We start from the raw sequence: 72089 nt of genomic DNA on the forward strand, positions 1-72089 counted from the left end.
TGGGTTTGTTCCAAAGGCATTTATTGCCTTCGTCTTCTGGGGCTGTACCGTGTAATGAAGCTCCAAATGATCAACCTCTGATGCCTCCTCCTTCTAGGGTTCTGTCCAGTACTGAGGCTCCGAATGATCCCCCTTCGATGCCTTCTCTTTCTGGGGCTCTACCGACTGCTGAGACTTCTCCTAAGCAACCTTTGTGAAGACTCCATCTTGTTTATTTATTTTGACTCATGTATATGTACATATTTGTAGCTTATCGGGGATATCAATAAATAAGCTTTCCTTCATTTCAACGTATTGTGTTAAATACACCAAAGCCTTCTTCGCTAAGTTCTTTGAATTTTCTTTTGTTGAAGCTTGTATGTTGAAGCTTTCTGAGTGGAGCATGTAGGTTGGGGTAGTGTTCCCTTAATTTTCCGAGTGAGGAAAACTTTTCGGTTGGAGACTTGGAAAATCCAAGTCACTGAGTGGGATCGGCTATATGAATCTTAGAACGCCATTGTGCTCGGTCCTGTGTCATGTCCTTCGTTAGATCCAAGTACTCTAAGTCTTTTCTTAGAGTCTCTTCCAAAGTTTTCCTAGGTCTTCCTCTACCCCTTCGGCCCTGAACCTCTGTCCCATAGTCGCATCTTCTAATCGGAGCGTCAGTAGGCCTTCTTTGCACATGTCCAAACCACCGTAACCGATTTTCTCTCATCTTTCCTTCAATTTCGGCTACTCCTACTTTACCCCGGATATCCTCATTCCTAATCTTATCCTTTCTCGTGTGCCCACACATCCAACGAAGCATCCTCATCTCCGCTACACCCATTTTGTGTACGTGTTGATGCTTCACCGCCCAACATTCTGTGCCATACAGCATCGCCGGCCTTATTGCCGTCCTATAAAATTTTCCCTTGAGCTTCAGTGGCATACGACGGTCACACAACACGCCAGATGCACTCTTCCACTTCATCCATCCAGCTTGTATTCTATGGTTGAGATCTCCATCTAATTCTCCGTTCTTTTGCAAGATAGATCCTAGGTAACGAAAACGGTCGCTCTTTGGTATTTCTTGATCTCCGATCCTCACCCCTAACTCGTTTTGGCCTCCATTTGCACTGAACTTACACTCCATATATTCTGTCTTTGATCGGCTTAGGCGAAGACCTTTAGATTCCAACACTTCTCTCCAAAGGTTAAGCTTTGCATTTACCCCTTCCTGAGTTTCATCTATCAACACTATATCGTCTGCGAAAAGCATACACCAAGGAATATCATCTTGAATATGTCCTGTTAACTCATCCATTACCAACGCAAAAAGGTAAGGACTTAAGGATGAGCCTTGATGTAATCCTACAGTTATGGGAAAGCTTTCGGTTTGTCCTTCATGAGTTCTTACGGCAGTCTTTGCTCCTTCATACATATCCTTTATAGCTTGGATATATGCTACTCGTACTCCTTTCTTCTCTAAAATCCTCCAAAGAATGTCTCTTGGGACCCTATCATACGCTTTTTCCAAATCTATAAAGACCATGTGTAAATCCTTTTTCCCATCTCTATATCTTTCCATCAATCTTCGTAAGAGATAGATTGCCTCCATGGTTGAGCGCCCTGGCATGAACCCGAATTGGTTGTCCGAAACCCGTGTCTCTTGCCTCAATCTATGCTCAATGACTCTCTCCCAGAGCTTCATTGTATGACTCATTAACTTAATACCCCTATAGTTCATGCAATTTTGTACGTCGCCCTTATTCTTGTAGATAGGCACCAAAGTGCTCGTTCGCCACTCATTTGGCATCTTCTTCGTTTTCAAAATCCTATTGAAAAGGTCAGTGAGCCATGTTATACCTGTCTCTCCCAAAACTTTCCACACTTCGATTGGTATATCGTCTGGGCCTATTGCTTTTCTATGCTTCATCTTCTTCAAAGCTACAACCACTTCTTCCTTCCGGATTCGCCGATAAAAAGAGTAGTTTCTACACTCTTCTCTCTTTCTCATGTCACTCCTTTGTCTCCACCCCTTTACTTTGAATTGTTTTTGTTTGTATATAGTTTAAAAATTAGTCATATAAAGACATAATAATATGAACTATTTATCACATGCCAAATTCAACAAAATGAATATCAACAAATTTTTAATAAAAAAGATTTAATGAAGTTTAATTAATAAGAGATAATGTTCCTTAAGATAATAATTTCTAAAATAGTATTTCTTGAAACAATGTCACTATTTTTAGAAGGGTTTTTATGACAAATGATCCCTGAGATTGACCAAACTCATCATTTTGGTCCCTGAGTTTCAAAATCAATCAATCTAGTCCTTGTTATTCACTATCGCACATCAATGTGATCCTTCCGTTAGAAACCCGTTAATAATTATGTTAGTTTGCTTAATTGTGGCATACATATAGGACCCACAAGTCCAATAATATAATGGTAGGGGCAGGCCCCACTTCCAGTTCTTACCTGTTGGACATGTTGCTTTGCTGCAGCCTTCACTTTTCTGGGCATGTCCACACACATAAGTGGGCCAACCCCTTAACCTTGGCCTAAATTATGGATTAAATTTGTCGAAATTTTAAGTTTTAACCTAAAGTTTATTTTAGTGCCAACCACTTGAGAATGAATGGGTTAGTTAAAATCTAAATTTTTGTGAGCCAAACTTCTAAACCTGGCATAAACTATGAATTAAATTGGCCCAAAATTTAGGTTTTAACCCCTGTTGATGCACAAAATCAGTGAGGACTTTGGTATAGTAGAAAATGTTAAGTTTGTGACCTTCGCTAGATTGCTCCGGTCACTAGTGTGGATAAGTATGTAAATGGATAGGGACATGGAAGCAAACACAAGATGTACGTGGTTCACCTAGATTGGCTACGTCCACGGAGTAGAGGAGTTCTCATTAATTGTGAAGGGTTTACACAAGTACATAGGCTCAAGCTCTCCTTTAGTGAGTACTAGTGAATGATTTAGTACAAATGACATTAGGAAATATTGTGAGAGAATGATCTCTATTTATAGAAGAGAGTTTCTAGTTTCATTCTGACATTGACACGTGTCGTGTTGTGATTGGCTTCTGATGTTGACACGTGTCGCGCTATGATTGGCTTCTGATGTTGACACGTGTCGTGCTGTGATTGGCCTCTTGGTTGGAAGGAAACTCTTTTGGGTCCTTGACGGTATAGCGTTGACCGGTGCTCAGTAGTTTCGGGATTGGTCAAGTATGGTACAAATAATGCTCCCCTAAGTTCCCGAGTGAGGGAAGCTCCTTGGTTGGGGACTTGCAAGCCATTAAGTAATCACAAAACTTCTAAGTACCGAAGTGTGGTATCATTTTCACTTGCCTTATCTATCTCATGCGTAGATGTGGCATCTTTTCTAGAAGTACTTTTCCTCCATCCAAGGGTGGTATCTTTAACCGATAAAGATGCACAAGGTAATGTATCAATTTCACTTGAAGCTTACTTGTAGTTTCGGGCTTGGTCAAGTGCAATACAAAACCCTATAGTAGGAGTCCTCCAAGTCACTGAGCTAGGAGATTTGCCGAAAGAGGTAACAGACAAGGTAAGCAATCAGACTTCCAAGCAAGTAACCTGGATCGGAGGTTCGACTTCGACTTCCGGTTGATTGTTCTCCTTCTCCTTGTGTCGTAAACAGCAACAAGGATAAGGAGAAGCAAATGGAGAAGATATGATATGAGATACTTTTGCTTTTGAAGAAGTAACTTTCCACAGGCTTATTCTTGAACTGGGCTGGAGGGTTTTCTAGTTTCCTCCAGAGTATAAGGCCGACTCAAGAATTTGAGGGTCAAAACAAGTCCATCAAATCAAGAGTGCGTTCGACCTTGATGATATGGGATACTTTTGCTGTTGACGAAGTAATAGATGAATCAGCACGTGTTCTGTTGCACTTGTCTCCACATGTTTCCTTGTATCCTTCTCACTTGCCCTATCTGTTCCTCATGCAGATATGGTATCTTTTCTGGAAACATAAGATGTTGAAGATGAGTACTCGAGAGCAATGCCAGGTAAGTAATCAGGCAAGGGGTTCCAGGCAGTCAGTTCCTGACTGGAAGCTTGATTCCAAGTGCTGATTGATTGCTCTCTTTCTCCTTGTCTTGCAGGTAAGAACAAGGGCAAAGGAAAAGACAGGGAAAAAGCATGATATGGGATAATCTTTCTTTTGACCCTTATGATATGAGATAGCCTTGCTCTGGTGTGGTTGGTTTGCATAGGTATTATTGGGGGGAAGGAAAGCTGAGTATTTCGAGAGGCTTCGTTGGGAGTGCCCTCTCAGATATAAGGAAGGGTTGAGCATTTTTGCAGGTCTGCCTGTCCGTGGAGGATGGAGGTCGACATATATAGAAGTCTCCTTAACAACAAGTAGTAATGCTATTCCTTTACCCTTCTTGGTCGTAGGAATGTAGTGGGAGCTGCAAGCTTCACGTGTTTTAACTTTGTCAGAGCACTTTGAAAAAGTGGTATGTGGTATCTAGAAAGCTGATGTTGCATGTGAAGATTGCAGACAAGCTTTATCCAAGGAAATCTGGCTCTTGAAGTTCGGAGAGCAATGCCTCTTCGGTTTTCAAACAAGCAATCCTGTCGGGGATCTGGCTCTCGAGATTCGGAGAATGGTGCCTCTTCGATTTTTGAGAAAGCAATCCTGTTGGGAGTCTGGCTCTTGAGATTCAGAGAGCTGTGCCTCTTCTATTTTTGAGAAAGTAATCATGTTGGGAGTCTGGCTCTCGAGATTTGGAGGGCGGTGCCTCTTCGATTTTTGAGCAAGTAATAATGTTATTCCTTTACCCTTCTTGGTCATAGCAATGTAGTGGGAGCTGCAAACTTCACATGTTTTAACTTTGTCAGAGCGCTTTGAAAAAGTGGTCTGTGGTATCTGGAAAGCTGATGTTGCGTGTGAAGATTGCAGATAAGTACATTCAGAGAGTTATTGCTTGTAGGAATTTTCCCCTTGCTTCAGAGATTTATTGCACCTCATTTCTCCTTCATCATTTCTAAGAATGTCTGGCCGATCCGACCGTCGTTTTGACTTGAACTTTGGTGAAGAGGCAGCCATGCCTTCTCAAGACAACATATGGCGCCCATCCTTCTTATCCCCTACTGGTCCTCTTACCGTTAGAGACTCTGTGATGAAGAATGATATGACCGCTACGGTGGTGGCTAGGAACCTTCTCACTCCCAAAGATAACAGACTACTTTCCGAACGGTCTGATGAGTTGGCTGTTAAGGATTCTCTGGCTCTCAGTGTTTAGTGTGAAGGTTCTGTGTCTAATATGGCCTAACGCCTATTTGCTCGAACCCGCTAAGTGGAATCATTGGCGGCTGAAGTGATAAGTCTCAAACAGGAGATCAGAGGGCTCAATCATGAGAATAAACAGTTGCACAGGCTCGCGCATAACTATGCTATAAACATGAAGAGGAAGCTCGACCAGCTGCAGGAATCTGATGGTCAGATTTTACTTAATCATCAGAGGTTTGTGGGTTTGTTCCAAAGGCATTTATTGCCTTCGTCTTCTGGGGCTGTACCGCGTAATGAAGCTCCAAATGATCAACCTTCGATGCCTCCTCCTTCTGAGGTTCTGCCTAGTATTGAGGCTCCGAATAATCACCCTTTGGTGCCTCCTCTTTGTGGGGCTCTGCTGACTGCTAAGACTTCTCCTGAGCAACCTTTGTGAAGGCTCCCTCTTGTTTGTTTATTTTGATTCATGTATATGTACATATTTGTAGCTTATCGAAGATATCAATAAACAAGCTTTGCTTCATTTCAACGTATTGTGTTAAATACACCAAGGCCTTCTTCACTAAGTTCTTTGAATTTTTCCTTTTGTTGAAGCTTGTATGTTGAAGCCTTGTGAGTGAAGCTTGTAGGTTGAGGTAGTGCTCCCTTAATTTCCCGAGTGAGGAAAACTTCTCGTTTGGAGACTTGAAAAATCCAAGTCACTGAGTGGTCGTGCAACTTCCAAGTATCAAGGTGCAGTAGCATATGGTAGGTGTCCCCCAAGTCTCCGGTCGAGGGAGTTGACGAATGAGGCATTTCCTTTCTAAATGGTAGCCCAAAACTCCTTCTTCATATATATTTGTTATGAAAGTTGTTAGGCCCAAAGAAGAGGAGGCCTAGGCAAATTGTTTTTTTTTTTCTAAATTTTTTTTTCCATTTTTTTTTTTCGAATTTTCAAATTTTTGAATTTCCGAATTTTTGAATTTTTGAATTTCCGAATTTTTGAATTTTTGAAATTCCGAATATATATATATATATATATTAAAGGTTTGTAGATGAAGCTGTGGTGTTGAAGCTTTGTAGGTGAAGCTTTGAGGTTGAAGCTTTGTTGGGCACCATGAACTGATTTTGCTTCACACTATCTTGATCAAGATAGTGTGAAGCTTTTGTAGGTGAAGCTTTTGTGTTGAAGCTTTTGTGGGTCAAGCTTTTGTGGGTCAAGCTTTTGTAGGTCAAGTTTTTGTAGGTGAAGCTTTTGTGGGTCAAACTTTTGTGGGTCAAGCTTTTGTGGGTCAAGCTTTTGTGGGTCAAGCTTTTGTGGGTGAAGCTTTTGTAGGTCAAGCTTTTGTGGGTCAAGCTTTTGTAGGTCAAGCTTTTGTGTTGAAGCTTTTGTGGGTGAAGCTTTTGTGTTGAAGCTTTTGTAGGTGAAGCTTTGAAGTTGAAGCTTTTGTTGGGTACCATGAATTGATTTTGCTTCACACTATCTTGATCAAGATATTGTGAAGCTTTTGAGAATTTGTTGTTGTCCTCCACTGATGAAGCTTTGGAGTTGAAGCTTTTGTTGGGTACCATGAATTGATTTTGCTTCACACTATCTTGATCAAGATAGTGTGAAGCTTTTGAGAATTTGTAGTTGTCCTCCATTGATGAAGCTTTGTTGAATTTCCCTTTTTTTTTTTTTTTGGGAAACTAGAAATTTGAAAATGTGGGAGAGACAACATATACAAATTTTGCTTCCACACTGTTAAGCAAGAGATTGTGATGCAAGCCTGTAGTAGTCGAAGGTTTGGATGAACCATATAAATTGAATTTGCTTCGAAGGTCTGAGAATTGTAGTTGCCCTCCTTTGATGAAGCTTTTGTTGGCACCATAAATTGGTTTTGCTTCACACTGTCTTGATCAAGAGTGTGTGAAGCTTTTGAGAATTGTGGTTGCCCTCCATTGATGAAGCTTTTGTTGGCACCATAAATTGGTTTTGCTTCACACTGTCTTGATCAAGAGTGTGTGAAGCTTTTGAGAATTGTGGTTGCCCTCCATTGATGAAGCTCTTGTTGGCACCATAAATTGGTTTTGCTTCACACTGTCTTGATCAAGAGTGTGTGAAGCTTTTGAGAATTGTGGTTGAACTCCTTTGATGAAGCTCTTGTTGGCACCATAAATTGGTTTTGCTTCACACTGTCTTGATCAAGAGTGTGTGAAGCTTTTGAGAATTGTGGTTGCCCTCCATTGGTGAAGTTCTTGTTGGCACCATAAATTGGTTTTTCTTCACACTGTCTTGATCAAGAGTGTGTGAAGCTTTTGAGAATTGTGGTTGCGCTCTATTGATGAAGCTCTTGTTGGCACCATAAATTGGTTTTGCTTCACACTGTCTTAATCAAGAGTGTGTGAAGCTTTTGAGAATTGTGGTTGAACTCCTTTGATGAAGCTCCTGTTGGCACCATAAATTGGTTTTGCTTCACACTGTCTTGATCAAGAGTGTGTGAAGCTTTTAAGAATTGTGGTTGCCCTCCATTGATGAAGCTCTTGTTGGCACCATAAATTGGTTTTGCTTCACACTGTCTTGATCAAGAGTGTGTGAAGCTTTCTACGAGTTGTAGTGTTTGCATTGTTACAGAGGGGAAATGTTTGAAGCAGATGCAAGAGAGCTGAATAGCTTGATCTTCGTAAGCTATGCACTGAAGTTGCTATTGGCTTGCAATAAGACTTTATTGGTGACTATAACTCTTGTTGGGCATAAGCGCTCCCCTAGTTGAGTTGTCAAGCTTGAGGGTTTTTGATTATTTGTGAATGCTAGGAGTTCACATGTACAAGTTGTACCACTTGTCTTCTGGTAGGTGGAATGAATGGTGAGTTCCTTCTTCCCCTGGTTGGTGCCATGAATGGCAAGTTGCCAAATGATATTAGAGTACGAGTTGTACATTTCATCACCTGGTTGGTGGCATGAAGATGAGTTCCTTCTTCCCCTGGTTGATGGCATGAGTGGCAAGTTGCCAAATGATATTAGAGTACGGGTTGTACATTTCATCACCTGGTTGGTGGCATGAAGGAAAGTACGGGTTGTACATTTCATCACCTGGTTGGTGGCATGAAGATGAGTTCCTTCTTCACCTGGTTGGTGGCATGAGTGACAAGTTGCCAAATGATATTAGAGTACGGGTTGTACATTTCATCACCTGGTTGGTGGCATGAAGATGAATTCCTTCTTCACATTTCATCACCTGGTTAGTGAGAATAAGGGCAAGGTGTCTAGGTGTTGGAAATATGCCCTGAAAGTCAATCTTTGGAAGAAACCTTTCAGGACAAATAAATCGATGTATAGATGACTCTTATACATCAAAAGGCAAAGATACTAATTAAGACTATCTCAATAAACGATATATGTCCTAAATAGTGAATCCATGGACAATGGATTGATTGAAGAGGTAATCTAATGATGTTAGACTACAGAGACCTTCTTCACATAACCATTATGTCCAAAAGGTTCCTGGTCATTGGATTGTCGGAGGGAAACTGACAATGCTTAGACCGGTACATACTGTGTCCGCTTCAAATGGAAGAATGGAAAGTCTCATCCCATTTGTGTAGTGACACTAAGACAAGTATGTAAGTGCTCATTAAGGGAATGAGTTCACTGAACACAATCGAACGAGAGTACTTGCATGGAGGTCTACTCACATGTCAAGCAAGTAACTCTAATGGTTGGAATAATGTAAGTAGTCCTTTGACCTGAGGCATCGTTGTTGTCTTGTGGCTAAGTACTCAATCTTTGATTGTGTTAAAGTCACCCCATTCGCGGATGTCCACGGCATAATTGGGGTTAAGCCACTTAGTCATGAAGGCAAGTGAATGCGCAACAAGGAATCTCTAATCCTCGATAAGAGAGGAAGAATACTCTAAGATATGATTCGGGAATCTTCGGCCGAAGTATCGAGCGTAATAAAGGAAAGCGTTCCTATACGACTCAATTGAATCATATAAGAAGGAATAATCACATTAGGGGTTTGACATAATATATCCATACCCTAGTAATGTGATTGAGAGTATTATTTTAGAGAAGGATCGAATTACATTGTAATTCCAACTGAATAGGTTCTCCGAACAACTTCTACATTAGCTTGGGTAGCTATGACATATGGTTAGATGTCACTCATAGCTTGTGAGTTCTAGATGATTAAATGTAGTCATCAAAGAAGAAAGGTGAATTAAAAGGAAGTTTTAATTCACTAAGTGATTGGATTAAATATAATCAATTGGATTGATGTCAATCACCTCACTGCCTTGCTAATTAGAACCTAAAATGATTGTACACCGATACACTCTTGTAGTGAGTAATTAATGGATGATGGAAATAATTAATTAGATTAATTAAGTGTTGTGATTAATTTAGAAAGTCTAAAGAAATCATAAAAGCGATAAAAGATCGTTTTGGGCTTAAAGAAACGTTCGGGTTTAATTGGGCCCATTGGGCCTAAACCCATTGGCCTTTTATTCAAGCATTGGATGACTAGAAATAAATAAAAGCCCAAAGCCCAAACCAACACAAAGGGGCCGGCCCTTTAAGGTGGAGAGGGAGAGATATTTAGTCAAGTTGTTGACTAGGTTTCCTTTTGTCTATATAAGGAACTTTATAGAGTTTTAATCCTTAGGGTTTTTTTGTGTGTTTTAAAACAACAAAGAGGCAAAAGAAACATCTCTCTAAAAACCACAAAAGGCCAGCCACCTTGAGGGTGATTTAGCTAACAATCTTTCACCCTTTTGGTTATTCCTCCATCCATCTCACTACACTAGTGGGTGTGGATATTTAGAGGTCTTCTCCTTTGGAGACTAAAGGAGAACCTTGGAGCACTCTTACTAACAAAGTGGAGGAGGCAAGGAGGGAGGCTAGGCTCAAGGACTTCAAGGAGCAAAGGGCTTGGAGGTGGTCCATCCTTGGTCTAAAATCAAGATCAAGAGGTATAGATCTATACTTTCACTTAGTTCTTTACTTGAATGCTTTAGATGCATTATATATAAACCTATGAACCTTGAAGGGGATTTGCATGACTATAGCTTTGATATTATTTGATAACATGCTTCCGTTGCTTATGTATATAAATCTTGAATTGTATATGCATGCTAGTCATTTAGAAATCCCATGTGTTAAACTTATATTTTTCCCTTCACTAGGCACGTTGTAGCAAGTGTTGAATGACACAAAATATGTTGAACCCTTTCAAAGCACAGTTGGCTTATGTATGAATGTGTTGGAATGTATGATTGAACGAATATACTGTGAAGCTGTTCGTTTATTTGTATAGTCGTGTTGACATATACTTAGACTTTGTTTCATGTTGGAAGCATTCATGTTGAAGCTTTGAACCCCAGTGTTTCATTGCTAGGAATGTAAGAGGATTAGGATCAAATTGTCTAAATCACCTCTTTATTGAATTCATGCCAAATAGTCTTCGTTACATACGATGCCGAACGGCTGAAGCTTAACACTTGTACAATGTGAGTTTACTTGTAATAGTACTTCAAGTGATGAGCGTTCCATAGACGGCCAAGGGTCTTGCCATCGGAGCTTCTAAGCTTGTAGGAGCCAGGGCGACTAATGCCAACAACTTCAAACAGTCCATCCCAGTTTGGACTAAGTGTTCCTTCACTCGGGACTCTGTCGCAGAGTAATCTTTTCTTCAATACCCAGTCTGCCACTTTGAAAGAACGGGGTTTAACCCTTGAGTCATAGTAGTTGGAGATGCGCTGCTTGTAGGGGACATTCCTCAAGTGAGCCTGGTTTCTGTGTTCCTCGACTAGATCTAAGTTGAGGGTAAGTTGCTTGTCATTTTCGCTTTGCACGTAGTTCTGGACTCGGAACATTGCTTGCTCAAGCTTAACTGGGACAACTGCCTCTGTACCAAAGGCAAGTGAGAATGGGGTTTCTCCTGTTGATGTCTGATACGAAGTGCGGTATGACCAAAGAACTTGGGTAGCGTTAACACTTATCACATGAGTGAGATATTCTGATGGCATCTTGGTGGAGTGTTGGCCAGTAATATCCTTAGCGAAAAGCCTTGTGTGCTAGGGATCGAGATCCAGCATGATCTCTGCAGACTCCTTCATGTATTTCCCAAAGGACAGTTTCTGCCTCTGCGGGCGTAAGGCATCTTAGGTATGGTAGGTTAAAACCCCACTTGTAGTGTTGGTCATTAATGATCAGGTAACATGTAACCTTGTATCGAATCTACTTAGCTTGGACTTTGTCATTTGGAAGGGTGCCATGAGCAAGGAATCTATAAATCGGGGTAATCCAACTATCTCCTTGTTGTAAGTTGCACACTTTCGTAGCCATGGTGCTTGGTACTGCCAACAATTAGACCCGAATTTTTCTCCCAATCTTGTCTTCCACCGCTGAGGCGAGGCGAGCCAAAGCATCTGCATGACTGTTTGCCGCTCGAGGAATTTGGGTGATCTGGTAGTGGAAGTGCTTGAGCAACAATTGTGTTTGTGCCAGATATGCTGCCATGGAGCTATCCTTAGCGTCAAAGTTGTTGGTGACCTGGTTAACCACCAATTGGGAGTCACTGAAGATATCAATTTGTTTAACCCCAAGGTGTTTGGCCAAACGTAAGCCTGCTAGGAGGGCTTCATATTCGGCCTCATTGTTCGACGCCTTGAATTTGAAACGAAGAGCATACTCCATCACCAATTTGTCAGGGGTCGTAAGGACTAGTCCTACTCCACAACCCTGTTGGTTGGACGAGCCATCAACATATAGACTTCATGCTGGGGCTATTGGTTCTATTTTCTAGGATTCCGAGGGTAATGAAACTACTTCTTTAGGCGTAGAAACAATGTCAACAGGATATGTGAAGTCGGCGATGAAGTCTGCCACTGCTTGGCCCTTCTCAGCTGGCTTTGGTTGGTAGGAGATGTCAAACTCACCCAATGCTATCACCCATTTGATCATTTGCCCGGAAGTGTCAGGAATTTGGAGTATCTGTCGAAGAGGATGATTGGTAAGCATGATGATGGAGTATGCTTAGAAGTAAGGGCCAAGTTTTCGAGCAAACATGACCAATGCTAGAACCAATTTCTCAATGTTGGAGTATCGTGTCTCCGCATCTTGTAAGGCCTTACTAGCGTAGTAGACAGGCCGTTCGACATTACCATCCTTTCGAATGAGACGGAATTTACTGCTTAAGCTGATACCGACAGATAGATAATGAGAGTGTCACCAACCTCAAGTTTGGAGAGCAAATGGGCTTTACTCATGTAGTCTTTGAGGTTCTTGAATGCCGCAGCACATTCATCAATCCATGTAATGTACTTCTTACTTCCCCTAAGTGCTTTGAAGAAAGGAGCACATCTGTCGGTAGCCTTAGAGATGAACCTAGTTAAGGCTGCCATATTGCCAGTAAGGCTCTGGATGTCCTTTGAAGTTACTGGTTTCTTCATGTCGAGGATTGCTTTGATATTCTTGGGATTAGCCTCAATGCCTCATTGGCTTATCATGAAGCCTAAGAATTTGCCAGAGCCTACGCCGAAGGCACATTTGTTGGGGTTCAACCTCATTCGATACCTCTTCAGAATGGTGAAAGTTTCAGATAGGTTGGTGATGTGTTGGTCAGCATGTTTGCTCTTGACTAGCATATCATCAACGTAAACTTCCATGCTCTTCCCAATTTGTTCAGTGAACATTGAATTGACCAATCTCTGATAAGTCGCTCCCGCATTCTTTAGGCCGAAGGGCATGACTTTATAGCAATATAGTCCCTTGTCAGTAGTGAAGGCTGTGTGTTCTTGGTCCGAAGGGTTCATGAGGATTTGGTTGTATCCTAAGTAAGCATCTATGAAACTCAGGAGTTCACACCCTGCCATAGAGTCTATAAGTCTGTCTATGAGAGGAAGAGGAAAGCTATCATTCGAGCATCCTTTGTTTAGGTCAGTGTAATCGACACACATTCTCCACAAGACCTTTTGGAGCAAGAGACTTTCCTTGGTCGAATTTATCTTAACAAGGACAACATTTGCTACCCACGTTGGATAATTGACTTCGCGGATGAAGCCTATGCCTTTGAGTTTTTCAACTTCTGCCTTCATTGCCTCGTACCGTTCAGCGTCATAAGATCTTCGCTCTGTCTCACTAGCTTGGTCTTGGGGTCAATACTTAAGCGATGACAAAGATGCCTGGCATGTCCTCGTATGACCAGGCGAATACCTCAGTGTTCTCTTGCAAAAAAGAGATCAATGCCAATCGAATGGGTGTTGACAAGGTGGTACCAATCTTCACCATGCGATCCAGATAATCTTTTGAGATAGAGACCTTCTCCAACTCTTCAGCGGGTTGTGCTTGCTGGGTGAAAGAGTCATCTCGAGGATCGTCGGGTTGACTGTTGGCACCGTGAAGATCCAAGTTGGCTTCGTATGGGCTGGTCTTAATGACTTGGTCATGTATAGAAAGGGTTTCCTTGGGCACAGGCAGGTGTTGTTGCTTAACCAAAGTGTTGTAGTATAATCGTGCACTAAGTTGGTCTCCTCTGATGTAACCATTGCCATAGGGGGTTGGAAATTTCATCAACAACATATGTGTGGATACCATGGCCTTGAGATCATTGATGCCTGTGCATCCGAAGATGACATTGTATGCCGTTGGGCAATCAACCACTAGGAAGTTAGTGGTAATGGTAATTGTGTAAGGGCATGTACCAATGGTGAAAGGTAAGTGTTTGCTCATCAAAAGGTTGCATGATATCACCGGAGAAGCTTATCAGAGGGGAAATTGAGTAGTCGAGCAAGTGTTCAGCTACATTAAGTGCCCTTAAAGCTTCAATAAACATGATATTAACCGAAGCCCCCGTGTCTCCCAGGATTCGTCATACTTCAAAGTTGGTTATGTGAGCTTCCACGATCAGTGGGTCGTTGTGAGGATAGATGATACCTCTTTCTTCCTCAGGGTATAAACATATTGGATCCCAGTTAGGCTTATGATACTTACCTCCCCTGATGTCTTCCACGTGAAACACTTGGTGGCCAGACCTTAAAGCTCGTTCACTATATTTCATGGCCCTGTTGGAAGATTTAGATATGGGTGTGCCACCACTTATGGAATATGTCACATTTACTTGGCGTTGGTTACAGTTGCCCCTTGGAGGGTGAAGGAGGAATTGATCAATTTTTCCTTCACGTGCCAAAGCTTCAATATGATCATGAATGGTGATACACTTCTCGCCGTCATGGCCGTTATGCTCGTGGTAGCAGCAAAACGTTCCCGTGTTCTTCATAGGCTTGTAATCCGGGTGCCTCGGCTTTGGCTTCGGTATCAAGTTTGTTATGCTCGGGTAAATGGCCACGCATGTGGTGTTCAAAGGTATGTATGCCTCATACCTCGGGGTAGGGGTTGTCCTGACATGTGCTTGACCCACTATGTTGACTGCCTGGGGTCAGGGATTATCATGGCGATACCCTTGGTTATCGCGGCACTAACCCTTACTCCTTTTACTAAAATGAGACTGGTGAGGATGGAAATCTTTCCTTTTGCCCTGAGATTGATATGTCTGTTGACATGGCAAAGTATTAAGTAAGGCAGGGGGAGGCACCGCTGCCGTTTGGAAGGTCGAGGTCTTCTCATTTTGTTGGATCTGGCTTCCACTCCCTACTTGCTGAGAAGAGGTGGCTGTGGGGGGTTTCCCTTGATATGTCCTTGCCTCGGCGGAGGCATGGTTGTAAGCATGTGCCATCACCTCAGAGTAAGTCTTCCAAATGTTGGCATTGATCATATACTTGAAGAAACAACCACGTAAGCCTGCCGTGAAGACCTTAAGGGCGGTCTTGTCATCTGCCTCAGCACAGCGAGAATACTCATGGCTGAAACGACGAGCATACTCTCGTAGTGTACAAGTCATCTACAAAATGCAAGCAATCGGTCGGGAAGATGTGTTGAGAGACAAACAGTTTCCTTAGTTCCTCAAATAAGTCTACTGTCTCAAGTGGAAGACGGCAATACCAGTTTAGAGCTCCGCCAGAGAGGGTGGAGGGGAAGAGAAGACATCGATCTTCGTCAGTGTGCATCTGATATGCCATGGTGGACTCAAAGAGGTTAAGGTGTTCAATTGGGTCCTCCCTTCTAGTATAAAGTTGTAAACCAAGCTTTTATTTTGTCTTCGCTTGAAGAGGGTGTCGAGGATCCTCTTTGTGAGAGGGCTAGGCCTGGGTTGGTTCCAGTCAGGTATCTCGGCCTGACGTTCGGCCTTCAACTTGTTTACTTCCTCAATGAGCTGTAGGACAAGGGGGTCTTGATGAAGGAAATTTTGTGAAAAACATGTTCATTTGAGCAACATCTAAAACATGCAATTAACAATTAAAAGGCGGAATCATGCTTGCATGCACTAAAAAACAAAACATTACCTATGAAATTCAAAGCCTAGTAGATTGGTGAACCAAGACTCAACTTAAAACAAAGTGAGTTGAGAAATTTATACCTTTGTAGATTCCTCTTTGCATAAGCAAAGACTAATCACCCAAGGAGAGGGCCTTCATTCCTTGCTTCTTAGATCCATGGATTTGGATGGAAGAATAGGATTCTCCAAGTTCCCAAAGTTGAGAACCTCTAAGTCTCCACACCAAGGTGAGATGTGAAGAAGAGATGAGTGACCTTGGAGGAGAAAGATTACTAGCTAATCCCTCCAAGGGGGCCGGCCTCTTTAGAGAGAAAAGAGAGCTTGTGTTCTCATCCTTTCCCCAAAAGAAAACCCTAAATGAATTTTGGCTATAAAGTCATATTTATACCTTTATTCATTGGAGTGGCAAACTTGTAATTAAAGCAAGTTCACTACCCTTCCTCTAAATGGCCGGCCATAGGGTTCTATTGGGCTTTTTGGGCCTTTGTGAATTAAGTTGTCATACAACTTAAGTTAATGGGCTTGACGTTCGAAGCCCATTGGGCCTTGAGGCCCAAAACTAACCCGTGGTCTTTCAACGAACTTTATTCGTTTGATTAATTAACATATTAATTAATCCTTGCCATAAATAAATAATCAAACCATTTAATTATTCTTACTCATCTCCGTTGTTTCTTCAATCTCTACCTCACACGGTGTACGATCCATTAGGTTCCTTTTAGCGAGGCAGTGGGCGATTAAAACTCTTTCAAATCGATTGTGAATTGAAACTTACTTTCAATTCTCCCTTTAGTGTTTATACACGTTTAGGGCTTTCACAAACCATGAGTGACACCTAGCAGTATATCATGGTTACCCAAGCTAATCAGAAGAGGTGGAGAACTTATTCAGTTTAGGATTACAATGCAATACGGTCTTTCTCTAATACAATACTCTTGACCACATTGTTTGGTTTGATAGTTTAATCATGTCTACTATCCAATGTGATTCATTTACTTATATGATTACCTTGAATGTGATTTGGAATGACTTCCTAAATCTCATTCATACTCTGGCCAGAGATTCTTAATCATATCATAGAGTATTCTCCCTCAAATAGTTTGAAGGTTAGAGATCCCTTGTTGCGCATTCACTTGCCTCCATGGCTAAGTGGCTTAACCCCAACTATGTCGTGGACACCCTCCTGATGGAGTGACTTTGACATAATCAAAGATCAAGGACTTAACCACAAGACAACTATGATGCCTCAGGTCAAATGACTACTTTGCATTATCCCAACCATGAGTTCTCATGTGACATGAGTATGAGAACTCCTCGTTGATCGTGTTCAGTAGACTCATTCGTTATTGAGCACCTACATGCTTGTCTTGGTGTCAATCACACCAATGACTCAAGACCAGGTAGTCACTCTCACTAAGAGAAGACATAGCACATACTGATCTTAACGAACTGTCAATGCCCAATTGGCAATCCTATGATCAGGAACGTTTAGGATATGTATACGAAAAAGAATGGTCTCAGTAATCTAACTTGTTTAAATCACATTCTCCTAATTACATATTCATTGGACTTATCGTTTAAACATATAACATTTATATGAGACGGCTTAAACAATAATCTTTGCCCTTGATATTAAACTAGATTAGTTTAACATGTGAAATGTCCGCAAAGTATCATCATATGATTGGTTTTAGGGCACATTTCCAACACTTGAGTGGAGTCATGTACCACTGGGATTTTCTTTCGTAAGTCTTCATCGCCTCTTGGAAGTAGGAAAGTTTGAGCAAGGGTGTGTGATTTTTCCTTGGATTCGCCGTATTCACTTCTAGGGCGAGTCTGTTGGAATACCTCAGAGTCCCATGTACCTTCATGTTCCTCTAGGACATGTCGTTCCTTTCTTAGATTGGCAGCTGACCTGGGTCGTGGGAGGGGACCGAGTCTTTCAGAAACCCTTGGGTCATTGATCTTCGAGCATATGTGGAGAGGATTCTCTCGACGTTGCTTTAGGAAGTCTCAGCAGTCACGATAAACGGCTTTCGATCCTTCCAACCCTTTTGCAATGAGGTGTCTTCCTCCACTTCTCCTGCTTCGGGTCGAAGCAGCTGGGTTGAGAAAAGTCTCATGTTAATCAATGTTTTGATGATTAGCTCGCTCCTCATCAAGGATACCCATGTCGAAGGAAGGTGACCCTCCGTGTTAGGGGGCACCCAGATAATGATTGATGTCCACATGGGCAACAAGCTTGCCTGTTTGAGTACGCATAGTTTCATGGAGTGTCTCAAAGAGCTTCTCATAGTTTCATTGCTATCTTGTTGTTTTGAGCTTCTAGTTCATCGACTTTAGCTTGAAGAGCAACCCTATTTCCTTCCTTCTTTCGTTGCTTCGCACTACGTGCAAGAGGGGTGTCATTCTGTGTGCTGTGGCTTCCTTCGCTCCCCATGTTGGAGAGGGATGCCTGGTCAAAAGAGAGTGTATGAACGGTGGAAACCAGCTTGACAAAGCTGAAGAGAGTGGGAATAAGTGTCGTTCCCACAGACGGCGCCAAATGTTGATGCACAAAATCAGTGAGGACTTTGGTACAACAGAAAATGTTAAGTTTGTGACCTTCGCTAGATTGCTCCGGTCACTAGTGTGGATAAGTATGTGAATGGATAGGGACAGGGAAGCAAACACAAGATGTACGTGGTTCACTCAGATTGGCTACGTCCACGCAGTAGAAGAGTTCTCATTAACAGAAATAATCTCTGAAATTGACCCACACATCAAGATGATCCCTAAAATTGAAAATCGATGAATGTAAACCTTAAAAATAGGTGTCGCAAATCATTATGATCCTTCCACCACAATTCTGTAAAAAAAAAATTGTTATGTGATGATGTGAGTTTCATAATTAATCAAAAAAGTTGTCTAAATACGTTTTTGCGCAATGGAACTTTTTTTCTTATAGGATGGCCTACTTCGAAGAGAGATCCATTCCATAAATTCTCAAAGGCACAAGGCTTAACCAAGGCCTAAAAGGTGGGTTTGGAAATAGTTTTCAACCAACAATAGACATACCTCAATTATAACCTCATTATCTCAAGGCAAACCTCGTCGTTCTTTGAGTCATCAGACCATTAGGGAAGGCCCTGCCGAACAAGCTCTCCAAGATTAAGGTTGTGAGGATGCTGTTTGCCTAAATATTAACGGTGATGTCCTAGAAGTTGTTGTCAATTGGCCAAGTCGTCACCAAAGGTGATCTCAATCCAAGTTCAATTCAATGAAGGGTGTCGAAGTGTGTAAAGATGGGATGTATTGAAATTTTTTATTTTTTTTTGTAGAGAATAGACAACGAATGAGATAGAGGAATGTGGATTGGGATCGGAGGTGATTGCAGGACTAGGTTTTTGGATTAACATCGTTTTATTAATTATTAAGTTATTAAACCTATTTGTAATTTTTTTTATTTAATTAGACTTGTGTGACCCATTTTTGTGTGCACATAATAGAATTTTTTACAGAATTATGACAGAATGAGTACATTGATTTTGAGCACTCAATTTTCAATTTCAGGGACCATTTTGATGTCACAAGTCAATTTCAAGAATCATTTTGATGTCGCGAATCAATTTTAGAGACCATTTGTGAGGAAAAAAATGACTTATAAGACCCGTTTATGTGCCATCCAACACTTAACAAAAATTTTAACAGAATTATAACGAAATAACCACATTGATTTGCAAACACCTATATTCAAGGACTACATTGATTGATTTTTAATTTCAAGAACCATCTTAATGGTAAGGGTCAATTTCAGAGACCATTTGTGATAAAAGCCCTTAATAATACTCACTTTGTCAATTAGAAATCAATGAAATTACAATTATACCCTTTAAATACATAACTAAAAGAAAATGTGTGGAAAAAAATGAGGATATTAAGGTAATTTCAAGCAAACAACTTTTTACTGTTTTTTTTTTTCTAAACCATGTCACCCTATCACTACCCTCTGAACTCACTCGCTGTTTCACCTTCTCTCTCCATTACTGCCAATACTTTTTTTTTCCTGTGCATAACTCCTACCAAAAAAAAAAATTTAAAAACAATATTTGAGAAGAATAAAAATAAAATTATATTTCTCCAAATCTAGCTTAGTATAAAAAAAACGGGGCACATTTTCCACATGTCGTGCATACCATATAATCATTACATGTGTATGATCAAAACTAGAAAGTTCGGTATCCTAAACAAAAAAACAAGTAACCATCCTTCAACTAAAAACACTCAATGCATGTCCGCAGAGACTTTTCCATTCCCGCATCTGAGCAGCGGTTTAAGCTCCAAACTTGGCCTCGTAAACTTGAGGTTGCTGCACAAGACACCGAAAGACGATGAGCAACAAGATTATTCATGAAAATGAACCAAAAGAAAAGGGTGCGGCAACGAGAAATCAACTCTACAGTTAACACAACCATGGAGTCCTAGACAACATCTACACTACTACATGCTCAGTTTTGATGAAGAAACAAAGTCGACTCAAACTTATTGTCAGAAAAGTTTCCACGTGCTATACCCAAAATGTTCAACAATAATACTTGACATCATAAATTATATGTGCACTCGTAAGTTCATAACAAGAAAACTAAGGCCTTCGTTTGGTGAGCAGAATTGGATTGGAATAGATAATTCTCCAATTTCAAGGCAAATTGAAGGTAGATTATTCATTTATAGGGGATTAGAAGAGGATTAGACATGAAGAAAACTCAATCCTAGTGGGTCATAATTTCTTCATTTCTCCCCATAACATGCCTTAACGTTTGAGAGTTATCCATTTCAATCCAATCCTATGCACCAAACGAGCCCTTGCATCTATTTTTTTAAGATCCACACAGGAATTAGCAAAAACATACTTGACAACAGAAAGTTAAAGACATGTTACCATGAACAGGGCTGAAATCAGCCTTCCTGCAAACCATCTCCAATGCATTGCACGTTGAGCTCCGGCTGCTGCTTCCACAGTTTCAAACCACAAATACACGAAACCAGCACTGTTTCTGTATCAAGCAAAGCAAATTAGGAGAAAAAAGACCAATTCAGTTTTGAAATTCACCTGCTTTCTCAAATATCAAACGCAACACACGTATGCAGAAACAAGTGGGAAAGAACTGCTTTTGTACTCTTTAGTATCTTTTCACATTATCAAACAAAATAAAATTGAAAATACAGAGGATTTTATAAAAAAATAAAATAAAAAATAAAACCCTTTGTTTCTTAACCAGGATTTGACAAAAATATTTCATCATTCAACGTGACATTATTTATTGGGGTGTGATATCCACACACCCTTTTTGTACATAGTCTTTATAGATTTGGAAAAAGCGTATGATAGGGTCCCAAAAGACATTCTTTGAAGGATTTTAGAGAAGAAAGGAGTACGAGTAGCATATATCCAAGCTATAAAGGATATGTATGATGAAGTAAGGACTGCCATAAGAACACATGAAGGACAAACTCAAAGCTTCCCCATAACTGTAGGGTTACATCAAGGCTCATCTTTAAGTCCTTACCTTTTTGCATAGGTAATGGATGAGTTAACGAGACATTCAAGATGATATTCCTTGGTGTATGCTTTTTGCAGACGATATAGTGTTGATAGATGAAACTAGGAAGGAGTAAATGTGAAGCTTAACCATTGGAGAGAAGTGTTGGAATCTCAAGGTCTTTGCCTAAGTTGGTCAAAGATAGAGTATACGAAGTGCAAGTTCAGTGCAAACGAAGGCTCAAATGAGTTAGGGGTGAGGATTGGAGATCATGAAGTACCAAAGAGCGACCGATTTCGCTACCTAAGATCTATCTTGCAAAAGAACGGAGAGTTGGATGGAGACCTCAACCATAGAATACAAGCTGGATGGAAGAAGTGGAAGAGTGCATCCGACATGTTGTGTGACCGTCATATGTCATTGAAGCTGGATGGCAATAAGGCCAACAATGTTTTATGGCTCAGAGTGTTGGACAGTGAAGCATCAACACGTACATAAAATTAGTGTAACAGAGACGAGAATGCTTCGTTGGATGTGTCAATGGCAATAAGGCCAACAATGTTTTATGGCTCAGAGTGTTGGACAGTGAAGCATCAACACGTACATAAAATTAGTGTAACAGAGACGAGAATGCTTCGTTGGATGTGTGGATACACAAGAAATGATAAGATTAGGGATGAGGATATCCGAGGTCAAATAGGAGTAACCAAAATTGAAGGAAAGGTGAGAGAAAATCGGTTACAATGGTTTGGACATGTGAAACGAAGGCCTACTGCGATTACAGTACAGAAGTTCAGGGCCAAAGGGGTGGAGGAAGACCTAGGAAAATTTTGGAAGAAACTCTAAGAAAAGACTTAAAAGTACTTGGATATGTTCTGACGTGGCACAGAACCGAGCGCAATGATTTTCTAGGATTCATACAGCTGACCCCACTTAGTGAGAAAAGGCTTTGTTGTTGTTGTTAATCTTCTTCAATTCATTCGATCCAACGGCCAAAAATTAAGAAGGTGTGTGACCCCTATTTATTTTCTTGAACAATATTCAATGTAACAAAAATTATATTAGTTCTTAATGTTACAAGGGTTTTGAGAAATGAGAATAGAGGCATCTACTAAAAACTATTTATTTTCAAGTAGAGGAATCTACTGTTTTTTTTTCTCTATTTCATATGGTTTTGCAATGGGTTCCTTTCGATTTCGATGCCACAATAATCAATCACAACCCAAGAAACTGAACACCCAACCCTTGTTGACTTGGGTTGGGGTGACTTAGTTTAATCTCCCCTTGGGAGTTCTATTTTCCAATTTCCTCCACCCTATAAGGTGAGACTGGTTAACACAAAAAGTGCCCACCCAGTATTTCATAAATATCAACGACATCTTGCAATAATATTACACAAACAAGACATTCATATTATAATTGCATACTTAGTATTCCTATTTAAGCACTTACTTGTCCACATAAATATGCTTCACATGGCCATATTTCGAACATTCTTCTTCAACATCCTCTTTAATGTCTATATCAAAATCTGGCTCCCTCTGCAAACATAATACTGAATTTTAGGACTAAAAAGTATTTGGGGAGGCGAGTGAAAACAATTTTTGCAAAGAACACACACCTCAGTGGCTGGATCGAACATATTCTTCAGTAGTAGACATTCGCTGGGGTTACCAACAGGTTCATTGACTGCAACTGCTGGTGGAAGAATAGGAGCAGAGACTGCAGCTTGACCATTGATTGGCAATGCAACAGCTAGTTGATTAGGAGCTGCCCCATTCAGCGCATGAACTCCAAGAGAACCCACAATACTACCAAAAGAGAGACAATCAGACATAGGAAAACGACATAACTACCAGAAAGCAGTGAGGAAAAATGGTTGCACACCTTGTGGCAATACCAGTGCGATCCAGCTTCTGCATTAGCAGTGCTCTAGATTGGGCATTTAAAGACTGCAAAGAAAAGCACTTAACATTGGAGAGCAAGCCTCTTTCGTAGAAATTAGATTATTCAGTAATATCATACATATCAATAACAGGTCATATATTAAGGTTGGGTAGTGTTATCCACAAACCCATTTTCACTTCTCACACACCTCTTTCATTTTTCGATCATCAGATCAAATAAATTGAAGAAGATCAATGGCTAAAAATTAACAAGGGTATGTGGGAGGTAAAAATGGGTATGTGAATGACACTATCCATTAAGGTTTCTCTATCCTACGCCAATTCCACCTGTTTTGTTGTATTTCTCCAATAAAATATCCAGGAGGATGAAAAAAGTCTTCTCTTCCCGCTGGATGTATACATGCATAGTACTAGATATCAATATACTATACATAGTATTATTGATATCTAATGCTTTGCGTAGTATTATTGATAACGAATACTATGCATGGTAACCCATCCCTGGATGAATATTACTGCTATCTATTCTATGCATGTACACATGCAAATATATAATACTACATGCATGGTATTAGATATCTATGCAGTCGAGTAATAAAAACATACAGGGGCTGACCTAAGCCCTAATATATAATATTACTGATATTTAATACTATGTGTTGATGCACAAAATCAACGAGGATTTTGGTACAACAGAAGGTGTTAAGGTTGTGACCTTCGCTAGATTGCTCCGGTTATAGTGTGGATAAGTAAGTAAATGGATAGGGACAAGGAAGCAAACACAAGATATAGGTGGTTCACCCAGATTGGCTACGTCTATGGAGTAGAGGAGTTCTCATTAATTGTGAAAGGTTTACACAAGTACATAGGTTCAAGCTCTTCTTTAGTGAGTACTAGTGAATGATTTAGTACAACTGACATTAAGAAATATTGTGTGAGAATGATCTCTATTTATAGAAGAGAGTTTCTAGTTTCATTTTGACATTGACACGTGTCGTGTTGTGATTGGCTTTTGATGTTGACACGTGTCACGCTATGATTGGCTTCTGATGTCGACACGTGTCGCGCTGTGATTGACCTTCTGGTTGGAGGGAAACTCTTCTGGATTCTTGACGGTATAACGTTGACCGGTGCTCAGTAATTTCGGGATTGGTCAAGTATGGTACAAACAGTCCTCCTCTAAGTTACCGAGTGAGGGAAGCTCCTCGGTTGGGGACTTGCAAGATCAAAGCCGTTGAGTAATCACGAAACTTCTAAGTACCGAAGTGTGGTATCGTCTTCACTTGCCTTAATAGTCTCATAGGTCGATGTGGCATCTTCTTTGGAAGTACTTTTCCTCCATCCAGGGGTGGTATCTTTAACCGGTGGAGATGCACAAGGTAATGTATCAATTTGACTTGAAGCTTACTTGTAATTTCAGGCTTGGTCAAGCGCGATACAAACCATGTAGTAGGAGTCCCCCAAGTCACCGAGCTAGGAGATTTGCCGAAAGAGATTACAGACAAGGTAAGCAATCAGACTACTAGCAAGCAACCTAGATCGGAGGTTCGACTTCGGCTTCCAGTTGATTATTCTCCTTCTTGTGTCGTAAACAGCAACAAGGATAAGGAGAAGCAAATGGAGAAGAGATGATATGAGATATCTTTTCTTTTGAAGAAGTAACTTTCCACAGGCTTATTCTTGAACTAGGCTGGAGGGTTTTCTGGTTTCCTCTAGAGTATAAGACCAACTCAAGAATTTGAGGGTCAAAATAAGTCCATCAAATCTAGAATACGTTCGACCTTGATGATATGAGATACTTTTGCTGTTGACAAAGTAATGGATGTATCGGCACGTGTTCTGTTACGCTTTTCTCCACATGCTTCCTTGTATCCTTCTCACTTGCCCTATCTGTTCCTCAGGTAGATGTGGTATCTTCTCTAGAAGCATAAGATGTTGAAGATGAGTACTCGAAAGCAATGTCAGGTAAGTGATCAGTCAAGGGGTTCTAGGCAATCAGTTCCTGATTGGAAGCTTGATTCCAAGTGCTGACTAATTGTTCTCTTTCTCCTTGTCTTGCAGGTAGGCCTGGCATTTTGGACCCAACCCGTTAACCCGACCCGACCCAACCCGTTAATATTTGTATTTGGGTGGATGCTTAACGGGTCGGGTCGTTAACGGGTGAACCCGTTAACAACCCGTTAAATAACGGGTCACTTTGGGTCAACCCGTTAGACCCGTTAGGACCCGTTAACACCCGTTAGTTGAGGATATTTTAGTAATTTTAGTAAAATCTTAATGACAAAAAATAAACTTTATGCAAAAAATAAAAATAAAAATAATTGTTAACGAGTGTTAACGGGTGAAACGGGTGACCCGTTAGTTTAACGGATCGGGTTCGGGTGACCCGTTAGCTTAACGGGTTGGGTTCGGGTGATCCGTTAACTTAACGGGTCGGGTTGAACCCGACCCAAACCCAATAAATCCGACCCGTTTACAGGTCTACTTGCAGGTAAGAACAAGGTCAAAGGAAAAGACAGGGAAAAAGCATGATATGGGATACTCTTGCTTTTAACCCTAATGATATGTGATACTCTTGCTCTTGTGTGGCTTGTTTGTAAAGGTATTATCGGGGGCAAAAGAAGCTGAGTATTTCGAGAGACTCTGCTGAGAGTGCCCTTTCGGATGTAAAGAAAAGTTGAGCATTTTTTTTTATTTGTAGGTTGCCTGACTGTGGATGATAGAGGTCGACATATATAGGAGTCTCCCTAACAACAAGTAGTAGTGCTATTCCTTTACCCTTCTTGGTCATAGCAATGTAGTGGGAGCTGCAAACTTCACGTGTTTTAACTTTGTCAGAGCACTTTGAAAAAAGGGTCTGTGGTATCTGGAAAGCTGATTTGCATGTGAAAATTGCAAATAAGCTTTATCCAAGGAAATCTAGCTCTCGAAGTTCGGAAAGCGTTGCCTCTTCGGTTTTCGAACAAGCAATCTTGTCGGGGATCTGGCTCTCGAGATTCAGAAAACGGTGTCATTTCGATTTTTGAGAAAGCAATCATGTTGGGAGTCTGACTCTTGAGATTCGGAAAGCAGTGTCTCTTCGATTTTTGAGAAAGTAATCATGTTGGAAGTCTGGCTCTCAAGATTCGGAGGGTGGTGCCTCTTCGATTTTTGAGCACGTAATTATGTTGGGAGTCTGACTCTTGAGATTCGGAGAGCAATGCCTCTTCGATTTTTGAGCAAGCAATCTTGTTAGGAGTGTTTTCTCGAATGTGAGTAAAGGTTGGGCATTTTTGCCAATCTGCCTTGCCACAGAGCACGGAGGTTGACACACATAGGAACTTTCTAGTTATCAAGAAGTGGTGTTGTTCCTTTACCTTTGTGGGTAATAGTAGGGTAGCTGGACCTTCAAAATTTATGTGTCTAAACATTGTCAAAGATCTTTTGCAAAGTTATTTGTGGTACCCGAGGAACTGATGTTGCGTGTGGAGAGTGGTGCCTATTCAAAATTCGAAGAGTGATGCCTCTTCGATTTTTGAACTAACGACCCTGTTACCATTTCTTTTATAAGGGCACCAATTGTGTGAAAGAAATACATTCAGAGAGTTATTGTTTGTAGGAATTTTCCCCTTATTTTTGTACTTAAAAGATTTATTGCACCTCATTTCTCTTCATCATTTCTGAGAATGTCTAGCCTATCCAATCGTCGATTTGACTTGAACTTTGGTGAAGAGGCAGCCATGCCTTCTCAAGACAACATATGGCGCCCATCCTTCTTATCCCATATTGGTCATCTTACCGTTAGGGACTCTGTGATGAAGAATGATACGAACGCTGCGGTGGTGGCCAAGAACCTTCTCACTCCTAAAGATAACAGACTACTTTCCAAACGGTCTGATGAGTTGGTTGTTAAGGATTCTCTAGCTCTCAGTGTTCAGTGTGCAAGTTATGTGTCTAATATGGTCCAACGCCTATTTGCTCGAACCAGACAAATTGAATCATTGGCGGCTAAAGTGATAAGTCTCAAACAGGAGATCAGAAGACTCAAGCATAAGAATAAACAGTTGCACAGGCTTGCACATAACTATGCTACAAACATGAAGAGGAAGCTTAACCAGCTGCAGGAATCTGATGGTCAGAGTTTACTTGATCATCAGAGATTAGTGGGTTTGTTCCAAAGGCATTTATTGTCTTCGTCTTCTGGGGCTGTACCGCGTAATGAAGCTTCAAATGATCAACCTTTGATGCCTCCTCTTTTTGGGGTTCTACCCAATACTGAGGCTCTGAATGATCACCCTCCGGTGCCTACTCTTTCTGGGGCTCTGCCGATTGCTGAGACTTCTCAAGAGCAACCTTTGTGAAGGCTCCCTCTTGTTTGTTTACTTAGTGGGAAAAGGCTTTGTTGTTGTTGTATATGTACATATTTGTAACTTATCGAAGATATCAATAAACAAGCTTTGCTTCATTTCAACGTATTGTGTTAAATACACCAAGGTCTTCTTCATTAAGTTCTTTGAATTTTTTCTTTTGTTAAAGCTTATATGTTGAAGGTTTGAGAGTGAAGCATGTATGTTGAGGTAGTGCTTGCTTAATTTCCCGAGTAAGGAAAACTTTTCGGTTGGAGACTTGAAAAATTCAAGTCACTGAGTGGTCGTGAGACTTATGAGTATCAAGGTGCAGTAGAATATAGTAGGAGTCCCTCAAGTCTCCGGTCGAGGGAGTTGCCGAACGAGGCAATTCCTTTCTAAGTGGCAGCCCAAAACTCCTCCTTCATGTATATTTGTTATAAAAGTTGTTAAGCCCAAAGAAGAGGAGGCCTAGACATTTTTGAATTTTTTTTTTTTTTTTTTTTTCCAAATTTTTGAATTTTTAAATTTTCAAATTTCCGATATATATATTTTAAGCTTTATAGGTGAAGCTTTGGTGTTGAAGCTTTGTAGGTGAAACTTTGAGGTTGAAGCTTTGTTGGACACCATGAATTGATTTTGCTTCACACTATCTTGATCAAGATAGTGTTAAGCTTTTGTAGGTGAAGCTTTTGTGTTGAAACTTTGTAAGTGAGGTTTTTGTGGGTGAAGCTTTTGTAGGTCAAGCTTTTGTGGGTGAAGCTTTTATAAGTCAAACTTTTGTAGGTCAAGCTTTTGTTGCTGAAGCTTTTGTGGGTCAAGCTTTTGTAGGTCAAGCTTTTGTAGGTCAAGCTTTTATGGGTTAAGCTTTCGTAAGTGAAGCTTTTGTAGGTGAAGCTTTTCCACAGGGGCAACGAGCTCGCATGTTTGAGTACGCCTAGTTTCGTGGAGCGTCTCAAAGAGCTTCTCATACTGCTCCTAGAGGACCTCATTCTTCATTGCTATCTTGTTGTTCTGAGCTTCTAACTCATCGACTTTAGCTTGAAGAGCAACCCTTTTTCCTTCCTTCTTTCGTTGCTTCGTACTAGGTGCAAAAGGGGTGTCATTCTGTGTGCTGTAGCTTCCTTCACTCCTCATGTTGGAGAGGAATGCCTGGTCAAAAGAGAGTACGAATGGTGGAAACCAACTTGACAAAGCTAAAGAGAGTGGGAATAAGTGTCGTTCCCACAGACGGCGTCAAATGTTGATGCACAAAATCTGCGAGGACTTTAATACAACAGAAAGTGTTAAGGTTATGACCTTTGCTAGATTGCTCCGGTCATAATGTGGATAAGTAAGTAAACAGATAAAGACAGGGAAGCAAACACAAGATGTACGTGGTTCACCCGATTGGCTATGTCTACGAAGTGGAGGAGTTCTCATTAATTGTGAAGGGTTTACACAAGTACATAGGTTCAAGCTCTCCTTTAGTGAGTACTAGTGAATGATTTAGTACAAATGACATTAGGAAATATTATGAGAAAATAATCTCTATTTATAGAAAAGAGTTTCTAATTTCATTCTGACATTGACACGTGTCGTGTTGTGATTGGCTTCTGATGTTGACACGTGTCGCGCTGTGATTGGCCTCCTGGTTTGAGGGAGACTCTTCTGGGTTCTTGACGGTATAACGTTGACCCGTGCTCAGTAGTTTCGGGATTGGTCAAGTCTGCTACAAACACTATGCATGTATACATGCAAATATATAATACTAATGCATAGTGTTAGATATCTATACAGTCGAGTAATAAAGACATCCAGGACCTGACCTAAACCTTAATATACACACACATGCATAGTATTAGATATCAAAAATAACCTTTTTTCTTGAGTGTTTTTTAAGATTAGATACAAATACTCTTATGAGGAGTGCACAATTAGATTTTTGGAGTGCCAATAGTAGTCCCCTTTATAAATACTCTTCATCAAAATATTTCAGTCAAAACTTCCATCATTTAGTCTAAACATTGATATTTTATTAATATTCACACTCATTTGACATTTAATTTTTTTTCCTTTACATTAAAATCTAGTGCTTTAAGTATTCGTGAACTTACTAATAGTCATCAACATAATGAAAATGTTGAAACTCACCAAACCACCCCCATCATCATCATCAAAGTCTGCAGATTTTGCTCCAGCATCTTGAGATCCAACATGATCTGTAACAGATGAAACCTACACACAAAGTGTCCAATTAGTGTTCACCACGACTCCTCACAAAAATAACTACAAAAGTTCCATAGCTGCTGACAAGCAGCCACCATAATAAACTAGAAATTTTAACATTCAACTTCCCATCAAAACTATTACAAAAAAATACAAGCCTACCTTGATAGTTCGACCAGCAATCTCCAACTTTCCATTCAAACTTTGAGCAGCCCTTGCATGTTCTAGATGAGCAAACTATAAACATAATGAACAAATAAATAAGCACCAACAAAATGTAACAATCTTCTAAACTTAAAATGAGAAGTAGACACTGACTTGAACAAAGCCAAAACCCTTGCACTGTCCTGTCTCAAGATCAAGGGGAAGTTGCACAAGCTCCACTGGTCCAAACGGTTCAAAAATCTGAGCATTCAACATAGAAATATATGGTTAGAAACGAACTCAAAATATATGACAGAGTTGAAATTCGGGAATACTACTATTTCCAACTGCTGTCTAGTCCTAGTTTATAGCATGGTCTCCCTGACCCTGAGAACAGCATAAAATGTGATCCTTCAGTGAATCAGTACTCTTATCTATGATTCTACTCATGGTGTCTATAATAAATCCTAAGGAATGACAGTTCATCATAATCTAGCACTCCCTTTCTTTCTTTTTATGTGTTTGCTGTTGTGAAAGTATACATTTCACATGAACACATATGTAGCCATCCAGTAGCTTACATATAGATAATATACGGCAGCTTACATGTATAGCCATGCCCAAGAACACACCCAGGTAGTTTTTTAAAACATCAGTGAGTGTGTGCACATTTAATCTATATATGTATATATATACACATAAGGAAGAAGTGAAAAGGTGAAACTTTCATAATCCCATAAAAAAAGGCCCTTGGTTATTAAATTGCCAAGGGGCCACATAATTATATAGGAGGGTAAACTTCGAATAAAAATTTAGATTAAAAAGGTCGTACCCAGTGCACAAAGCTCCCGCTTTACGCAGGGTCTGGGAGAGGTGAATGTCGGCTAGCCTTACCCCCATTTATGGAGAGGTGAATGTCGGCTAGCCTTACCCCCATTTAAAATAGTAAAATATATATAAGACTATAAATATACAAATATATACTAGGAAGTTACACCTCCCTCCTTTTCATTTGAAGTAGACTTCATTTCCTTATCTGTTACATACAAATATTTACTCTGGAAAAACTTCATACACATATATTTAGAACATTAAACCTAGATGAACTGAGCATAAATACCTCTCTAAGGTGAGTCTCAGTCATGTTAAAATGCAAGTTCCCCACATACAGTTTCCTATCAACCGCACCATATGGCCCTACAACACCTGCAGCCCCACTTGTTGTGTTGGACTGAACAAGATTCTTTTCAGCCTCCGAAGGTTTCACCATTACAGGTTGCCCCAGAAGTAGTTGGCCAGAAAGAGCTATAGCCATTGGCACAGACATTGCATCATAGAACTCAATATACCTGCAGTATCACCGGGCCTTTATAGTAAGTTTGATGGAATATACATGACCATAAGTATTCTAGTCAAAACTTACAAAACATATATCAAAGAGATGTAGGGAAACAAAAACTAGGCAGAAAGCTCAAGCTGAATTTCTTTTGATGAATCTGATGACTCATATAAAAGAAAATGTTAGCTCATCACAATAAAATAAAGAAAATAACAAATATTTCATTAAAAATTGATCGATTAATGAATACTATAGAAAAAGGCAGAATGGGGGGAAATTTGAAGCAAGTCTTCTTCTAGTTCACTAGGAGCTACAAGTTTGATAATGAAAATCCCAATCACAAAAATTTAACAGTAAACTTACATGTACATACATACATTATACATACATATTGCCTTTACTAGGACTCAAAGATCATAGAGATGTCAATAGACTTAGAGCTTATGAAACACTGGAACAAAGGGAAATGGAGATAAACTTCTCCACCGACCCTACCCTGAGATATTTTTGCATAAAAAATAATCTACTATCATAAATAATATCACCAAATGGGAGGACCATTAGATGAAATTTTTCCAAAAGGTGCACCGGGATTCAGAATGGCCCTTGTAACACAAAACATGAAGACGAAGAAAACAGGAAAGGATGTAAAATAGGTTTATGTCATCTACCTTGAGTACGCAGCATGAATTGATTAAACATGAGTGCAAGGTATTCCCACCATCCCTCATCATTATCGCATTGCTAGTCTATTAAAGAATACAGTTAAACTTGATTCTAAAAGGATGATATACTATCATTTATCTTACAAAGAACACACGTGTCTATGATACAGTTTCATTTAAATGCACATACCCAACTCCTTTTGACCGTCTAGAATTCCTGTCCATGATCAGGCGTACATCCCTCACCTGACAGTGAAAGAAAAACAATTAGACAAGTTGAGATCACTTAGAAATTTATGTACTTGAAAGAAAATTGGCTTATACAGAGGTTTTTGATATTGACACAGCATGATAAAACACCTAGTTTGGGGTGTTCATAAGATGCCCACATAGTTCATTTGTACATTTTCACTCACCCCTCATATACAGAATGTTGAGAGAATATAAAGTCATTATATTACTCGTAACTGAAGGCAGAGGAGCATGTACTGCAACAGGAAGCAAATGAATCTCAATAACATGCATTTGAAGAGCATCTCATGCAACAAGATTTAAATTATTCTCAGATATGTAGGAGTAACCAGAATCATAATGCAAGGTGTCACAAAATGAGAATTAAAGGTACAAAACCTTGTTATATGAAGTTTTCCCTTATTCTTATGAGTCTTAATACTTACATTTAAAATGAAGGGCATTGTAGTAATTTTATTTCAAACTGACTTACGGATACTGACTTTTCTAATTTTTTTTCTAACCAAAAAAAAAAAAAAAACTTTTCTTTTATGTAATAGTTAACTCACAAATGTATAGCATGTACATGCTGCTATTATTATATAAAATAACCTTTATAAAGAGAATTAGAAGAAAAAACATCTAAAATGTAAAAGAAAGAAAGAATGAATGAAGTTAAGCCAACCTTGCCCGCTTTTGAGAACAATTCATAAACATCTCGTTCAGTTGCCTTCAGTGGCATCTGTCATCACCAGATTATTAACCAACCAAAAAATAGTGAGATATATTGCAAAATGAAATTCATAAGGTTCCACAACTTAGGAAATTAGGTTTCCCATGTCAACAATCTTTCGACATGTGCGAATTAAAATTTTAAAACCAAACAAAAATTAAATTGATTTTAAATTTCTAAACAGTTAAAACCACCTCTCATTTGTCTCATATTGTTGTGTATTTTTTACCAGCTCATTTTCTGACTATTTCCCTGTGGATATGAACCATTAACAGCATGTACTAAACATAATTTTCCAATCTTAATCATATTATCAAAGCTGTAAGTTCTAAGAAACCTTACAGAAGGAATTAGGCTAAGAATTCATTGCAAATATAAATAAAATTTCTGAAGAGCCAAAAACAGCAAGCCAGATACCTGGTAAGCAAAAACAGTTCTCTGATCCCTTTCTGGATCAGCTTCCGGCTCCACCGCTTCCTTTTTGTCCTTAAACCTCCTGCCATTTAAATGTCATTTGACACGGTTAAACAATTTTAAACTGTATTAGAATTAACCATTTTCAAATTGAATGTTTAAGGACTGCCTCTCATAAGCCAGGCAAATCCATATAACAAAAACATTTTGAGACATTTGGTATCAACTTTCAGTGACATTGTTCGACATAAAATAACAATGAAAGAAAAAATTATCCTATACATCATCGTATTGCCAATTGTAATTTTCGACGTATTAGCAAAAATCTTGACAATTAACTGAGATACACAATATCTGGTGTATTATTGAGATTTTATACTCTCCAAATTACAAAATTCAACATTTTCACCAAAACAGAACAGTTGAGTTCACATCAAGTAATAATCAACAGTGAAAGAAGAAAAGGGTACAATGCGGATCTATAAGAGATATTACAAAAACCAAGCACAAAAACAGATGATAAAAATTTTAAAAAAAATAATAATCAGACATTATAGGAACAAAGCAGGATATGTAGTTCCCACAAAACAATTTACATTACCACATAAAATTCAGATGCAAGCACCAGCATCGACGATGAAGAGAAAACTAGTAGAAATACCAGAAGCTAATAAATGTATGAAACTAGCAAAACCAAACGAACATAAATTAAGTAAATTGAAGAATAAACGCATTGTTTTATTACCTGCTCTCCCTCAACTCAAGCTCTCGATCTCTTTCTCTAATTTCCCTCTCCCTATCGCGTTCAGAGCGGCTCCTACTTCTGCGAGATCGCTCTCTCTCTTCTCGGTCACTACTCCTGCGAGGCCTCTCTTTCTCTTCGCGGTCGGACCGACTCACACTCCTCCGAGACCTCTCATTCTCCTCTTTCTCTCTTCTCTCTCTGTCCTCCCTCTCTCTCCTATCTCTCCTCTCTCTTTCCCTCTCCTTATCCCTCTCCCTCCGCTCTTTTTCTCTCTCCTTGTCCTTCTCCTTCTCCTTGACCCTGTCCTTCTCTCTGCTACTCCTCTCTCTGTCTCTCTCCCTCTCGCGATCACGATCACGATCGTGGTCCTTATCCCCTTCACTGTCCCGGTCTCTCTCCCTCCCACTTCGATGGTGCCGATCCTTCTCGCGCCCGTTCTCGTGCTCCGCCTTTGACCTCTTACTGCTCTTCCTTTCGTCCTCCTCGCCGCCCACCGAAACGTCGTCGTCAACATCTCTCTTCCTGTAGCTCTTCTCGGTCCCTTTCTTGCTCGTTTTCTGCTTGGACTCGCGGTCGTCGTTCTCCTGCACAGTCTTCTCCAGATAATCGTACTCGTCGAAGTCCATCGCTAGATTCAGAATTGCTCGTCAATCTTCTCCGAGCTAGGGTTCGTCGAACCCCCTAGGTTTAGCAGAAGAGGAAGAAATCAATATTGTGAAATTTTGTATTTCTAGGGTTTTGGAAAGGAATTGATTGGTCGCCGCGGGTTCTCTATAATCTGGAATATCAGAAGCTCGATCCTTGTTGCATATTTTTGCTAAAAAGGCCCAAGGGAGAGAAACTCCTTCCTTCTCTTTCTTTTTTTTTCAATCGAACTAAATTTCATTAAAAAATAAAACTAGTACAAGGTGTAAGAACAACTCAAAATGGGAATCCAGAATAACGAACCAAAAACCCAACTTCATAAAGAAAATTACAATGAAATGGGCCCAAAGTGTGCAGTCTAACACAACTAACAACCAGAAAAGTCTAGACATGAAAATGTAAAGCAGTCACCTCCACCAAAACAACATCATCGCCATTGCTGATCTGTCACCATCACCTGAAAGAAGGGTCGAAGAACCAAGTGGATGAACGAAAAATGGGGGTAGGCAAGCTACCCGTGCTGAGAGCGCTCCCATAATCCAACCAACTAGTTCAAAATGCACTTTAAATGCTACAAGCCACCAAAGTGCACCTCCGCATGAGATCCTAGGAAGCGACACCCAATGAAACGAGCAGCAAGGGTAGATGGTTACAAATTCACACTGAAGAGCGATGTTTGGAAAGGAGCAGGGCATAGAAGCCAGTTCTGAGATAAGCTAAAGGACAATTGAGACTAAGCTCAGAGCAAGCTGAGACACAAAATGCTCAGAAATGAGAAAGGTGAAAGGTAAATGCATAAAAAGAAAATCCAAATCACCAACCATGGTGGTTTGGACAAGTGAAAATTAGGGTGGAGTCGGGGGGAAAAGGGGGAGATGGGAAGGTAGGGGAAAACAAAGGGAGGGAAGGGGAGATATGGAGGTAACAGAGGGTGGAAGAAAGGGGGACGAAAAACAAGGAGAGAATGGGAGAAAGGAAGGGTTCAGAGGGTGGAAGAAAGGAGAAGAGGAAGGAGAGGTGGGCACAGGGCTGCCACTGACCTCAAGCCGGAGCATGGAGCCGACGGGAGGAAGGGTTTCAAAGCTTTAGAGGTTTTTGGGGAAGAGAAAGGAGCACAAAGTGTTTTAGGTTGAATGTATATATTTTAATATGGTGTCATAAACTCCTTCCTTTTCTTTTGGCAATAATGGGTTCAAAGGCCCAAGGTACAGAATTAATGAGGGGTAAATTTAATTTTGGTCTTAAATATTTTCAATGTTTAGCAGTTCTAGTTAGAGCTTGCTGAACAACATGCTTTGCTTCGGCACAGATGTACCAAATAAACTCGCAAGGTTCGGCTAAAACATTTCAAATCTAAGACTCTCTCTCTCTCACCAATTCTAGGGTTTGTTTTACAACATACGGTAGAATCAGTGCTCGCCAAGGGGTGGCATTGCAACCCGAAGCGTGATCCTTGGCACATAAGACCTAAACCTTTAAGAATAAGGGATAATATTCCCCACCCTCGACCTTGCAAATCTACTTTCATTTTGATGGTAGAGATCAGTGGTTGTGCATATGTTTGAGCCCCTACCAATGTTGTTGAGGAGTATTATTCCCGTAATCAATATGTGAGACTAATTTTGCTCCACCTAACACATTTGGAAGAGCAAAATTTTGACATGGATGGTCTTGTTGGTCGAATCCCCTTGGTGACTTTAATTTACTTTATGAACAATTTTCTATGTTCTTGGATTTATGTTAGGTGTTTGTTTTAATTTATAGATAATTTATAGATAATGTTAATATTGTCATCAAATATGAGTTAATTGAATCATGTTTCATATACATGTGACCGAATTCAATTAAACACGTGATTAGGTACAAATGTGGGAAAGTTAGTTGTCTAGATGAATGTGATACTACGCACACTAACTTCGAAATCACCTTTCTAGCAACGACTTCGGGTCTATCCAACCTGATTAAGAGCATTTGCATGTTCCTTGTTGTATAAATGGTACTGCATTACCATTATAGAGACCTTATATTCTCCCCGGTCCTAAATAACGTCTTTGAGTTTTAAGGATATTCGAGACAACAATGATCATGAATGAAACCACTGAAGAAAATAAAGTGGAATATCTTTACACCACCTCCAAAATATGAAGCCCGAAGCTATACTCTGGGTCCAATGTGACACACCCCGACCCCGAATGTCCACTAGGACTCCGAATTAGGCTGTGTTGGCCGACACCTGGAAGGTGACGAAGCCAAAAAGTGGATTGATGTGGAAAATGTCAATAAATTTAAACCTAAAAGTGCCTAAAGGCCAGAGTGCGCTGTGAGAAGGAATGAACCCAGAGGTAGCCACCTATACTAAGATTCGCCAAGAATCCTCGTCGATACGAACTTTTAGCAACTAAAACCTAGAGGGGCGAAAAACAAAAAACATGAGTGGGCAAAAACAAAGCTTTTCAAAACCATTTCACTTTCCAAACATAATAACCCCTCACCGTAAAACCTGTATAATTTCCCAAAAAATAATACATAAATATATAGAAATCATACTTGAGAATAGCGAAAGCCAAGTATATGCCATGTCAAATATCTCAGCAATGAAATTGGTAAGCCAGGTAAAATAAATCAATGTAAAATGATATGTCAACTGGAGTCACCTAACGTGACCTGTACGGCTGAGCCCATAACTCATCTACCAAATCCTGCACACAAGCCGAAACCACGTAATGTGGTTGATGCGAGAATTACTTGACACACAAATTAAACCATCTTTTTGACAATTGTAGTATAGATGTAAGTAGGGTATCGTTCTAGGCCGGGGATTAGGAGGGATTGCTAATCTATTAAAAATATTAAATAAGACTCAAGGACACAAAACTAGGCTAAAAACTCTAATAACTCGAAACACACTTAGAATGACTCAAAATAATGAAAACAATCAAATTAGACACTAGGAACTGAAATGGACGGAAATTGAATTAAAAGACTAACAACAATGAAAACTAACTAAATAATATAATTTAATAATGGGGGGGTTTGGTTTTGACGAGAAGTAAATTAAACTTAAATAAATTACAGAATTGACAAAAGCATGAAATTAAGGTGAAAGGATAGGTGACGGACTAGCTAGAGGGTTCTTCTCCACACATGACACATATGCAACCTAAATTGATTTTCAGTTGTTCTTTCAATAAATTGTGAATGACAATGTTCCAAGTTAATTAGGTCCGCTTAAATTAACTCTTAGATTTCCCTAGATTCATTGGATTGAATGGAATACGCATTACAACCAAATTATTCCTCATCAAAGTCCCTAACTATGGAATACGCATGATAGAGACATTCAACAAAGATCATTAAGTTCAACGGAAATCATAAACATTGACTAGGCATTCATAACTATGGAATACGCATGTTAATCCAACCTAGAATTCACTTAACACGATTGTGGATAACAACCTTCACTACTTGTGAATATAAGTTCATAACGATTAGGTGAAATTCACTTATATTCTAGCATCAAATTCATGCATGTAAATTAAGTATGCATTCTTAATCGACATACAAAAATAAGTTATCAATCAAGCAGTTAAGCAAATTAAATCACAACTCAGAAATCACAACTGAAGGTAATCAATTCATATTACAAATATATTCATGGCTTTGAATTAACCTCTAGCCAAAATAAAATTAGTTACACATTATTATCAAATTAAACCAAAAGTTAAACATGAGTTTGAGAAGATAAAACCAAGAAAATAGAGTGAAGCTTTGCTCTCTGTGCCCTGCTTGTTTCTGCTTCTGTGCCGTGGCCCTCTCTTCTTTCCGCGCGCCTGTTGACCTGCGCCTATCCTCCTCACTGCTCTCTGTTCGCACAGTTTTCTGTGCTGCCCCCTAACTTCTCTCCTTATTTCTTTTATTCTTCTCCCGTCATTCCTCTCTCTCTGCTTCCCTGTCAGCCTTCTGTCAGTCTCTCCCTCTCTGCCTTCGTGCTCTCTGTCTTCTTTTCTCTTTGCAAATTCTCACGCTGCCAAGGGCAGCTTTCCTTCTCCCACTTCCTGCTCTCGTCTTCCTATTATTTTCTACTTCTCCCCCTTTTATATTAGCTGCAAGGCAGCTTTTATTCTTTTTTTTTTAAGCTGCCACAGGCAGCTTTGCTTTTCTTCGGTCCATTAACTTCACCAACCCTATTCCATTCACTGCACTTTCCTTTTGCTCCTCACTTGTGCCACCATCACCAACATACACCACCACACATGCATCTTTCCTATCCATCTTTAAAGAATACGCAGCACCAACAGCATGTGGAAGTTGTGAGCTGGAAAGCAATATAAATTATTGGTGGTGTGACCTTAATCATTTTAGTGAAACATTTGAAAATGGTCAACATATCAGCCAAAAATAATCTCCTACATAAAATAATTTCTGTTTATTATTTAAAACTCATTTGTGCTATTTTTATTTTCTTTGCATAACAGATCCTATAAACACAAAAATAACGTAAATAGCTCAAAAATATAAGGAACTAACCAAGAAAAGACGAGTGAATTTGAAGTAAAAATATATATAAATATGATCCGATCAAATACCCCCATACTTAGCTTTTGCTAGTCCTCGAGCAAAACAAAGAAAACATGAAAAAGTAATAACATGAAAAACATTAGTTTCCCCCTATGTGACCCTCATAGAATTTCATTCAAGAAAACAAATCATCAAGAACCATAGCTAGTATCAAGGAATTAATCCAAGTTCATCTTCCTAATTCAAATATTAGCAGTAATCTTTAAATCATCCTTGAAGTGTAGTGTGTGAGATAGCCATGCTAATGTAATTTCAAGTTCTTATTTTTAAAATCATCATATGCAAACTAGCGACCTTCTCACGGGATATGCACTCAATCACACATGTGTTTAGTTTAAATGTGTTTCGCTCAAAGAATCAAATGTGAAATTTCTACCATAAGCTTGCATAAAGATTTCATCTCCACAATCATAATTGCAAAACTTAAATCAAGAGGACTTTTATTGGATGTAATGAGGTTTAGGGAGAGGGTTATTGAAATGAAAGAATAGGAAAACACAAGTTCCAAGCTACATTGCAAGCAATTCTTTTCTTTAGATTTATAAGAACTCAACTGCTGAAGCTCCAACGATTCTTTTAGCACCTCCAACCACACCCTTAAACTGAAACTTTAAAAACTTTTTATTTCATTTGTATACAATCTTTCTTTTTTTTTTTTTTTATTTATTTATTTATTTTTTTTTTATATACAAACATGAAATACCCCCACACTTATTCTTTTGCCAAACACATTCAAAGTACTTCATAAACGTTTCTCATAAGACAATCTCGCATTGCTCGCTTGGAAAGGGTAAGGAAAAATGTTTCAGGTATAAGGGTAGACATATCTGGTGATAAGAAATAAAAGGCTCAACATACACGGCTCAAATTGGTAATCTAATGATATCATTTTTCTTTGGGAAACATGGTTATTTGGGCCATAGTGGTAAACCTAATGCCTCTATCATTTCCAAATTCATGCAATCAATGACAAACATTTCGAAAGATCGTTACGCAAGTTCTAAAGATGTATCTCACATAAGTTCATCACAACAACAACAATAACAACAACAACAACAAAGCCTTTTCCCACTAAGTGGGGTCGGCTATATGAATCCTAGAACGCCATTGCGCTCGGTTTTGTGTCATGTCCTCCGTTTGATCCAAGTACTCTAAGCCTTTTCTTAGAGTCTCTTCCAAAGTTTTCCTAGGTCTTCCTCTACCCCTTCGGCCCTGAACCTCTGTCCCGTAGTCACATCTTCGAACCGGAGCGTCAGTCGGCCTTCTTTGCACATGTCCAAATCACCGGAACCGATTTTCTCTCATCTTTCCTTCAATTTCGGCTACTCCTACTTTACCTCGGATATCCTCATTCTCAATCTTATCCTTTCTCGTGTGCCCACACATCCCACGAAGCATCCTCATCTCTGCTACACCCATTTTGTGTACGTGTTGATGTTTCACCGCCCAACATTCTGTGCCATACAACATCGCTGGCCTTATTGCCGTCTTATAAAATTTTCCCTTGAGCTTCAGTGGCCTACGACGGTCACACAACATGCTGGATGCACTCTTACACTTCATCCATCCAGCTCGTATTCTATGGTTGAGATCTCCATCTAATTCTCCGTTCTCTTGTAAGATAGATCCTAGGTAGCGAAAACGGTCGCTTTTTGTGATCTTCGCTAAATTGCTCCGGTCATTAGTGTGGATAAGTATATAAATGGATAGAGATAGGAAAGCAAACACAAGATGTACGTGGTTCACCCAGATTGGCTATGTCCACGGAATAGAAGAGTTCTCATTAATTGTGAAGGGTTTACACAAGTACATAGGTTCAAGCTCTCCTTTAGTGAGTACAAGTGAATGATTTAGTACAAATGACATTAGAGTACAAATGACATTAGGAAATATTGTGGGAGAATGATCTCGTAATCACGAAACTTCTAAGTATCGGAGTGTGGTATCATCTTGACTTGCCTTATCTGTCTCATAGGTAGATGTGGCAGCTTCTCTGGAAGTACTCTTCCTCCATCCAGGGGTGGTATCTTTAACTGGTGGAGATGCACAAGGTAATGTATCAATTTCACTTGAAGCTTACTTGTAGTTTCAGGCTTGGTCAAGCGCGATACAAACCATGTAGTAGGAGTCCCCCAAGTCGCCGAGCTAGGGGATTTGCTGAAATAGGTGACAGACAAGGTAAGCAATCAAAGCTCCGGCTGATTGTTCACCTTCTCCCCATCTTGCAGCAGCATGAAGGATAAAGAGAAGAAAAATGAGAAGAGATGATATGGGATACTTTTGCTTTTGAAGAAGTAACTTTCCAAAGGCTTATTCTTGAATTGAGCTGGAGGGTTTTCTGGTTTCCTCAAGAGTATAAGGCCGACTGAAGAATTTGAGGGTCAAAACAAGTCCATCAAATCTAGAGTACGTTCGACCCTGCTGATATGGGATACTTTTGCTTTTGACAAAGTAATGGATGGATCGGCATGTGTGCTGTTACGCTTGTCTCCACATGCTTCCTTGTATCCTTCGCACTTGCCCTATCTGTTCCTCAAGCAGATGCGGTATCTTCCCTGGCAACATAAGATGTTGAAGATGAGTACTCGAGAGCAATGCCAGGTAAGTAATCAGGTAAGGGGTTCCAGGCTGTCAGTTCCAGGCTGGGAGCTTGATTTCAAGTGCTGACTGATTGCTCTCTTTCTCCTTGTCTTGCAGGTAAAAACAAGGCCAAAGGAAAAGACAGGGAAAAAGCATGATATGGGATACTCTTGCTTTTAACCCTGATGATATGAGATATTCTTGCTCTAGTATAGCTTGTTTGCAGAGGTATTATCGGGGGGAAAGAAAGCTGAATATTTCGAAAGGCTTCGTTGGGAGTGCCCTCTCAGATATGAGGAAGGGTTGAGCATTTTTGCAGGTCTGCCTGTCCGTTGGGGATGGAGGTCGACATATATAGGAGTCTCCCTAACAACAAGTAGTAATGCTATTCCTTTACCCTGCTTGGTCATAGCACGGTAGTGGGAGCTGCCAGCTTCACATGTTTTAACTCTGTCAGAGCACTTTGAAAAAGTGGTATGTGGTATCTGGCTCTCGAGATTCGGAGAACGATGCTTCTTCGATTTTTGAGAAAGCAATCATGGTGGGGGTCTGGCTCTCGAGATTCAGGGAGCAATGTCTCTTCGATTTTTGAGAAAGTAATCATGTTGGGAGTCTGGCTCTCGAGATTCGGAAGGCGGTGCCTCTTCGATTTTGGAGTAAGCAATCTTGTTGGGAGTGTTTTCTCGGATGTGAGTAAAGGTTGGGCATGTTTGCTAGTCTACCTTGCCACGAAGCACGGAGGTTGACACACAGAGACTTTCCAATTATCCAGCAGTGGTACTGTTCCTTTACCCTTGTGGGTAATAATATGGTAGCTAGACCTTCAAAATTTATGTGTCTAAACTTTGTTAGTGCTGTTTCTTTGCTATTCTTTTACCTTTCTTGGTCAGAGCGATGTAGTGGGAGCTGCAAGCTTCACGTGCTCAACTTTGGCAGAGACTTTGACAAAGTTATCTGTGGTACCCATGAGCTATTGTTGCGTGTGGGAAGTGGGTGATTGAACAGTAAGATTCATGTGCTTTCTACTTCACCAGAAGTCTTCGACAGAATGCCCATAATTTCCGCAAAGCTGAGTGTGCGTGTGACAGGTGCTGACAAGGCTAGAAAAGAAGGTGCCTCTTCGATTTCTGAGATCGGCCCTTGTGGTCTCTGAGCAGCCCAGCTTTTGAGAAAGCGAGCGCCTCTTCGATTGATTCGGAGAACGATGCCTCTTCGATTTTTGAGAAAGCAATCATGCTGGGGGTCTGGCTCTCGAGATTCGGGGAGCAGTGTCTCTTCGATTTTTGAGAAAGTAATCATGTTGGGAGTCTGGCTCTCGAGATTCGGAGGGCGGTGCCTCTTCGATTTTGGAGCAAGCAATCTTGTTGGGAGTGTTTTCTCGAATGTGAGTAAAGGTTGGGCATGTTTTCTAGTCTACCTTGCCACGAAGCACAGAGGTTAACACACAGGGACTTTCCAATTATCCAGCAATGGTACTGTTCCTTTACCCTCTCTTCGATTTTTGAGAAAGTAGTCATGTTGGGAGTCTGGCTCTCGAGATTCGGAGGACGGTGCCTCTTCGATTTTGGAGCAAGCAATCTTATTGGGAGTGTTTTCTCGAATGTGAGTAAAGGTTGGGCATGTTTGCTAGTCTACCTTGCCACAAGGCACAGAGGTTGACACACAGGGACTTTCCAATTATCCAACAGTGGTACTGTTCCTTTACCCTTGTGGGTAATAATATGGTAGCTAGATCTTCAAAATTTATGGGTCTAAACTTTGTTAGTGCTGTTTCTTTGCTATTCTTTTACCCTTCTTGGTCAGAGCGATGTAGTGGGAGCTGCAAGCTTCACGTGCTCAACTTTGGCAGAGAACTTTGGCAAAGTTATCTGTGGTACCCATGAGCTATTGCTGCGTGTGGGAAGTGGGTGATTGGACAGTAAGATTCATGTGTTTTCTACTTCCCCAGAAGTCTTCGACAGAATACCCATAATTTCCGCAAAGCTGAGTGTGCGTGTGACAGGTGCTGACAAGGCTGGAAAAGTAGGTGCCTCTTCGATTTCTGAGATAGGCCCTCGTGGTCTCTGAGGAGCCCAGCTTTTGAGGAAGCGAGCGCCTCTTCGATTTCTGAGATCGGCTTTCGTGGTCTTTGAGCAGCCCAACTTTTGAGAAAGCAAACACCTCTTCGATTTATGAGATCAACCCTCGTGGTCTCTAAGCAGCCCGGCTTTTGAGAAAGCAAACGCCTCTTCGATTTCTGAGCAGGCGCCTCTTCGATGTCTGAAGCTCCGTCGAGTGCAGCTTTTTATAGGGCTGGCATTAAGTTCCAAAGCACACTTGAATCTCCACCAGTAGAAGCTCCATTCTTGCACTTCTAAGATCTTGATTTGTCCGACCTCTTCTCTCTTCAATAACTTTGAAAATGTTTGGCCCCTCCGACCGTCGTTTTGACTTGAACCTTGTTGAAGAGGCAGCCCCGCCTTCTCCAGACAACATATGGCGCCCATCCTTCGTCTCCCCTACTGGTCCTCTTACCGTTGGGGATTCCGTGATGAAGAATGATATGACCGCTGCGGTGGTGGCCAGGAACCTTCTCACTCCCAAAGATAACAGACTACTTTCCAAACGGTCTGATGAGTTAGCTGTTAAGGATTCACTGGCTCTCAGTGTTCAGTGTGCAGGTTCTGTGTCTAATATGGCCCAACGCCTATTTGCTCGAACCCGCCAAGTTGAATCATTGGCGGCCGAAGTGATGAGTCTCAAACAGGAGATTAGAGGGCTCAAGCATGAGAATAAACAGTTGCACCGGCTCGCACATGACTATGCTACAAACATGAAGAGGAAGCTTGACCAGATGAAGGAAACTGATGGTCAGGTTTTACTTGATCATCAGAGATTTGTGGGTTTGTTCCAAAGGCATTTATTGCCTTCGTCTTCTGGGGCTGTACCGTGTAATGAAGCTCCAAATGATCAACCTCTGATGCCTCCTCCTTCTAGGGTTCTGTCCAGTACTGAGGCTCCGAATGATCCCCCTCCGATGCCTTCTCTTTCTGGGGCTCTACCGACTGCTGAGACTTCTCCTAAGCAACCTTTGTGAAGGCTCCATCTTGTTTGTTTATTTTGACTCATGTATATGTACATATTTGTAGCTTATCGGGGATATTAATAAATAAGTTTTCCTTCATTTCAACGTATTGTGTTAAATACACCAAAGCCTTCTTCGCTAAGTTCTTTGAATTTTCTTTTGTTGAAGCTTGTATGTTGAAGCTTTCTGAGTGGAGCATGTAGGTTGGGGTAGTGTTCCCTTAATTTTTCGAGTGAGGAAAACTTCTCGGTTGGAGACTTGGAAAATCCAAGTCACTGAGTGGGATCGGCTATATGAATCTTAGAACGCCATTGTGCTCGGTCCTGTGTCATGTCCTTCGTTAGATCCAAGTACTCTAAGTCTTTTCTTAGAGTCTTTTCCAAAGTTTTCCTAGGTCTTCCTCTACCCCTTCGGCCCTGAACCTCTGTCCCATAGTCGCATCTTCTAATCGGAGCGTCAGTAGGCCTTCTTTGCACATGTCCAAAAATGCACACACTTTCAATAGGCTCAAAAACTCACATAGGATGTATATGGTCACTAAATTCACATATGAAGCTTTAAGTCATGCTTTAGTTTCACATCAACAAGGCTATGTGCATTTGGTTTTTCAAAGATGATCAAACATGTACAAAACTAACAAGAGAATTAGGAATTTCACAAAACATATGTTAACTAAGTTCTTGATAATCATGATTCAAATTTGATCCAATTATATCATTGGGTCGGGAAACTAACAAAAATCTAATTCAAAACAATAAGGGAAACAAGACAATATTTTTGGATTTTTAAATTTTCCGATTTTTTTTTTTTTAAATTTTTTTTTCTTTTAAAGAAAACAAAACTAATTAAGAAAACAAAAAGCAACAACACGGAAACAAATGAAACTCGTTCGTAGTTGAAGGTACAAAAAATTTCAATTTGGTCATTTTTTATACTTCTTTACCCCCAAACTTAAACTGGACATTGTCCCCAATGTCAGAAAACACTATAATGCAAATAAAAAAAATAAAAAAAATAAATAATAAGAAACAAAATAAAGCAATTGGACTGAAAACTTCCCTAGTTTGCAGTAAAACCAAGCGATGACCCCCCAAGCTAAAATTCTGCAATCAACTTCAAGGGTGGAAATAACCAAAAGTTCCTGCAAAGAAAAGAAATAATTCAGTTAAGTAACGCAAGAAAATGTAAAAAGCAAACGAAAAATTGAAAATCACGATAAAAGACAATGAATAGAACTAATAAGTGATCATTGGTCGTGCTTGTTGACTTTCCACAGCTTTCCTCTTGAACGGGGTGACACTTAGCTTTTTACTTGCAAGTGATGATTTGATGATATTGTACGGCGAAGCTTTGCTCTTTGGTGATGTTGTAGTTCTTTATTTGTTCTCCAAGTAGATGTGGCAGCTTCTCTAGTTCTTCATCCCAGACTCCTTTTGCTGGGATGATTGTGCAAGCTGCATTCTTCTCTGCTTGTTTCTTCTGCACGACGGGCAGGCACAAGGTAGCTGTGTTGGTCTGATTCTTTCTTCAATCTTTCCAAGTGCCCACCTCTTGCTTTCTTTCTCCTTGTCCCTAGCTGAATTGTCTCCACATGCTTCGAGGTATAATTTTCACTTCCCTTACTGTCCCCCAGGCAGATGTGGTAGACGAAGAGAAAGCACAAAATGATGAAGATGAGTACTCGAGAGCAAGGCTAGGTAAGCAATCAGGAAGGGGTTCCAGGCAGTTGGCTCCAGATCGGAAGATTGATACCAAATGCTGGCTGATTGCTCTCTTTCTCCTTGTCGTAAAACAAAGACAAGGAAAAGGACAGGGAGAAAGCATGATATGAGATACTCTTGCTTTCAACCTTTATGATATGAAATACTTTTGCTTTGAATGGGTTGTTCGCAGGAGTATCCCAAGGAATGAGGAACACTGAGTAACTTAGGAGGATTTTTTGGGAATGCATTCTCGGAGATGAAGAAGTGCTGAGAGGGTGTGCCTTTGCTGTGGAAGGCGAAGGTAGATACTTATAGGACTTTTCTTCACAACCGGAACTATTCTCTCACTCATTGTCGGCAGCCGGTGGATGGATGAATAGTACAAATTACGCGCTTTCTGACAAAGCTGCCCGTAATTTCCGCAAAGCTACCAGTTGCATGTGACGAGTGACAACACGTCTGGACAAATTGATCTTTTGAAATCCGGGGTTCGGCTCGTGGTTTCTGAGTAAGCCCAACTTTTAAGAAATGAAACGCCTCTTTTGAGAAAAGAATCCGGCTTTTGAGAAAGGAGCCCCGACTCTTCGATTTGCGAGAGGACGCTTCTTCGATTTCTGAGGAGCGCCTCTTTGATTTCTTCTTTTTATAGAGGCGTTAATTTTGTTCCACAACACACTTGAGCTCCCTCCTGTAAACACTCCCTTCTTGCACTTCCAAAATCTTAATCTGTCCGATCTTTTCTTTCTTTAACACCTCTGAAAAATGTCTGGCCCTTCCGACCGTCGTTTTGACTTGAACATTGGTGAAGAGGCAGCTCCGCCTTCACCAGACAACATATGGCGCCCATCCTTCATATCCCCAACTGGTCCCCTTACCGTGGGGGATTCGGTGATGAAAAATGACATGACCGCTGCGGTGGTGGCCCGGAACCTTGTCACCCCCAGAGATAACAGACTGCTCGCTAGACGGTCTGATGAATTGGCGGTTAAGGAGTCTCTGGCTCTTAGCGTGCAGTGTCGGGTTCTGTGTCCAACATGGCCCAACGCCTATTTGCTCGAACCCGTCACGTTGAATCGTTGGTGGCTGAAATACAGAGTCTCAAAGAGGAGATTAGAGGACTCAAGCATGAAAATAAACAATTGCACAAGCTTGCACACAATTATGCCACAAACATGAAGAGGAAAATTGACCAGCTGCAGGAAAATGATGGTCAGATTTTACTTGATCACCGGAGGTTTGTGGGTTTGTTCCAACCGCATCTGCCTTCGTCTTCTGGGGCGGCACCGCGTAGTGAAGCTCCAACTGATCAACCTCCGATACCTCCTCCTTCCGTGGCCCCGCCGACTGCTGAAGCTCCGCCGACTACTGAAGCACCACCTGACCAATGAATGCTATAAGTTTACACATCATTGTAAAATATTTTTACTTTTATGTTTTTTTTTTTTTTTTTTTTAGGTGTGTTTTGTTTTTTTTTGTTTTTTGTTTTTTTTTTAAATCAATGTAAAATATGTAAATCAATGTAAAAAGACTTTGTTTAACCTTCCCCCACACTTAAACTAAATAACACAAACTCACAGAAATCAACCAAATAACACAACTAACTAAACAAAACAAAATGAAAGCAGTAAAGATAAAGGTGTAAGTTGAATGCTTGGGTTGCCTCCCAAGAAGCGCTTGCTTTAACGTCCGCAGTCGGACGAATCTTTCCTTTAAACTCCATTCGGCTCCAAAGCATGGAATTTATCTTTTAATGGGAGGTGATACTTGAAATGATTCGGCAATGGTTTAAATTCAAGATTGGGTGCCTGAATCATCAAAATCAGAAACATGTTAGTATAAATTAAAATTAAAATTGGAGAAGATGGCTTACTTTCTTTTTCCGACACAAACTCAATGACAAACACCACATCTTTGAACATTTCCGTGACTTTGAACTTGGCCAGGTTTACTATGATGGTTGTGGCTTGTCCCGTGTCATCAAACTCAACTGCTTTGGGCTTGATTGTCTCATGCACAACCTCTTGGATGTATTCTTGATATGCTTCAACCACTTCATTCTCTTGAATCCCTTTTCTTGGTGTGCAAGGTTCTTTGAACGTTTCAATACCATCGGGAACTTGTTTTGGTGCACCAAGAATTGGGATATCACTTTGCACCTTTGGAAGAGCTTCCACAATGTTTTTTTCACTCTCTTTGATATTTGGAATAAAAAACCTGCAAGGACAAAGGACATTCGGTGGAATAATGTTAGAATGAAGTGAATTTAGAACTTCCTCACCTGAGTTGGATGACATAGGGATTTGAGGAGCTTGCAGCAAGAATTCTTCTAAACTGCCCAGGTCGTCCTCCTTCTTTTCTGCTTGCAGCAGCAATTCATCCATGTTCGGGCTGTGTTTGGATGGTTCTGGGACAGCTTCATCCTTCATGTCACCTTCCAAAGTGATGGCTTCATCGATTTCACTTTCTGCCTTTGAATTTGCAATGTTTGAGTTGGAAAGTTCACTTTGATCTCGAATCTGTGCCATGAATTCCACAATCTGCCCAACTTGCATATCCAATTCGTCCATTCTTTTGACTCGGTCTTGCATCTCCTGGTTTTGATTTTCTACTCCCTGATTCAAAGAGGTGAGTAACTTATTAAGTGTATCATTATCCAAGGACGTACCTGAATTGAATTGGGTTGATTGTTGTGGTGGCTGTGACAGTTCATATGGCCACTGATAGAACTCTTCCGATGGCGGCAATTGTTCTTCTTTTTGTGAACCCTGCGCCAAAGAAATTAGTCCTTCAAGAATTTCATTATAATTCACGGGCATACTTTGATTTGATTGGAATTGTTGTGGGGGATGCTGTGGTGGCTGTATAGGTGTGGTGTAGAACTCCTCATATGGCTGCCAATATGCATCTTGTTGAGCCTCATTGGCTTGATTTTGTGAGCCCTGCACCAAACAATTTAATTCATTAAGAATTTGATTATAATTTATTGACGAACCTGAGTTTGATTGAGCATATTGCATAGGTTTTGAATAGAACTCCTCCTCTTGCTGCCAATATCCATCTTGTTGGAATTGTTGAGGTTCCCCCCACATATAATTTGAATGATCTCTCCAAGCCGAATTGTAAGCGTTGGAAAACATGTTGTTGCTTGGTTGATCACAGCCTTGATAACCCCAAGCATCTTCGTTGACAGTGAATTGAGGATGTTGATGAGTTTGATATCCGTGCCCATAAGACACACCAAATGTAGGGACATTTTGCCTTGTAGTCCTTCCGGCAATCTGTGACAATTGAGAAGTAAGATTCGCCAATTGAGCTTGAATGTTAGCAAAATCCATGTCTTACTTCTCTAGAACCTAAAATCAAAGAAAGAAAACTAAATCAAATATCAAAAGTAAAATAAACGAAACAAAATCAGAAACGAAAAACAAAAGACACAAAAAAGAAAGAAAGGGGGGATTAGCAATTTTGCTAATCCCCGGCAACGGCGCCAAAATTTGATGCGAGAATTACTTGACACACAAATTAAACCCTCTTTTTGACAATTGTAGTATAGATGTAAGTAGGGTATCGTTCTAGGCCGGGGATTAGGAGGGATTGCTAATCTATTAAAAATATTAAATAAGACTCAAGGACACAAAACTAGGCTAAAAACTCTAATAACTCGAAACACACTTAGAATGACTCAAAATAATGAAAACAATCAAATTAGACACTAGGAACTGAAATGGACGGAAATTGAATTAAAAGACTAACAACAATGAAAACTAACTAAATAATATAATTTAATAATGGGGGGGGGTTTGGTTTTGACGAGAAGTAAATTAAACTTAAATAAATTACAGAATTGACAAAAGCATGAAATTAAGGTGAAAGGATAGGTGACGGACTAGCTAGAGGGTTCTTCTCCACACATGACACATATGCAACCTAAATTGATTTTCAGTTGTTCTTTCAATAAATTGTGAATGACAATGTTCCAAGTTAATTAGGTCCGCTTAAATTAACTCTTAGATTTCTCTAGATTCATTGGATTGAATGGAATACGCATTACAACCAAATTATTCCTCATCAAAGTCCCTAACTATGGAATACGCATGATAGAGACATTCAACAAAGATCATTAAGTTCAACGGAAATCATAAACATTGACTAGGCATTCATAACTATGGAATACGCATCTTAATCCAGCCTAGAATTCACTTAACACGATTGTGGATAACAACCTTCACTACTTGTGAATATAAGTTCATAACGATTAGGTGAAATTCACTTATATTCTAGCATCAAATTCATGCATGTAAATTAAGTATGCATTCTTAATCGACATACAAAAATAAGTTATCAATCAAGCAGTTAAGCAAATTAAATCACAACTCAGAAATCACAACTGAAGGTAATCAATTCATATTACAAATATATTCATGGCTTTGAATTAACCTCTAGCCAAAATAAAATTAGTTACACATTATTATCAAATTAAACCAAAAGTTAAACATGAGTTTGAGAAGATAAAACCAAGAAAATAGAGTGAAGCTTTGCTCTCTGTGCCCTGCTTGTTTCTGCTTCTGTGCCGTGGCCCTCTCTTCTTTCCGCGCGCCTGTTGACCTGCGCCTATCCTCCTCACTGCTCTCTGTCCGCACAGTTTTCTGTGCTGCCCCCTAACTTCTCTCCTTATTTCTTTTATTCTTCTCCCGTCATTCCTCTCTCTCTGCTTCCCTGTCAGCCTTCTGTCAGTCTCTCCCTCTCTGCCTTCGTGCTCTCTGTCTTCTTTTCTCTTTGCAAATTCTCACGCTGCCAAGGGCAGCTTTCCTTCTCCCACTTCCTGCTCTCGTCTTCCTATTATTTTCTGCTTCTCCCCCTTTTATATTAGCTGCAAGGCAGCTTTTATTCTTTTATTTTTAAGCTGCCACAGGCAGCTTTGCTTTTCTTCGGTCCATTAACTTCACCAACCCTATTCCATTCACTGCACTTTCCTTTTGCTCCTCACTTGTGCCACCATCACCAACATACACCACCACACATGCATCTTTCCTATCCATCTTTAAAGAATACGCAGCACCAACAACATGTGGAAGTTGTGAGCTGGAAAGCAATATAAATTATTGGTGGTGTGACCTTAATCATTTTAGTGAAACATTTGAAAATGGTCAACATATCAGCCAAAAATAATCTCCTACATAAAATAATTTTTGTTTATTATTTAAAACTCATTTGTGCTATTTTTATTTTCTTTGCATAACAGATCCTATAAACACAAAAATAACGTAAATAGCTCAAAAATATAAGGAACTAACCAAGAAAAGGTGAATTTGAAGTAAAAATATATATAAATATGATCCGATCAGTGGTTTGTATGACAGGCTAGGTGTAAATAAGTACGCTTAAGTGCTATGATCACGTGAAGGCTGTGCGAAGTATCGCATGTCACCTATGAGTCAGAACCACCTAAGGTGGTCTGTACGACAAGTTGGCACCTGCCTTGGATCCAAGGTGAGCATATGGTGCAGGAGGTGAACGATCACGTGAAGGCTAGGCCCTGGCCTCAGGCAGAGCACTAACACCGGGATGCAAGATAATAAGCACTGAATGTATCTCGACATAACCATATACACTACCATCACTACCATCAATATATACTCACATAGAGCTTACCTGAGCGTCCGCAGCACCAAACGGCAATATGCATAACTATACTATTACATATACTAAAATGTAATGCAATTGATATGGCTTTTAAAACACAAGTTCATTTTAAAAACAGTTCCTGGGAAGCCTATATATATATATATATATAACAAAAGCCCACTCATCTGGAGTCCGCGCTACAACTCCCTAGCGCAATTATCGAGGCGTCACGAATGATCGCCGCCTAGAACAATTATCAAATCATATCTCAGAATTCTTATCGATAGACTATATAATTTACATAAAACACATCCCTACGTAATTCGATTCGGAAGATCCGCATCTCAGTTTTCAATCAGTAACTTCCAAATATTATGCTTCTAAAATATCATCCTAAAATTTCATTACGATCCAACGGTTGGATCTCCACCAATTGCAAATTCAAGAGGCGGCTAACGTTTTATTTTACAAACTTACAATCCAATTCAGGAAGATCCGCGCATTAGAGTCACAATTCGTAAGTTCCTATGATCCTCAAATATTACGTACTATAACGTATTAAAGTTTGGTGACGATCCACCGGTCGGATCGTCGATTCAGATTTTTACCAATACCTTAATCAAACTAGATTCACAATAATCAAATCACATCATATGGATATCAAATCTAAGATCAAGATATCAATTTAATGTAAAATAGCATCGGCGGCCCACTGGCCACACGCGGTCGTCCCAACTCGCTGGAAAATTCAACTATTTCTAAAAATTCTCAAACTTCACAGAAATGAAGATCTCAGTGAGTGGAGCAACTTTCTTACCTGAGACTAAGGCCAATTTGGTTGGGAAAAGCCTCAATTTTACTAAAACCTGTCGGAAACCCTAAGAAGGGTATGCTTTGAGTCGACCTCCAAACTCTCTCCAATGCCTCAAACATTGCTTGGGCTTTGATCCTGGGGTTGAGGGGAGTCTATTGGTGGTGGTGGTGATCGGAGTTACATTTGAATTTGGGTGGATCATCACCACGAGCCGTCGCACCCCCATACGGGTGTACACCATTTCGAGGCTAAATTCCCTCAAATTTAGGGTAGAATAGGTAGAGGGAAGGCCCTAGAGTATTTCCCAGGTGGTTAGGTGGTTTAGATTGCCAGAAAATGGTGGAAAATCATTGGGAAGGGGAAGATCCGGGTCGGGTCTAAAGGTTATACGGGTCGGCCCTGTTTCCTCATTTTCTTCCTCTCTCCTCTCCCCTCCTTACTCTCCGCTCCTTAAAAAAAATTTTGTCCCTGAAATTTAAATAACTTGTTAAATGTAAAATACTCAAAATAAGAAGAAAATATGTATAGAAATTAGGGCTGGAAAAAAATCCCAAAAATCCCAAACCAAACCGAAAAAATCCCGATCCCAAACCAAAAAAATCCCAAACCAAAATTCCCGAAATTTTCGGGATATAATCCCAAACCAAACCGAAAGTTTCGGTATGGGATTCGGTTTTGCATTTCATTTTTTCGGTATTCCCATACCGAACCGAAAAAAAATTATATATATATATATTATTTTTTAATTATAAGAAATTTATTTGAACCGTTCATTGTTTTAGATTTAATTTGTGCCATTGATTTGTTTTAGGTCAGATCCCATTTCACAGTTCCATTCCCATAGTTTTCATATGCTACCTTCTTTCCGTCTCTGTTGTAATCTGGGTGGTGGATAGAAGTTTTTTTATGAGTGCAAGCTTCTTTCATGAGATAAGGAAGAAATTACGGCTGTTGAAAGGAGGTACATCAATGCCATGATATTTCAGAGTTCCATCTTGCCTTCCTCGTATGATTTATTAGAACCAAATGTTTCCTTCACTGCTGTTACCAAATGTTTCCTTCACTACCGTTAGGACTTTGCATTAATAATATATTGTTCCTCTTAGATAACGTGTGTTTGTTTACAATGTAAACTTTACATATCTAAAAGCTTAATATTTCATCTTTTTTGTTTTCTTCCTCTGAATCTACATTGTTTTAATTGTGGATCATCCAATGATCTATTAATTATTCCAGAAGTTTCCAATCCCTTTTTTTTTGTGGTTAAAAATGTAGTGATCGTACTGAATTAACTAATATTGCAGAAACCTTCTTGGGGAATATTTGGCCACCCTGAACACAAAGGAGCTTGAGCATCATCTGGAGAATGGCAGTGGGCAGATTGTTACTTTGGTTATATATTAGCAGCATGCATGCATATGAAACTATGTCAAATTGGGTCTAAAAGCCCAAAAGTCCAAAAGCCCAAAACCATTTCGGGATTCCCGATTTGTCCCGAAATCCTGAAATTATTTTGGGATTCCCGAAAATTGGGATTCCCGAAAATTTGGTTTGGGATCGGTATTGAAATTGGGATTCCCGAAAATTTCGGTTTGGGAATCGGGACAAGGGTTTCGGTATGGGATCCCATACCGAACCACCCCTAATAGAAATACATACACAAGGAAGAAATCGAGTTAGAGCGGCTACATAAAAGAGAATGCCATTCCGTTGCGATCGGATTGCAATTATTCCTCTTTCATGCCTCCAAGCTCATACTTTCCTTCTCCTTCAGTACAATACTTCAATATAAAATCTTTTATGAAAACATCAAGTCAAAAATAGATATGTAAAAAAAAAACATCAAATAATAATGTAAAGTTAAAGTAATTGTACTGAAATCAAAGACCCACATCTCGAGCCGGGATGTGACACAATGGGCTACCTCCCAATTGGGACATGACACATGTGGTTAGTCTGGAGCCGGGTAATTCGAGCAGTTTACTTGCTTTGGCACGACTGTTTGGGACACTTAGGTTGAACAATGATGCCACGTACTATATGACGCATCTCCTTACACGGAGTAAGGATCTTCTACCTACAAGCTCTTTGCCAAGCTTGCTCATTAGGGAAATTTAATTTTTATAGCATCCATAGCAAAGATACAAAATGACCCTCTTTTCATAATGGATTCATGTCACCCCACCGACCTCAAGGTTGGTGGAAAACTCGAACCCGAATAAGAAACCCAAGATAAAAATACAATAAATAAATAAATAAAATGAAATGGTATGGAAAACTAATTCCTCTTATAAATAAAAGTCAAGAACTTCTTACAAGGCTAAAAATTAATAAATACAAACTCTATCCTCACATCTAATCCAATCTCATTCCGCCTACCATATTGACTTTCTAGTTCGTAAACCTGCATAACAATATAGGGGTGAGCTTCAACAGCTCAATAAGGATATAACCTACCACAGTAAATTGACAATACTAAATTAAGTGTCACGGAATCATATAATCAAATATCAAATTACTATTGGTAAAAATGCATAAGTACAATACAATACTCTTCGTCTCTACCCGTTAATTGATATAATAAAACACGCGGACCTGCACTCCATCAAGCCACACTCCATTAAGATAGGGTTGTGAATATGTTGTTGTTAAATCAGATTCGTGGAACCTTATTTCCTGGTTAAATGGGAACATTAAGCAGGGCAATTGGGAGGTTTTCCCGATTATGTTGGAAATTTGTGGAGCAGGTAAGGCTTTCAGATCTTGTAGTTGGGCTTGGGTGCTGAGAACCTGCAATGGAGAGGCTGACTTTGTAGCATCACATGAGGGTGCGGAGATGAGCCATATTGTCTGGGTTGTAAGACCCTCATCTTCGTTTGTTTGTGTGCTAAACAAGGGTGGCCTCCCTTGCCCTCCTCTTTAGATTTCTGTTAGGATGAGATTAAGGTGACTTGGGGCTTGTTCCAAGTCTGTGTTTTCTACCTTCTTCTCATTGTGTAGTTCTTATTGGTCTCTCTTGGCCTTCTGTTTCTTTTGGCTTCGGCCCTAGTATTAATATTCCCAGTTTCTCAAAAAAAAAAAAAATAGAAAAAAAAAACATTCCAATGAACGCATAATATACATATAAGTCCAATCTCGATCAGTCAACCAATATCAATAATAATATAGCACTTCACAAAAATTAATAAAATCAATTTTCGTAAAGGTTTGCTGTATTTCCTTTACCTGGTTTCCAAAGCAAAGCTTTTACTTTCTCACCATAGTCCAAAACATTGTTCACCAAACTCTTGAGCACCATCACCACGTCACGGGATTCACTGGTTAATCTAAACCTATATATCCAATTGAACCTCAAATGAAACATCACAAAAACCAAGTCACTAACCAATTAACTTGACAAGCCTATTATGTAGTCCAACACTTAAATATTGAAATCCTATGTTCTTGGCACGGTCTGATCCCAATTACCCTCATCCAAAATGAAAGACTGTCATATCATTCCCACATGCCAATTAGCTAATTTCTCCGTATATAGTTAGGTGAGAATATTATGTTCCGATCTCTTCTGTCTTTTTCTTTTCTTTTTGGAAGAAAAAGAAAACATATTTCTGTTGTAAAGTACCTGATCTCCATAGGATGAAATCCCAACAACTTTGGGTTTTAAAGTCCTACGAATTCTTCTTCTTTTTCTTTAAATGTTGAGGTTCAATTAAAAGGAACCATGTATAGCCACATGTCAACGAAACACATCACCAACATCCTTCGCTGGTTGTAAAATTGATTGACACGTAGCCAGCTCAACATTGTAGATGCCACATGTCACTCATTTATTCGTGTAACACCAAAATTAATTGGCATCCACTCAAACTCCGAAAATAAAAACAAAAGATGCTACGAACTTGTAAAAATGTCCACTATCTTCATTTGAAAACCTTATCAAGTAAGTTAAAATTATTTTCCAAACATTTCTCTTCTTGATAATGAATTCTTGGGTCTCCACAATTCAAAGGAATAACTGTGGACTAATTTAATCAAAATGCAGACCATGTAAATACTTATGGTTTTGGTTGATAACTTAACAAACTGGTCAAATGTTTATTCAGGATGCTTATAAAATATAGACGATCTCATACCTCTCTCATTCCCCCGTTCTTGTGTGATTAATAGCCTTTATATAGGCATAAAATGCTTACTTTACTTGTATTTCTCCATGTTTTTGTTCAATCATGCTCCTTTATTCTAATTCCACTCCCCCAAATTTAAGATTCATGGAAGGTGGCTCATTGCTTGAGCCTTAATTTTTGCACCCACAAATGCCCCATTTTTCTCTACCAACACATATCATCTTAGTTTGTAGAGGAAAAAAAAAAATTTGCAAAAATTCGTGTGACTTGAAATTTCATCATGAGTTTAGCCTTCAGCCATAGTTTATGTGACAACCCATCCCTAATTTTACATTTTTTTTAGTAATTTTAAAAGCGTGAATTGACGAAAATGCCCCAGAGGCAAGGACTTTGACTTCCATTTACCATCGTCTAGAGAAATGTATGACTTATTCTTTTAGCGTATTTGAGTAGTACTCGTTAGTACGAACGCATAGGCGAAAGCCATTTGTGAGTCCGAATTATAATGATATAGTTACGAACGTTAGAATTAGTTATTTAAAGTTTAGTTATACATTAATTCAAACTCCCACAACGTGGGAATGGTAACCAATCAGAAAAGGAGAAGAATGGGAAGGAATATGGTACAGGGGAGGAAGTCCCCATCTGATGAGAGGTGGACGAACCAGAGAAGGAGGAGGTGAGTGGACCAATGGGAGGAAGAGAAGGGAAGAAAGGAGAGAAGAGTGAGAGGCACGGGATCATGAACCCTTCCCTTTCAACCCGTGCACAACCCAGTTTCGACTCTGTTCCAAATCAAGCGAATTTCCGCCATTTTTCTCGTTGATCACCACCATCCATCACCTGAAAATCACTCAGGTGGCCTCCCATCCACCATCTCAGCCCCAAAACAGAGAGTTTTGGTTCCAATTTTGTGAAGGCCAACGCACGACTTCGTGGGTATTAGGTGACGATCCACCCATTTATGAAACACTTACCTTCAATCACCACCACCAAAACACTTCTCTGGAGGTCAGGAACAAAGCCGAAACATTTTTAGGGGCGGTGGTGTTGCATATTGATCGAATTGAAGAACACCCAATTCTAAGGTTCCGGCGAGTTCATAGCGATTTGAGGCTTTCCGGTCAAATTGGATTTGGCCACAGGTATAAAACTTGCTTTACTCGCTGAGATCTTCATTTCTGTGAAGTTTGAGAATTTTTAGAAATAGTTGATTTTTCCGGCGAGTTGGGATAGCCGACTGCTGTGTATGGTGCGCATGGCGGCGGCGCATGAGCCGAGGCATCCCCTGACCTTCCTAGGCTAAATTTGATTCTCCAATTCCGTATGTGAAGTCCGATTGAAGAATTTTTGTCGTTTGAACCTAGTTCCATTAAGGTGCGCCAGTTGATTAATATAGCAATCGATGATCCGACCGTTGGATCATCACCAAACTTTAATACGTTATAATACGTAATATATGAGGATCATAGGAACTTACGGATCAGGAATACGACATATGGATCTTCCCGAATTGGATTTGTAAGTTCATAAAATAAAACATTGACAGCCACTTGAATTTGCAATTGGCGGAGATCTAACCGTTAGATCGTAATGAAACTTTAGTATGATGTTTTAGAAACATAATGTGGATCTTTGGAAATTACAGATCTGAAATCTGTGATGTGGATCTTCCGAATCGAGTTACGTATGGTTGTGGACCCTATCGTCGATCTTTGACTGACGGTTGACTTTTGGTCAATGGGTCTCAAATCATGCTAGAACGTCCTTGGAAATCTGTTTTATGTAAGTTACATGTTCTATCGATAAGAATTCTGAGACGTTATTTTATAATTGTTCTAGGTGATGATGGTTTGTGATGCCTCGATATTCGTGCTAGAGAATTGTAGCGCGGACTTTAGGTGAATTGGTCTTTTCCTTTTTATAGTATATATATGATTGATAGTTCCACAAATGCTTTTAAATTGATATATACATTTTATGCCATATCATATATATCTATATATTTTAAAATACTATGATATGGTTGAGTTTTAGATTGCATCATGACATATCCATATGCATATGACCTGCATATAATTGTTGTGAATGCTTTGAAGTGCTCAGGTAAACGTGGGACGCGCAGGTAAGTTCAGGCGAGTTTATGATGTTATTTGAAATGATTAAGTTATGGCATGACTATATTTATGTTTTATGCAACTCCGACATTGTCGTACATATTGCAATAATAGGTAACTCCGACACTGTCGTACAGGTTGCAATGATGGGCAACTCCGACATTGTCATACAGGTTGCAATGATCAGTAACTCCGACAATGTTGTACAAGTTGCAATAATAGGCAACTCCGACACTGTCATACATGTTGCCTATGAGTCATACAGGTTGCATTAGGCAACTTCGACTCGTGTGTCAGCATAGATTGATGAACACCTGATTTTATTAAGCTGCTGCTGATATGTAGTGATTTGGAATATTTCTGGATTTACTGTTGATTTGCATTTGATTTCATACTTGTACGTAGTATGATTTTCTGGAATCTATATAGATTTTACAGCGAGGGGTTAACGTTTTCAAAAGGTTTTTATTAAAATTTTATTTTCAGGCCCACTCACCTTTGTTTTTTTTTTTTGCCCCTCCAGGTTTTAATAGCTGAGCTTTCTTATCGACAAGGATTTGTGCCAGATCTTGGTATTGGAGATTACCTTCGATGGTATGATTCTCAATCCATTCTACTGTACTTTACTTATGATCTGACGTCACGTGTGAAATGGGTTCATTCCCGCTCACAGCGTACTCTTGTATTTAGGCACTTTCATTTTCCACATCACTACACTTTATGGCTTCATCACCTTCCAAGTGTCGGCCAACAATCAAACAGATAAGTAAATTGCATTCACGATTTATGAAACAATAACTGGATGTAATCAATTCATATCACACATATGTTCATGACTTTGAATTCACCTCTAACTAAAATGAAATTAGTTCCACATGTTTGCAATTAAACAAAGACAATTGAAATTAAACATTGAAAACAAAAGATAGAATACACCTAGAAACGCTCCAACAATCCAAAGGTCTTGAATGGCAGGCACGACTCCAAGCTTCTTCTTATTCTCCTTCCTTGCAAAGTTGTGGCACAAGTATGTTTTTCTGATTTTAGGCTCTTGTGTGTGTGGTGCTCTGAATGGTGCGGCACTAGTATATATATAGGGCTAGGGCACGATACAAAAGTTGTAGATGAGAAGGATTTGGCATGACAGATTCCTAAGGGAAAGGGATAGGGAGTTCGGCACAAATCTTCTAGAAAGGGGGTGTTGTGGCAGGTTTCTAGAAGATATGATAGGGACCTATGCGGCACCTTTTTAGCAAAATTATTATTATTTTATTTTATTTTTTAATAATTAATTTAATATTGCGTGAACCCACTCGCTGTGGGTGGCGCGTGACACACACGCATTGCCTTCTAGCGGTCCGATGCCGTTCTTTTGACCTTTGTTGGATTGAACTCCCTAAGATGAATCCAACAGTGTAGCTAACATCCATGAAAGCCTAGCGATGTACTCGTACTTGCTTAGGCCGAGAGTGGAAGAGATGAACCACTGTTCATCATCTTCTTCCGAAAAATCTGGAATTTCCAGATTTTTCACTCTCGCGAGGCCTGTTTACAGAGACCATAACTTAGCGAATATGCATCCGTTTCATGCGTATTTTATGTCTTTAGAAAGATCAGATTACCATCTACAATTAAGTCTTCTTTGGCGAAATCCCAAAACAACTCTAACCCCACGAAAAAAGGGTCGCAAAAACCTTGAAAAAATTCGTTTTTCATTCTATTATGAAAATAGGGTTTCAATTATCTCTCTAACCACTTGGTTTTTCTTTACCAAATTTTAAAATAATCTCATATGAATGTAAAGAACATAACCCAAGCATTAAAACCTAGAAAAAAATAAGCATGGCAAAAACAAAAATTTTAAAGACAAGCATTCATGGCATATTCACACACACACACACACACACACACACACACATATATATATATATATATATATATATATATATATAGGAATTGCTTAAGGGGAGGGATCCCCATTTTTTCAAAAAAATGGGGACACGCTCCCCACCGTTGGATTTGAATTAAATGAAATCCTGTGGTTGAGATTCTATGGCCTGTGTTTTAATCTCAACCACACAATTTCATTAAAGTCAATCTAACGGTGGGGAACGTGTCCCCATTTTTTTTGAAAAATGGGGATCCCTCCCCTTAAGCTCCCTGTATATATATATATATATATATATATACATATCTCATGCTTTCAAGGTTTTCATACATGGCATATTCATATATATCTCATGCTTTCATGCAAGGAGTGTGTGATTGGCACTGATACCATTGTTGGAAGACTAAAAATAAATTTGAAAGGACGTGTGTACCTTTTATGTGAAAGCTTGAATCTCAGCACGCTCCTATAAACACGAACAACTGCTCTGACCCTCCGTGCACATCTAGAACCTCGCAGGTTGTCAAGTTGGCTACGGTATGTTGAGTTGCCTCTTGATTTTCTACTAAATCACAATAGGATCCTGATGTGGATTGGAAAATCAACATTCAATCTGAATGAATCACATCCTTGTTATATGTGATGTCTTCCCTTGATTTTTGCAGAACTTAGGTCGGCCCTCAAACAATATGACCATACAAGCAATTTTTGAAGAAAGACTCATCTGCATGCGCTCATGTTAAAATCAGCCTTGTATGGGGCCTATAACAATTCCTTTTAGGTGCCCATATGTGTGTATTAGCAATATACCATGGTATCGAATGCCCTGTTCATGTAGACAAAACAAAGAGTACAATGTTTTGGTGATAAATACGCAAAGGCTAAAGACTTTCTACATTTGATACCACGCCCCCAACCCAATTCAATTGGTGTGCTGTCTATTTTTTCAAGGATTCAATGCACCGAGTGAACTTAATAACTTAATGTTCTTTTTGCTTTCGGTTTCTCATTCGGCCATTCTGGCTTCTTTGTTCTCTTCAGAAATCAGAACATTTCATGGTTAATACAGATGCAGCAGTATTTTGACCTGCAAATAATTGATTTTTGAGATAATGCACATGAATATTTATCGCACATCTATATATGCAATTAACTGATCACGACGAAGCTTCCGTCATGCAATATCATCATTCTTCAGGCTTGTCCACGTTGGTCTTGATGCCAATGAGCTCATGAGAGCCAAAGAAACTGTTGGGTTTCAAGTTTATATTTGTGTAAAAAGAGCATAACACTGGTTGAGTAGGAATACCAATGATCTAAAATATATCCTAATTTTTGAGTTAATATTTGAACATTGAGCTGCAAGTATGTGGAAGCCTAGAAATGCCAATTAGAAGGGAGACTTGCCCGAGGCCCAAGCATCAAGCCCATAGACAAATTGGCGCCTTCCCAATAATGAATAGGCCATGTGCTTATGATTTAAATGTCAAGTGATGAGGACTAACTCACAATTAGCCAAAAAGCACTTTTCAGTGGCAATACAAGTAAAAAGCTGATGACTCACTACCCTCCAAGTGCTTTCGGGCAAGAACAAAGTCACTGCAGTCGGGCTAAATTGCCTATAAAAGGAGGAAGAGACCTAGAGACAAGGACACTCGACCAATCAACAAAACAAACATACAAACTCTGCTCTCAAGCCAAATTTGCATCTAAAAGCTGTAATCAACCCAAATCTCAGTCCTTTTCAGGATATCTCCCTCACAAAAGCTATCTTTTGTCTTGTTTAGAAGCTCGGCTATCACCCCTAGTGGCGTAGTATCGATTCCCTTATGTAAACTGGTTTACCATCCATCCCTTTTTAGCATAGAAACCTCTGTAAACTCAAAGAGAAATGTTTGCAAGAAGATCAACCTTGACCGACAAGGTGAAATCTTCCTTAAAGTTCTTTGTGAGTTTTCTAAGATATTAGATCTACTACTTCATGTATTCTACAACATGTATTCAAGTCATTTTCGTCTGTTTTCTTACTTTAGAAGTCTTATTTGTATCTGGATATGGGTAGCTTAATGAATATGTTTTCATTAAAACCAATCAAGAACCAAACAAATGACTTAAGGGATCTGGACTCCCCTTATTAGAATATACAAGACTATGAATTGAAAGTCCTTGGTCACAAAGCAAGAAAAAGAACTTAATGTGGACTTAACCCATCCACGACAATCTTTTGATAACAAGAAATCTGAGTAACTTGGGGCGCAAGTAATCGACTAAACACAATCTTGTTCTACATCTGCTATACTGAGATAGCAGTGGCACGCCTAGCACTTAGTTAGTTTTGATTGCGAGCCTCAAGGCCTACACCTAAGGCCCCACAAAGGCACCTTTCAAATCTAACTCTGTCATTTTCTTGCAGCACATCAACAGGCAAGAGCCCGACTACACATCCAAAGTGACAATCCCTTGGGGAGCTGTGCTGAGTGTCGATGGGTCATCTTCGGAGAAATCTTGTATGCCAAGGAGAAGAAGGAAGGAGAAAACCTTCAGGTGGAATATAGAATACGAGCCACCCCAGTATTTACCAAAAGCAAGCATGACAAATCATCCAGAGGATTTTCCTTCCATCCAGGGACTAACTATTCTAGAAAGCCCGACTTCATCCAAGAAGTCAGGAGGGAAGGTGACCAATGAGGACTTGCAAATCACCATGGTACAAGTACTGAGAAGTATGGAAAAGATTTCCCAGAAGTAAGCAGACTATGTTCTTTAACATGGAGTTTGCAAAGAAGACTAGATCTTGAGTACTCTACTCCAAAAAATGGTTATGTGAGGGGAGCAAGCCCTGAGAAAGAACTAGTTCTTCCATTCTTTACTTTGCTCGAGGAAAAGAATGGTAAAGATAAAAATAAGGAGGGATCTGGAATTGATCAGCCAGTGTTGGAGGAAATCCTAGAAGCAGAGTTGCCCGACCTCCCCCAATTATTTTCACTTAATAATAGAGGGCAGAGCGGGTAAGAAAGAACGAAGTATGGGATGCCCCACGTGATTGTGCCCGACAGCTCTAAAAAACTTTCCAAGCCTGAGGAATTGAGAGGAAATAAGTATTGCAAGCTGCATTATACTTTCAATAACTCCATAACCAACTGTGTCCAGTTCAGGGACTGGATACAAGACCTTATAGTAAAGGGAAAGTTGTTGTTGGAGAAACTGCAGGCCAATATGATGGTTGACACGAATCCCTTCCTGGAAGCCCCAATAAACATGATCAACCTGACTTGGGCTGAGAAAGGAAAAGGGAAGGCCACCTGGGAAGTCAAGGTAGAAAGAAGGCAAGTTGTTAAGCCGATTGAATTAGCTATCAAGTTGCCCGAGAAGTCCAAAGCAGCCATAATCAAAAGAGTCATGTTGTGTAGTAAATGTTAATGTGAGTGTGTTGGAAGTCCCAGCGTCAAGAGCCATTATCGATCAGGAGCTGATCAGAAGAAGACAGAAAGAAGACTAAAAAGCCCGCAGAAGTGTCTTGCGAACAGTTGAGAGAGAGACCTCAAGAAATGTTTTCTAAAGGTTGGGAGGAGATTTTCAACCAAAGGGCTTGTCAGAAGTATTCAGAAATTATGAAGCCTCTGAAGAAGTGGAAGACAGAGAAGCCAAAACACCAAGATGGGTGGATGTGAGGCCACCCCAGCCAAGCTATACCGGTGGAGATGTCAGAAGAAGGGAAAATATAGTGAACCTAGTAACGAAGAAGAATCAGAGGCAGCATAAAGGCTACATGAACTCGTCAAATAAATAGGAGCTTTTATGATTAGGAGAGTTCAGAGGCAGCATAAAGGCTACATGAACTCATTACAAGTCCCCACTGTCTCAGAAACCTCGGAGAATGTGAAGTTTGAGAAAGTACCTCATGGGGGAAGAAATCAACTTCAGTGGAAAAGCAAAAAAGAGGTAGAGAAAGCTAATAGCAAGATGGAGTCCAAAACCAATATGATTTGTAACTATCTCACTTGAGAGGGGATACCCTCATCTTTGTTGATCGATACTTTTTGTGAAGTTCCAGGACCAGTGCCAAACTTTGGCGTAACTCAAGAGGAAGCGCTGCTCGAGTTGATGTTACTTGAAGAAGCAGAAACCTTGTTAGATGAATTCATGAGCCACATTGGGGGCAAGAATGAGGACTTACCTAGACCTAGCAACTTCTACGTAAACATGATATATGTTCTATCTGCCATGTTTTGTCTCAAGCATGATCAACCTGCCATAATGGAGGGTGATTACTTGGCAACATAACCTATGATGGTGTTGGAAATGTGCCCTAAAACCAATCATATGATGATACTTTACGGACATTTCATATGTTAAACTAATCTAGTTTAATATCAAGGGCAAAGATTATTGTTTGAGCCGTCTCATATAAATGTTATATGCTTAAACGATAAGTCCAAGGAATATGTGATTGGGAGAATGCAATCTAAAGAAGTTAGATTCATGAGACCATTCTTTCGTAGACACATCCTAAACGTTCCTGATCATAGGATTGCCAATTGGGCATTGACAGTCCGTTAAGATCAGTACGTGCTGTGTATTCTCTCAGGGAAAGTGACTAGTCTCGAGTCATTGGTGTGTGTGACATCAAGACAAGTACGTAGGTGCTCAATAGAGAATGAGTTCACTGAGCACGATCAACGAAGAGTTCTCATATTCATGTCACATGAGAACTCATGGTTGGGATAATGCAAATTAGTCCTTTGACCTGAGGCATCATAGTTGTCTTGTGGTTAAGTCCTTGATCTTTGATTATGTCAAAGTCACCCCATCCGCTGGTGTCCACAGCATAGTTGGGGTTAAGCCACTTAGCTATAGAGGCAAGTGAATGCGCAACAAGGGATCTCTAACCTTCAAACCGTTTGGGGGAGAATACTCTATGATATGATTTAGAATCTCTGGCCAGAGTATGAATGAGATTTAGGAAAGTCGTTCCAAATCACATTCAAGGTAATCATATAAGCACACGAATCACATTGGATAGTAGACATGAATAAACTATCAAACCAAACAATGTGGTCAAGAGTATTGTATTAGAGAAATACCATATTGCATTTGTAATCCTAAACGGAATAGGTTCTCTACCTCTTCTGATTAGCTTGGGTAACCATGATATGCTGCTAGGTGTCACTTTTGGTTTGTGGAAGCCCTAAACGTGTATAAACACTAAAGGGAGAATTGAAAGTAAGTTTCAATTCACAATCGATTTTAAAGAGTTTTAATCGCCCACTGCCTCGCTAAAAGGAACCTAATGGATCGTACACCGTGTAAGGTGGAGATTGAAGAAACAATGGAGATGAGTAAGAATAATTAAATGGTTTAATTATTTATGGCAAGGATTAATTAATATGTTAATTAATCAAACGAATAAGTTCGTTAAAGACCTCGGGATAGTTTTGGACCTTAAGGCCCAATGGGCTTCGAACGTCAAGCCCATTGACTTAAGTTGTATGACAATTTAATGAATAAAGATTCACAAAGGCCCAAAAGCCCAAATCCCTTATATGGCCGGCCATGTGTGTTGAATTAGGGTTTTTGGTTCTTAAGTCATTTAAAGAAGTGACTATATAAAGAACTTTATAGCCTAAAATTCATAAAGGGTTCTTTTGGAGAAAATTGGAGAGAACATGTCTCTCCTTTCTCTCTAGGAGGCCGGCCCCCTTGGAGGGTGTATCTAGCAATCCTACCACTCCAAGGTCACTCATTTCTTCTCCAATCTAACCTTGGTGAAGATACTTAGAGGTTCTCAATTTTGGGAACTTGGAGAAACCTATTCTTCCATCCAAATCCATAGATTTTAGATGCAAGGAATGAAGGCCCTATCTTTGGGTGATTAGCCTTTGCTTATGCAAAGAGGAATCTACAAAGGTATAAATTTCTCAACTCACTTTGATTTGAGTTGAGTCTTGGTTCACCAATCTGCTAGGCTTTGAATTTCTTGGGTAATGTTTTGTTTTTGAATGCATGCAAGCATGATTCCACCTTTTAATTGTTAAATGCATGCTATAGATGTTATTCAAATGAACATGTTTTCACACAAAATCATCCTTCAGATGGCACATGTTAGTGTTGAAGAAGCAAGAAAAAAATGAGTCGAGTAGAATAGGCTTGCCTGAGCTTGCAAAAAAAGAGCTCGAGAAAGTGTACTTGGACATAATGGTCTTCAATCGCCCAAACTTGACCTTAGCTAACCATCTCAAGCCTATTTATCTAACTGCTAATCTGGGGAGAGTGCCCTTCAAGATGGTTTTAATTGATAGAGGAGCTACGGTAATGTGTTGCCGTACAAGCAAATGAAAAAGATGTGTAGAGGTGAGGAGGATCTCATCCCCACGTAATTAACAGTTTCCAGCTTCTCCAGAGCCATTACTAGAACTCATGGGATATTGCCCCTAGAGGTTGACTTGGGTTCCAAGCAAATCATGCTAGCCTTCTTCATGGTAGACAATACTTCCACTTATCGAGCTTTGCTTAGCCGAAATTGGATTCATCAAAGTCTATATGTGCCTTCCACCTTACACCAACAGGTAGCAATTTACCATAAGGAATGAACCATAGGGCCAGGATTTTGGGAGATGGTGGAGGCCGAGTCACGGCCATTCCTCCCCATAGCTAATGTTACAGAAGCCAGCTTTTACAATCCTAGTATTAAGATTCTCCAGTGCTTAGGAGCTAATAAGAACGGCCGCCCGACTAAGGTGATGGCCCAAAAGCTTTTGGAGAAAGGATTGTTCCTCACCAAGGAAGAATGTGATAGACCCATATTGTCCCAACTCCCCAACACTAGTAATGTCAGAATAAAGAAGGAATGACCAAGTAATTGCAGTTAGGTCCTTAATCAAAAGACTGTTGGTGTATGAGAGAGAGAGAAAACAAGAAAGAGAGAGTTTGACTAAGGAACAAGAGGAAGCGGCCTTAAGCACCTAGAACAGATGTGAAGAATAGTTCTTTAGGAAAGAGTTAGAAGCGGCCATACAAATGGCTGAATGTATATATAACCTGGATGGGCCAGAAGACTTGTCCGAGAATCCAGAGTTAGTTGAGTTTTTATGTGCAGAAGTTGACAAGCCACCACCAAAGGTGCAGGACCACTTAGAGATTATTGACTTGGGGTCTAAGGAAGATCCAAGACCCATACAAATTAGTGGCCTATTAGAAGTAGAGGATTGGGCAAGAATTGTCAGCCTTTTGCACAAGCTCAAAGATTATTTGGCTTGGCATTACACTGAGATGCCAGTTTTAAATCCAACCTTAGTAGAACACAAGGTGACTATTAAGGAGGGATATAAACCTGTAAAGCAAGCACCACGGAGGTTGTCAAAGGAGATCGAAGAGAAAGTTAAAGAAGAATTCGAGAGGCTAGTAAAGGCTAGATTTATTAGGCCTACCAAATATGTCGAGTGGTTGGCCAACATTGTACCTGTATTAAAAGCTTTAACTAATGTAGTTCGATGTTATGTTGAGTATAGAAATATTAATGGAGCAACACCTAAAGACGAATATCCTATGCCCATGGCTGACTTATCCACGGATGCAGTTGCCAAACAAAAATTCCTATCTTTCATGGATGGGAATGCCGGTTGTAATCAGATAAAAATGGCTAAAGAAGATATACACAAAATAGCTTTTAGGTGCCTAGGTCATGTAGGAGCATATGAATACTTAGTCATGCCATTCAGACTCAAAAATGTTGGTGCAACTTATCAAAGAGTGATGAATGCCATTTTTCATGACTTAATCGGCCATAGCGTGGAAGTATATATTGATGACATCGTGGTGAAGTCTAAAACTGAAGAACATCACTTGGTAGACCTCAGACAAGCTTTAACAAGAATGAGAATCCATAAGCTGAAAATGAATCCAAAGAAATATGCTTTTAGGGTAAGATCGGGCAACTTTTTGGGATTCCTTGTTCATCAAAGAGGTGTAAAGGTTGACAAGAATAAAGCTCGGGTAATAGTGGAATCACCTCTTCCCACTAACAAAGTGCAACTGCAAAGGCTGTTGGGGAAAATCAACTTCTTAAGGAGATTCATCGCTAACTTAGCGGGCAGGATTTAGCTGCTAACTCTTTTGCTTAGATTGAAAGACAAGGAAGAATTTGAATGGGGCCCACCACACCAAGAGGCTTTCCACAGGATAAAGGCTTACTTAGCCTCCCTACCAGTGCTCATGCAACCTCAGAGGGGAAAGCCTTTAAAAATTTATATTTCTGCCTTTGAAAAGTTAATGGGAAGCTGGCTGGCCCAAAACAATGGAGACGGGAAGGAACAAGCAATGTACTACCTCAGTAGAATCCTTACTGAGGTAAAGATAAGATATACACCAGTGGAGAGGTTATGTTTGGCTCTATACTTCACTGCCTATAAACTAAGGCATTACATGTTGCCTTGCCACATCCACATCATCGCCAAGACAGATGTGATCTAGTACATGCTGTCAAATCCAATGCTAACTAGGAGAATTGGAAAGTGGATTCTAGCACTACCAGAGTTCAACTTTCAATATGTGCCTCAAAGAGTGATCAAGGGACAAGCCATTGCAGACTTCTTGGCTGAGCACCAGGAGTCTCAAGAAGAGATTATCAACATCCCAGGAACTTTGGAAGTAACTAGTATGTGGATGATAGGAGCATATTTATGCGACTTAGTTAGCTTTTTTCTTGCATTTTCATAGTTAGTTTGTGTTTATTATAGTGATTTAAGCTATTTTCGTTTGTTTGTAGGTCTAATTGGCAAAGTTGGCAAGAAAGTGCATTTTGAAGCATTTTAGAGCAATTTTGGGCTGGAATGGATTGTATGCATGTGGAGCACAAGGAATGGATGTTTTTAAAGATCAAATGAAGCGAGGAATGTGCTAAAGAGATGGAGAAATTAATTCAAGACTTGGAAGATGAGTAATCAGCTGCAATGGGACCTAAAACCCTTCTAGAAGGCCTATATCTTCTCTTATACATGTGCTGCACCCACCTTTCTAGAAGCCCTAGAAAGGTGGCACCCCAAACTCTACTAAAAGGTCAGAAATCAGCCATAACACACTCTTTCTAGAAGCCCTACAAAAGTGCCGTCCCAAACCCTTCTAGAAACCCTAAAAATCTGCCAGAAACCGTAGTTATTTCCCCCTTTAGATTGGGCCAAGCCTTGTGCCAAAATCCTAAGCCTTTTCCTCCAGAAATTCGGCCAAACCCTTGCCTATAAATATATGTTTTCAGCCATAATTTTGACCATCACCCCCCATATAATTCTACACCCCTTTCAGCCGCAAAACCACCACCCACCACACCATAATTCGTTCTACACCACCACCCATTCAGAAATCCATATTTTGCCGCAAAGGAGAGAAGACAAGGTCTTGCTGTGGCTTCCATTGGAGAAAGATGAGTGTGCCGCAAGCCTACTTGCATCCTTTGGAGTTTCCAGAGTTCTTTCTTCCCTTGTTTTGTTTCCATGTTTATTTCAGATTGCTTTTCAATTGTTATGAACATGTGTAACTAATTTTCTTATTAGTTAGAGCTGAATTCGAAGCCATGGACATATGTTTGATATGAATTGATTACCTTCAGTTTTTGTTTCGTAAAACATGAATGTGGTTTACTTATCTGATTGATTGAGAACTTATTTGTGTATGTTAATTGAGGGTGCACACTTAATTTGCATGCATGAATCTGATGCTAAAATATAAGGAAGTTTCACCTAATCGTTACGAACTTATATTTACAAGTAGTGGAAGTTGCTAGTCATAATCGTGTTAGGTAAATCCATGGCAGGAGTATCATGCAGTTCATAGTTACGAATGTCATGTCAATGCTTATGATTTTCATAGAACTTAATGATCTTTGATTGTATCTTTATCATGTTGTTCATATAGGGAACTTGAGAAGAATAATTTGGTTGCTGATGCGTATTCCATCTAATTCAATGAACTTAGGAAAATCTGAAAGTTAATTTGTGCTTTTCACGATTAATTTGGGGCATTGTCGTTCATGGTTTAAAGAAACAATACTGGAAATCAATTTATGTTGCATATGTTTCATGTGTGGAGAAGAATCCTCTAGCTAGCTTTTCACCATTCAATTCACCTAATTTCGTGCCTAGTTTGATTTAGTTTTGCAATCTGTTCAATTTAATTAATTTCATTCAATTCAATCCCCCCTTTACTTAGGTGTGTTAGATTAGTTTAAAAAGTGTTTCAATCTGTCCAATTGAGTGTTTTGAGTCTTATTAGTCTTAAATTCATTCAAATAACTCCTTAGAGTCTATTTTGAGTCTAATTGTTAGTATTGTGCGGTTTTGAGTCTTTTTAGTGTGTTTTGAGTTAGTTGAGTCATAATCTGTTTTAATTGAGTCTTTTGAGTCAAGTTAAGTTTTATTTTCGTCCAAATCACTTGTTAGGTCTAGAATTGAGTCTCTTTGATTTTTTGTTGCTATTTTAAGTCATTTAAGTCAGTTTTGAGTTCATAGAGTCTAGTTTAGTGTTTTTTAGTCTTATTTGCATTGATTAGCAGCCCTAGTTAATCCCCGGTTTAGAACGATCCCTACTTGCTTAATACTACAATTACATGTTTAATAGGGTTTAATTTGTGTGTCAAGTTAATTTTCACATCAATGGATCCCGCCAGGCAAAGCCTTCTCAAGCAGAGAAGAATGGGTCCAACAAGAAATAAAAAGAATAACTAGCCTCTGGATCACTCTTTGGACACTGTATTTGATGGTTCTTGCACTCAAAATGTTGCGGGAGCTGAGATTGTCATCATTGATCCCAGGGGTACTCATCATTGCTATTCATTCCTTTTAGATTATCAAGAGACTACCAACAATTGGGCAGAGTATAAAGCATTGAGAATTATCCTAGAGATTTTGATAAAGTTGGGGGCAACATAAGTTGAGGTGTGTGGTGATTCAGAATTGGTGATTAATCAGTTAAATAGAGAATACAAATGCAGACACATCACCATGGCGGGTTACTATTTAGCATCCACACAACTATTGAGCTATTGGGGCCCTGAAATATCAGTCAGCCATATTCCCAGAGAATCAAACATGATTGCTTCTGGAGTACAGATCCAAGAAAGGAAGTTTAAAAGGGATATAGA

The 72089-nt window shown here is 39.8% G+C and overlaps 2 protein-coding genes and 1 long non-coding RNA gene across 3 annotated transcripts; 1 reads left to right on the forward strand and 2 right to left on the reverse strand.

Annotated features, from left to right (window-relative positions):
• Positions 1 to 19664: 19664 nt before the first annotated feature.
• Positions 19665 to 35208, reverse strand: LOC126623959 (uncharacterized). Its single transcript, XM_050292980.1, has 13 exons — positions 33821 to 35208; positions 33079 to 33157; positions 32614 to 32670; positions 31888 to 31943; positions 30814 to 31042; positions 29868 to 29954; positions 29712 to 29786; positions 29475 to 29558; positions 22997 to 23061; positions 22731 to 22920; positions 22562 to 22650; positions 20509 to 20623; positions 19665 to 19938 (listed from the first exon to the last, which is right to left on the reverse strand). The coding sequence occupies exons 1-13, from the start codon at positions 34444 to 34446 to the stop codon at positions 19903 to 19905; spliced, it is 1788 nt and encodes a 595-aa protein (XP_050148937.1). The 5' UTR covers positions 34447 to 35208; the 3' UTR covers positions 19665 to 19902.
• Positions 23836 to 29468, reverse strand: LOC126624242 (uncharacterized). Its single transcript, XR_007624031.1, has 2 exons — positions 24393 to 29468; positions 23836 to 24293 (listed from the first exon to the last, which is right to left on the reverse strand). It is a non-coding gene; the product is annotated as an uncharacterized LOC126624242 (long non-coding RNA).
• A 28780-nt stretch (positions 35209 to 63988) lies between the features above and the next one.
• On the forward strand, positions 63989 to 64378 carry LOC126629387 (uncharacterized). Its single transcript, XM_050299420.1, has one exon. It carries the CDS (start codon positions 63989 to 63991, stop codon positions 64376 to 64378), a length of 390 nt encoding a protein of 129 aa, XP_050155377.1.
• The last annotated feature ends 7711 nt before the right edge of the window (positions 64379 to 72089 follow it).

This window comes from Malus sylvestris, chromosome 1, assembly GCF_916048215.2.
Source record: "Malus sylvestris chromosome 1, drMalSylv7.2, whole genome shotgun sequence".
Classification (NCBI taxonomy): domain Eukaryota; kingdom Viridiplantae; phylum Streptophyta; class Magnoliopsida; order Rosales; family Rosaceae; genus Malus; species Malus sylvestris.

Coding starts and splice junctions, on each gene's coding strand:
- LOC126623959 (XM_050292980.1), bottom strand. CDS start 34,446: ATGGACTTCGACGAGTACGATTATCTGGAGAAGACTGTGCAGGAGAAC. Junction 22,921..22,996: donor CGCACTGGTATTGCCACAAG/GTGTGCAACCAT, acceptor CTCTTTTGGTAG/TATTGTGGGTTCTCTTGGAG. Junction 20,624..22,561: donor AAGCATATTTATGTGGACAA/GTAAGTGCTTAA, acceptor TGCTTGATACAG/AAACAGTGCTGGTTTCGTGT.
- LOC126629387 (XM_050299420.1), top strand. CDS start 63,989: ATGCCCCACGTGATTGTGCCCGACAGCTCTAAAAAACTTTCCAAGCCT.